At 33.7% G+C, this 68,416-nt stretch overlaps 1 protein-coding gene and 2 pseudogenes across 2 annotated transcripts; all 3 read left to right on the top strand.

The window, feature by feature from the left end:
- Positions 1–17,635: 17,635 nt before the first annotated feature.
- On the top strand, positions 17,636–18,522 carry LOC145569089 (dehydration-responsive element-binding protein 1A pseudogene; annotated as a pseudogene).
- A 17,540-nt stretch (positions 18,523–36,062) lies between these two features.
- Positions 36,063–39,595, top strand: LOC145566792 (uncharacterized). Its single transcript, XM_081626099.1, has 3 exons — positions 36,063–36,812; positions 38,702–38,825; positions 38,952–39,595. Exons 1-3 carry the CDS (start codon positions 36,063–36,065, stop codon positions 39,524–39,526), a joined length of 1,449 nt encoding a protein of 482 aa, XP_081482225.1. The 3' UTR covers positions 39,527–39,595.
- A 42-nt stretch (positions 39,596–39,637) lies between these two features.
- On the top strand, positions 39,638–52,370 carry LOC145566791 (uncharacterized; annotated as a pseudogene). The gene is made up of 12 exons (XR_014095490.1): positions 39,638–39,729; positions 43,048–43,141; positions 43,288–43,414; positions 44,390–44,449; positions 44,573–44,609; positions 46,107–46,194; positions 46,910–47,462; positions 47,654–47,707; positions 50,338–50,435; positions 50,935–51,060; positions 51,220–51,309; positions 51,840–52,370. The product of XR_014095490.1 is annotated as an uncharacterized LOC145566791 (transcript).
- Positions 52,371–68,416: the final 16,046 nt, after the last annotated feature.

The following is a 68,416-nucleotide window of genomic DNA, read 5'->3' as shown; positions in this document are numbered from 1 at the left end:
CATATATTGGTAAAAACTTTAGCAAATTGAAGACGAAGAGTGAGCATTAATGGTGTTTATGTAAGGAATTTGTATAATCTCTATTAGGGATGCTTATGAGACAAGATAACTTGTGGTCTACTCGAGCTCAACTCGTTCAAAATAAATTTGGCTCGAGTAAGTTCGAATTGAGCTCCAAATGATAACGAGTCGAGTTGAGTAGCTCATTGCTTGATTAGAAATTAAAGCTCGTGAGAAACTCAAATTCCTTTATAAAATACGTATTATATTTAATAGAAATAAATATTTTGATTTTAAAACTTATTTTACGAATAAATATACAATATTTATGTGTTGATATCATCATATATACATTTCTCAAAATACAAAATTAAAGAGAAAGAAGTGATGTTACACTAAATAGGGAGTTTATGAGGAACCAAATTGCAAACTACTCAAAATCGACTCGGTCAAAGCTTGACTGGGTCAAATTTGGTCAAACCTCAAATCGGTCACGATTCGACTCAATTAAGCTCGTCTCGATATATTCACGAGTCAAATTGAGCTACCCCAAAGTCGAACTCAGATCAAGTCGCATCATAAGACCCTTAATCCCTATAGATGACATTAAGAACCTATATAAAGCCCTAAATAAGATCAGTGTGATCTCGTTAAACGATAGGATGAAGAAGGATACGAATAAACAATTAGACCAAAATCAATGTGCAGTGTATGATAAGACCTTTTCTGTTAACAAATAATTTGATAATTGATATCATATTTGTACAATATTTTGATGTTAGTTACTCATGTTGATGCATGATTAAGAATTTATGATGCTTAATTGACAAATTTTACTAGAATAATCTAGATGAAGTCGGTTAAAATATTCAGTTGTTAATTCTTGAATTTAAGATTATGGCTAGTCTCATATTACTACCCTTTTATCTTAATTGTGTGAAAATGTTTCAATTAAAACTTAAAACTTCTAAAATTGACCGAAAGAGTTTATCTTGCAGATCGATAACATGTCAATATGTTGAATGTCACAAAGAAAGAAGTTACGAATATCAAGATGACTAGTGGTAATTAACTTGAGAGTTGAAGAGTTTCAAATTTTCCTAACACCCAATATGAAATAAAAGTTGGACAATCATAGTTCAACCCAAAAAGGTTAGTTGGCTACATTTCTACAAGTGGTAACTTAATTAATAAGGCTAAGCCAAATAATATTTTTACCAATATTGGAAATTATTTATAGAATATAGCTGACATAACGATGATGCAAAATAATGGTATATTTAAACTCTTCATAAAATAGGCAAGTGGAACCACCAAATAATCTATACTTAGTATTTAAAAACACAAACTAAAATTGACACATGTCATCATTCTTTCTCACCTTTCTTTATTCATTCTCCCTCCTTATGTTTTCTGTCATGCCATTTTTTCTACAACTATTAGTCTATTACCACTAATTCATAAAATATTATAATATGTCAAAAGACGATAAAATAAATTCATTCAAATAATTTGTAAAGAGTTTTTTTTTTTTTTTTGGTGACAAGATAATTTGTAAAGTTTCAAATAAATTTATAATTTAAGCATAACCCGTGCGTAGAACGGGTCCAATAGCTAGTTCTCACCAATAAAGGAAACCGCAGAAGAGCAAATGCATCCATCGTACACATTTCATACTCGTTGCCACATTTTCCAAACATTATTTTTTGTAAAAAAAAATTATATAAAAAAAATACAAATAAAAATAAAGTAGAAAGTTTTTGTCCTTTCCTAATTAAGTTATACTTGAATACAAAATATGAAAGATCTTCCTTTATGTATTTCTTTAATTGTTTTGTAAAGCCTAAGCTAATTATGATTATCGTCTTTACAACTTTTCTTTTTCGGCCACTAATGATCATTAATTTAAGCTAAATGGAACTTTCAAAGTCAGAGTAATCATATAAAAGTTCATTGCTCTTACTAAAGTTGTGCTTTCTTTGGTCTCCACATATCGGCCCAAGTAGACACTTAAATGTTGTACGGTTTTGGAATGTGATTTTCTCCAACACCCTTGTTTCACCTCTCTCTTTAGCTCCTTTGGGAGGTAATCGGTTTGAGTCGAATCATTTTTTAGATGCGACAAGATTTGCACTTTTAATCTTGATTTAAATTCTCAGTCTATTTTTAATTTTATTATGGTTTTAGTATAGTTTTCGCTTGAATTATAGTTTGATCCAATAAATATAGGTTCTAAATAGGCAACCTTTAATAGATTGTGACTTGATCCGAGCCACAATTAATTTGCAATTCTTAGATGCGAAAATAAATATTAGTAATCAAACACAAGATCTTTCAAGTTTATACTTCATGCTAGGGCTGTTCATCGATCCAAGATCGGACCAGACCAAAGATCGAAAATTAGAATTTTAAGAACTAAAGACCAGCTCGATTAAGCTGAGACCGAACCTGGACTGCACCGAAAGAATCTGTCCAAACCCCAAACCGGATCGCTTTGGACTTATTTAAGAATTTTTGAAAAAAAATTAAATTTTTAATAATTTAATTGAAAAGGCGAAAAGAATGAAGGAAATTATATTTAAACGTCTTTTTTGTATGTTTTATACAAAAAAGCTCATAAAATCCAAGTTTTCTAAGATTATTAAGGATAATCTTAACCATTATTTAAGGTTTCATGCATAATTTTAAGCAAAAAATTGGTAAAAGACCGGTTTTTATAGGATTTTGGACCGGACCAGACTAAAGACCGAAAAAATTAATTTCTAGACCCAAACACCAGACCAATTAATTCGGTCTGACCTGATCCGCAGTCAATCCAGTCTGGTTCGGTCCATCTTTTAGGTCCGGACCAATTTATAAACACTCCTACTTCATGCCCTTATTGTCCTACTACTTCATATGTCATAACAATAAGTCAATATAATAGATACCAAATATTATTTGTGAAATTCTTACTCACACCAAAAACAAATTATGGTTATCAATTATTCCCAATGATATGTATCCTCTTAATAGACTTAGTCTCACAAAGAGCCTCTTGCCCTCTTCCACGCTTTACAATTGCTATGCCCAAGCCCAACACTATTATGTGTGATCATATATTAACTAAACATGTTGTAATATACACAATAATTTAATAAAGTTGTGTTATTTGTTAACGTTGTAACCCTCAAATTTACGTTGTTCACTAAAGTTAGGTTAGCTATGTCTACAGGCAGTGAGAGAGTTATACGAAGTATTAAGCATGAAAATATATTTGAATAAAGCCTAATACTCCCAAAATAAGAAAATGAATAAAGCCTTGAAAATATATTTGTGTTGGGTCATTCATAAAAGACAAACTGATTTAAGCCTTCAAGGCATGTTCTAACCTATCTATGTTTTGAATCAGTTATACAATGGATGTATACGTATTTTTATCGTACTCCTCTCTTGTTACGATACAACTAGAATTACCCTGGAAATAATTGGTTTTTGAATCAGCTATACAATGTATGTGTAACTTTTTTTTTTTGGTGAAATAAATATTTGTACTTGTTATGGTTACCTAATACTCGTATCTATATTATATGTAATGAACTTATAATACAACTAGAGTATGGTTACTTAATTGTATATTAACCACTACTCCTTTTTTTTAAAAGAATATATTAAGCACTACTTAAATACACCAAACAAGCTTTCAAATGTCTTAAATGTATTCTAGTCATTATTACTCCATAATTTACTAAACCTTTTAAGACAACAGTCTCATAATCTTGCTCTAATAAGTTGACAATAATGGGTTTCAACACTTTTCTCTCACATGTGAGTGTCCTTAAAATTAGTACACATTAGTAAACAACCAATAAAAGTCCCTTAACCAATGTAATGTAAATGTCCAATTATGAAATGTCCAATTATCAAAGGCCCAATACACCTTGGGCTCTAAAACCATGTCAGAATATTCAACCCTATTCAATTTTGATCTAGGAAGGGAAACCCACATGTACATACAAAGTAGTTTTAAATGTGATCAACCTCTTCTCCGGTAAAAAGTACTACAACAATTACTATAATCCAAAAAACAAATTCATTACTTTTATATACTTTCTACTCCCCCAGTTTCAAATATATAAATGCATTACTTGACTGGAAGTAGAAACACAGTCTTAGGAGAGTTAATTTTGTCGGATATTATATTGTATATAAGTGAATTATTTATTGCAAGAGTATCATATGATATGCGAATCCTATATTGTAAGAATAAAATAGGAGGAAATTCAAGTTTATCATGTTGATAAACATTCCGCGTTTATCAAGGGGCTTGGCAGTACTTTCATGTGTAAAGGTAAGGGTAGGACTGTAATTTTTAGTTGGAGCTGTTAGACGATGTTAACACTGAACATTTGACGGTCGTTTGAAGGCGTTACTCTCTCTCCTCTGTCAAATTCTATCTCTCCTCTCTCTCCTCTACTCTCTCCTCTCTCTCCTCTACTCTATACCTTTCATTTTAGCAACTCCCCGCTCACAGTATAATTCATTTCGGTAACTGTCTTCCGTTGGATGATTTGTTAGTGGTTGCCGGAGGATTCCTGGAACCTGGTGCGACGGGCAGTCGGAGTTAACATCACCGGAAATTTCGCCAGGACGGCGAAATTTCAGGGGATTGGCAGTCGGAGGTAATATCACCTGTAATTTTAGTGTGTATGTTTATTCATTCGAAATGATCCAATTACAAAAAATTTGCAATAGCAGAATTGTTACGACTCAATAACCATAGAGAACAAACCTTATAAAAGCCCGGGAACAAATCCAATTTTTCCTCACCGACTCCGATAACAGCTGCTATGCCCGTCGACGAGTTCCAAATCGCAGCCTCCCTTTTTAAAAAAGAAAAAATTACGTATTTATGTATTTATTTTTTAATATGGATGTTTATGTATACTATTTTTTCTCTCGCCAACTGCAGTGTCTGCCTTACTTTCTCTTTCTTCTGCAAAAGTAACTTCCACGTGTTGACGAAGTTGTTCTAATCGTTACCGAAGGCGTTAACTATCCGTTACTAAGGGCAATAGGAATAGAACAAACCTCTTAGAGGTTTATGTAGGGGACCCACAACATTTCTTTTCTTAAAAAAACCTCTCACCAATAATAGATGAACCTATTTACAGGTTTATGTAGGGGACCCATAACATTTCTTTTCTTAAAAAAAAAAAAGGAAAAAGCCCCACAACATTTCTTTTCTTAAAAAAAAAAAGGAAAAAGCCCTAAAATTTTGCCAACTCACATGATCAAACCGGTTTGTATTTACAAACCTCTAAAATACAAACCTATACCCACAACAAGAGGTTTGTTGACAAACCTCTAAAAAATTCCAACAAACCTCACACAAACCCCACCATTGCTATTGCCCTAAGGTTGGTTCACTGCCAGCTTGGACTGGGACCACTAAGGCATTATTTAATTGGTTTTCGCAGAAAACTAGGCAAGATAATTACGAGAATGCCATTTGATAAACATTTGATGTTTATCAACTTGAGAAACCTGGGCGGCCTAATAAAATAGTGTGTGAGTTTGTGTATGGACCATAGAAAGAGAAAGAGAAAGAAAACAATAAATAGTTAGATGACTGAAGTCTAATCATCTGTAATTTACACAATCTCTAATATACATACAAGTTTAACCTTTAATATTTTTAAGTATTACAAGTTTTATCAATAAGACTTCGTGACTATTAAACACAAAGAAAGTAAATTCAAAAATGAAGAGAATAAATTATGGAGTTAAGGAGTATTATTTATTTATGAAATATAAAAACGGTCTAATAAGACAAGTGTTACGCTCCTTCAAAAATAGTGAAGTACATAATAATACGCAGAGAATCTATAATTAGCACATGTTCATAATTATCTAAATGTAGTACAGCTTAAAAAAGAAAACGGTTGGAGGAGAGTACACAAACTACGGTTTCAACACACAGCAATAACTCCATAAGTCCATCACAACTATACTCTAGATTACACATAAATAAATAAAGTATAAAAACGTGACATATAATTTAAAGTTGAAATAATAAGATAAAACACTGTATTAACACATTAAGCAAATATCAAATCAATCTCATAAGCTGGACTTCACTTAAGTATGTTGGCTAATACAGCATATTCCATAATTAGATTGTTGTGGGCTCAACTTGGGCCCATGTTTAATTTAGAAATGAACAAATTCTGGAAAAAAAAAAAAAAAACTTTTTGAGCCGAAAATTAATTAGAGCGTGGCATAGGCGCGTATAATAAGTGCACATAAAAGAAAAAAAAAATAAAAATAATAATAATAATAAAAAGGTGATAAGCACAGTTAATAATCTTAATAAGTGAAGTAGTGGCTCACAGAAGATGATTGAAAATCAATGAATAAGACAGGCTACTTATTGGACCTTCGTCGAAGATTCTAGTGATAATTAATTACTCATGCATGCATGTTTATTGATTTTCTTTCATAGTCAATTCTTACTTCTTAAGCAATGCTGACTTCTAATTTCAGTGACAGCTACTATTTTATCCATTAAGTGTTTGCTCGTGAAATTAAATTAAAATTGTCCAAGTAGTTGTTTAGAGCCCGATTACAAAATTATAAATGAGAATTGAGAAATTACGTGTACAATTGTTGTGATTTGAGTTTTATGTAATACAATTAAAATTAAATTATCAATTAAAGTAGTAGTTTCGAGTGCGATTACAAATTTACAATTAAGAATTGATAAATTACGTGTACACCTATTATGATGTGAGCATTCTGTGGCACAAACGTGTAAAGATCCTATATTATAGATGTGGTTAAAAATTCCGTTGAATTTGTAGTTATGGGACTTGGGAGGATTCTGAGTTGTATGATTTTTGTTAAAATACGAAATAATATACTATCTTCGTTTCTAAAAATTCGACTCGCTTACTATTTATTTTGTCAAAGTAAAATAACTTTGACCACATTTTATGATCTATAATGTATAAATAAATTAGCATGTTGGAGCTTATTAGAATTCTCTTATTAAAACATTTCCAAATATCAACTTTTTATAATTTTTACTAATATATAGCCGAAACTATTTATGATTAAAGTTGATCATTGAAGACCGCGCAAATACCAAATGAATCAAACTTTTAGAAACGGAGGGAGTAGAAAGGATAACTAAATTAACTAAATTTTGTTTTGTAGCAGAAGGCTAGCAGCTGTAATTATTGATACAAACTTATTATGGTGATGAGTTAATTGGAGACATAAAGGTAGGTGTGTCTATTAAAGATGCATAGGTGCTAAAAATGAGGCAGCCCCAGGCAATCAGCTGTGTCAATCAGCCGTTGTTGTGGGCCATACACCGTACCTGATAATAGTATTATATTCATTTGTACGGATTATTTTAACGGATGGAAATTGCCAGTTAGTGACGGTGGCAAGTAACCCCTGAATTGTCACTCTTATTTTCTTTCTCCTGACTTGAAGCTTTCATCAATGGCGGAACCCGAATCCGAATACGAAGATATCTTCAAGAAAGGCACCATAGCTGAAGACAGTTCTGAAGACGAAGGTCTTCGAGGTTCCTGGTACACCGAACTGTTCTCCGCACAATTTCTCGCAAATACCGCAAAATCTTCGTTGAGTACCACAATCTCATGGAAGACGACGCTGGTTCCCAATTACATGGTCGGAAAAGTACCGTCCCAAATTCGTCGGATGGTTCCCAATCTCATGGAAGACGACGCTGGTACCATAATTGGTCGGAAAAGTGCCCAATTACATGACACGCATCAAAATTCGTCGATGAAATAACCGAAATCACTCCTCAAATGGTCGGAGAAGATGATCTCACAGACAAGTTCAATTAGGGTTATCAGTTTCAGAAAGTGAAGTAAACAGACGGAAGTGAATTGCTTTGACTAACGATACTCAAGTTAACGTTTCAGCAACATCATTGTAGAGTTACATATTTACCCCAGGCTTAAACGTAAAAAGGACGAGAATACCCCCTGATTTACATCCTATGTCAATCAAGCTGATCAACTAGTATTTCCCCGCTAAAAATAACTTTTTAAAATGATATCTTATGAGTTTGGATTAATTTGAGTAGTCACAATAATCTTCATTCCAAGTAAAATAACATTTTAATTGTCAGTATAAAAACAATTTATATAAAATTTATTCAAAACCTAAAAAACCAATACTTTCATATTTGCAAATGAAAATGAAATAACTCTTGATTAAAGTATTGCAATGAAATGTGTACCCACAACTCCACTAGGCCACAATAGCCAATAAAATTATATAACTAAGTTCAAATGATGAAGATTTTTTAACAAAAATTACATGTCTTATTAATATCCAAATTTAAATTTCAATAATTGACACGAAGTGATGAAGAAGCTTTACTACTACTCTTATCCTTACCAAGGCCATCCTGGGAATATGAACATCCTATTTTGATACTCCCTCTGTTTTTCAATAAGTGCTTCATTAGCACTTTTTGTACCATTAATGAGTAGGGCTATGCAAGGTTATATTGGTCTTTCTCTCAGGGTATCAAAGTTTGTTATGCTAGCTATATACTGCCAGCACTTAGTTTGTTAGAGGGTCTGAATTTCTAGAAAGATTCTCTAGCCGTTTTCCTTAGGTTTTCAGTGTAATAAAGTAGTGCTTTGTCATGTAGTATATAAGGTGCAATGTATCTTCCTAGCTGGTAATGAGCAATGATCAAATATTCCCTCTGCTAAATCTCTTTTCTTTTTTTTGTCATTCCCTTGCATCATTGATTTCATTTACTCTTTATGGTATTAGAGTCAGGTTTATGCAACATCGGGATTGATATGTGCGGAAAGGAAATCTTCTCATTTGTTTAAAGGTTTTGATCATCAGCTGTTGATCTTCTCCCTTCCTTTCTTCATCTCTAATCTGTTCTATTTCTTTCTCTTCTTCTTAAATCTTCTCTAAAATGGCAGCTGATACAAGCAGTGTTTTATACCTGCATCCAAATGATGGTTCTTATTCCATCAGTGTTGATAAGCTCACTAGAGCAGTAAATTACAGGTCTTGGAAAAGATCCATGGAGATAGCACTTACAGCAAAGAAGAAAGTGAGATTTGTTCAGGGCACAGTGCTCAGATCTGCATATGCAAAAGATCCAGTCAAGGCAGAGCAGTGGGATACTTGCAACTCAATGGTAATATCCTGGATTCATGGTTGCTTATCTATACTACTCATAAATTTTTTCTGTATGTAAGCACTACTAGAGAAACCAGGGTTCAGCTAGAAAAACGTTTTTTATGTCTAATGGATATAGAAAATACAAGTTGAATAAAGATTTATATTACTTGAAATAAAACAACACCTCCATTATTGTTTATTACACTAGTATGACTAGTTTGTGGGAAGAAATTGATGCAATGAGTATTGCCTGTTGTTTCTGAGTTTGGTTCTGAGATTAGGTCATTGTTGTATGCTATTGCTAAATCTCAAGAACATAGATTATTTCAGTTCTTGAATGGATTAGATGATCATTTTAGTGCTATGAGAACTCAGTTGCTCATGCTTACTCCTTTGCCAACTGTTGAACCTGTTTATTTAATGTTACAACAAGAAGAAAGTCAGAGAGAGGTGTTACTTATGACTAAGAATGAACCAGATATCTTAGCTATGTATAGCAGAAATCCTGGAAACCCAAGACACTATCCACCAAATAATGGTGGAAATAATAGAGCAGTTGGGTGTAGTGTGTGTGTGGTATAAAAGGTCATGGACTAGATAGATGCTGGAAGGTCATTTGGTATCCTAGTTGGCATCATAAGTATAAACCAGCATCTGCAAAATTTGGTGCTAGATTGCAAGATCAGAAGTGGAACAACACTACAAGAAAATGGCTTATTTCCGATGGAACATTTCCGATGGCCTATATAAACCGTCAGAAAATTTTAAAATTCCGATGGTTTATAAACCCCTCGTATTTTCCGATGCTTTTTAAGCCATAGGAAATTTCCTATGGCTTTAAGCCATCGAAAATAAGCAAACTCGATTGGCCTAAAATCCATCGGAAACCTTATTTCCGACTGTTTTTCCATCGAAAAAGTTGGATTTTCCGACAAAGGAATTTTCGACAGACATTTTCCGATGGAAAACCGTCGGAAATCAAGTTTCCGATGGATTTTGATGTATTTTCGATCGAAATAAACCATCGGAAATAAGCTTCTTTCTTGTAGTGCAAGCCAGCACCAAAGATTGCTGCTGTTGCTCAGAGTGCTGGATCTGAAGGGCAAAGCAGCTCAGGCAATGTGAATCTTACTCAACAATAGTTCGGGCAACTATTGAGGCAGTTTCCTGCAATTGTTAAAGGAAGTGATACAGATGAAGAGCTTGATAACAGCTTCTAGGAATGGTTTCTTCATGTGATGTTATATCTTGTGTAACTGAAGAATGGATTATAGATTCTGAAGCTTCTGATCACATGACTTCATGTTTGAATTTTCTCACTGATCCTAGAGAGTGCCAAGAACATCTCAGAATTAATTTTCCCACTGGAGCAACAGCTAGAGTATCTCATATAGGAATGGTTGAGCTGAAAAATGTTCTAGTTGTTCCAAACTTCAAGCATAATCTCTTGTCAGTACACAAGCTGATGCAACTCAGTGTGAGGTAATCTTCAGCAAGTCTCACTATATAATCAAAGACATAGTGACAAAGAAGATTAAAGGTGTAGAGAAGGCTAGGAATGGGTTGTACTATTTGGTAAACACATCTGTTGGTGATGTTTTAAATCAGCAGGGCATTGACAGTAATGCTCATTCTCATCTCATACTTGCTTAACATCTCACTCAAGCAATGAGAATATGCCATTTTCAGTATGGCATCACAGATTGGGTCATGCATCCTTAGGAAACCTTCAGCATATTGAATGTATGAAGAAAACTATGATTGAGAACAGTCAAGTGTGTGTAACAGATATTTCTTAACCATGGTTGATGATTTCTCAAGAATAACATGGATATACTTGCTGCAGCAAAAATCCGAATCTCTAGGGAAACTCATCAAATGGAATTGTTCATCAGACATCTCGTGTGGACAGGCCACAACAAAATGCTAGAGTCGAGAGAAAGCATAGGCATATCCTTGAAATTGCCAGAGTCTTAAGATTCCAAGTTGATCTTTCCTTGAGCTATTGGGGTGAGTGTGTTATGACTGCTGTTCATCTAATTAACAGACTCCTTACTCCTGTTTTGAAAAAAAAAAAACTCCATATGAGGTTTTGTTTAAAACTGTACCAGAATACTCACATTTGAGAGTATTTGGATGTCTTGCTTTTGCAACTAATCCAACTGGAACTACAGATAAATTCCAGTCTAGGGGTGTTGCTTGTGTGTTTCTTGGTTATCCTGCAACTTAAAAAGGATACAGACTGCTTGAGATACAAACAAAAAGAATTTTTGTATTTAGACATGTTACTTTCAATGAAACTATCTTCCCATTTCAGCTATCTTCTCTTGATCAATACATGAAACCTATTCCAAGCAAATTTCAAACTTAGCATATCAGGAAGTTGCTCATGATTTTCATTGTTTCATGACAACTCTGACTGCTATTCAAGATCCTGTATTCTATAAACATGCTATCACTGAGTAGTATTGGGTGGATGCCATGAATAAGGAGCTGGGACAATGTGAGATAAATGGAACATGGAGGGTTACCACTCTTCCTCAGAGAAAAAGGGTCATAGGCTGCAAGTGGATATGAGGCAAAATACAAGTCAAATGGTGAGATTGAAATACACAAGGCCATAATTGTGGTCTTAGATTGCAGACAACAATATGGCTTGGATTATGGTGAAACCTTTGCACCAGTTGCTAAAATAACTACTGTTAAAGATCTTTTAGCTGTGGCTACAATGAATGCTTGAGTTACAACTCAGATGGATGTAATCAATGAAGCATTCCTACATGGTGACCTGGAAGAAGATGTTTACATATCTCTTCCTCAAGGATATACTGGTTATGGTAGCAAAATTGCTGTTGATTCTCATGGAAACATACCTGTAAAGAATTCTCAGCTTGTTTGCAAACTCACTAAGTCTTTATATGGCCTTAAACAGGCTCCAAGACAATGGTTTGTAAAATTATATTCTTCTCTTATCTCTTTTGGCTACACTCAATCTAAGTCAGACTACAACTTGTGTTCACTAAACATCATAATCAATCTATCACAGTTGTGCTAGTGTATGTTGATGATTTACTTATCACTGGCAATGATAATCAGGAAATTCACCTTTTAAAGCAACTTATATCATTTCATTTTCTTATGAAAAACCTTGGTCCTTCAAGATATTTTCTTAGATTGGAAATTGATCACACTGATCAAGGGATATTCATTTCTCAGAAGAAATATGTCACTGATGTGCTGAAAGAACAAGGTCTTCTCAATGATGAACCTCTCAAGCTTCCTATAGATACTCATTTGAAGCTTACTCTAGATAAAGGAACTCCTCTGCCTAACCCTATTATCTATCAGCAATTGCTTGGCAAATTGATTTATCTGACTATCACTGGGCCAGATATATTATTAAATATGCAATTGCTAAGTCAATTCATGCATTCCCCTACTTCAACTCATTTACAAGCTGTCAAGAGACTTCTCAGATACCTTGCTAATTCAACTTCTCAAGGCATTCTTCTTGCCTTATCTTCTGCAGCACAGTTGACTACTTTTTTTGATATGGTATTGACTGGGCCAGCTGCCCCTCAACTTGAAGATCCACCACTGGTTATTGCATTCTCCTTGGGAAATCACCTATCTCTTGGAAAGCCAAGAAGCAGTCAGTGGTGGCAAGATCTTCAACTGAAGCTGAGTACAAAGCTATGGCTCTTACAGCTTGTGAATTTAATTGGCTCAAAGCTCTTCTAAAAGACTTGGGAATATCTTATCTTGGTCCAACCCTTCTCAATTGTGACAATCAGGTTGCTCTTGCCATAGTTGCTAATCTTAATCTGCATGAAAGAAAAAAATATGTAGAAATTGACTGTCATTATGTTCGAGATATGGTAAAATCAAGAGAATTGGTCACTGCTCATGTTACTCTGGTGATCAGCTTGCTGATATACTCACTAAGGGTTTATCTGTCAAACAGCATCAACAAATTCTGCTCAAGCTTGGTGCTAGCTCGTTTTCTATCACTCAGCTTGAAGGGGGGTGATGAGCAGGGCTATGCAAGGTTATATTGGTCTTTCTCTCATGGTATCAAAGTTTGTTATGCCAGATATATACTGCCAACACTTAGTTTGTTAGAGGGTCTGACTTTCTAGAAAAATTCTCTAGCCGTTTTCCTTAGGTTTTCAGTGTAATAAAGTAGTGCTTTGTCATTTAGTATATAAGGTGCAATGTATCTTCCTATCTGGTAATGAGAAATGATCAAATATTCCCTTTGCCAAATCTCTTTTCTCCTTTCTATCATCCCTTTGCATCATTGATTTCATTTACTTTTTAGCCATTTACTTAATCCATTATAATTTTTGTGATTTATATATTAGAAAAAATTATAGTTTTATGCATAATTATTAAAGTCGTTTCAATATATATATATTTCAGTTATTATAATTTATATTTATTAATAATTAAAAATATTGTTAGTCAAAGATATACATCAACATATCAAAGAGAAAGAGGAGCCCTTACTAAAAAAAAAAACGGAAGGAGTATTCTACTCTTTTTGTATGTCATAGATATCCACTTCATGACTTCATCAAAACCAAAAATGAATCAAACTACTACTACAGAGTACAAACCACACTTTTTTCATTTTGTTTATAATTTCATTCGTATTAAGTAATGAAAACATTCAACACGTTTCAAACTTCCATTCAACCCAAAGGTAAATATTTACCTACATCCCATGGCAGGGAACACTGCTTGCACCCCCCACCCTCCGCACGTGCCCTACCCCGCCCCTTTTTATTTACGAATTTTCCGCAAATTTTTATAAAATGTTCATTTATGTATTGGTAAATGTTCATTTATGTATCATAAGATGTTCATTTTTATAACAAGGAGTTTTTTGTTCAAATTAATATTTTTTTTTTGAATTGAATTTTAAGAATTTTCTATAATTAAAAAATGAGAGCAAATTTATTTATAAGGATTACTGCATTTAAATCATTTTTATTATAAGAAGTATTGCATCATCCAATGTTCATTTTTGTTTCTTCTTGTTTCAATAGATGTTCATTTTTGTATTATCAAATGTTCATTTCAAAAGCTATGTGTAAGTTTAATAGTAAGATGTATGCAAATACATACGTCTTAGAATTCTATTTATTTATATAAAACGTTGTTAACAAATAATCTCCAAATATAAAATAAATTTATTTTAATTACATGTAATTGTTCCATAAACATGAAAGTGAACCAAATGTACATATGTGTCTTGCTAAATGAACATTATTTGTAACATTTAGTATAATATAATATATATCCTCCTTGTTGCATCTTTAATCATATACATGTGTAATTTTCATGAAAAATATTATCTGAGCACAATATATATGATGCCTTCAACTTCCTTACTTGATTATCCTGTACAATAAGAGATAGACCAAGTTTTTCAAAAAAAAAAAAAAAAAAAAACCAAATAGTAATAATAGCAACACATTCCAAACAAAAGTATGTGAAATCTAAAAATTCAAAATTGAACATTTACGCAAGAATAATAATTACGTATTCAGAAATGAACACACTATAAAGATATAAATTTTTTTCAATATATGAGAATGAAAATATATAAATCTAAATGAACATGTTTTATATTCTCAATGAACATTTTAATCACTTCCATTAAACAAAATATGACAATTAAATCATTCACAAAAACAAATTTGAACACATTGCTTGAAAATGAACATAATTCAATATGAGAATGAACAAATATTATATCTAAATGACATCTTTTAGCATAAAAATGAACATATACCAAAAGTCAAATGAACATATTCAATACGAGAATGAGCAAATATAAAAATTTAATTGAGCATTTTTTAATATATAATAACAAACAAGTATTAAAAATTGAAACAAATATCTTTTAATATGAGAATGAAAAAGTATAAAACTAATGAATATGCTTTGATATAAAAATAAATATTGTATTATGCAAAGGAACACATTTCCCTATGAGAACGAACATGTAATGCAAAGAGAATGAACATATATTAATATGAAAATGATTATAAATGAATATGAATTTCATTTAAAATGATTTTTTTTCCATCTACAAGGAACATTTATGATAGATACTAGCCAAAATTCGTCAAATAATAGTTTTTAGTGACAAAATAAGTAATATTAAATAATAATTGATGGTTCAATTTCATAAATCAAATTGAAAATTAGTCTTTAATTTTAGTTATTATAATTTATAATATTTTTTTTTGTTTTGCAATTATAATTCAATTATTATAATAACATTCACTTACATTAAAAACTATGAGAAATCACAAACTCTAATTGAAATTCTTATTAGATCTGTGAAGAATTCTAATGATTATTTATTAATATGTAAATGACCATATACTAATATATAAATGAACATTTACCAAATAATAATGAACATTCATTAAAAAAAATTCATTACAAACTCAGTTTACATTTCTATAATTCCAAAATGAATCATATGTATACTAATATATTAAAAGGCGTTTCTAAAAACGTCGATGTGCCACGTAATTCCCCTTTTTATTGCGCCACGTCACCTTTTCAACATCTCTTGACGCCACATCATCACTCATTATGCCACGTCACCCAAGAAATCAATAGTATTTCATATAAAAACATAAAGACAAGAAGATTCGAACCCTTAACCTTATATATCAAAGGTGACTACATAACCATCTAAGCTCATATCAACTATATTACCAATATGTAAAAACTTTTATATAAATGCAAACCACGAGATTCGATTAAAAAAAAAAGAAAAAGAAAAAGAAAATCACATAATAACTCAATTTTGGTTTGACAACGATGATTTCAGTTTTAAAAAGCCTTTAATAAAATTTCTTGGTTGAACTTCTACAACAGTCGTAACCCGATGCAAAGCCCAAGGTACTTGATCACTAGTTATTCATTATATTAGGGCAATTGAACCATTTCTATAATTCCAAAATGAATCATATTATTCATTATATTAGGGCAATTGAACTCTATTTTTAATTTTTTGTCCAATAATTTTATAAGCTAATAACACACATCACAAGTTAAATCAACTTAAGTTTTCAAAAAAAAAAAAAAAAAAAAAGAAGTTAAATCAACTTAAAATAGAGTATATAAAACATCATTCTACTATGATCTTAAGAAATCATTATTACTAAGTAAAATTATAAGAAATCATGAACTAGTGAACTACTACTATTGAAATTTCATATTATTGAAAAATAAGACAAATAAAAAGTAAGGGTTTGACCTTTTTTTCAAAAAATAAACAAAATCATCAACTTACAATTTGATTGTTGGTCGTTCTTTTGAAGAAATTTTTTTCGATTTTTTCTTTTACAAGTAGAGATCTAAGAACATTTTAATTTATTTTTCAAGAATTTTTTTGAAGATTTTGGTAGTTTAGGAGAGAGAAAGTGGTAAAAATATGATGAGAGAGGAAAATGGTAAAATTATGAGGAGAGAGAAATTTTTTTGAAGAAAGAGGAGAGAGAAATTTTAAATATTGGTAAAATTAAAAAGAAAACCAATTTATAAGAGGAGAGAGAAAATGTAGAAAACTAAAGGGAGAAGAGGTGTAGGTGTTATGGAAATTTAGTATGTGTGTGTGTTGGAGGGGGGGTGTAGGCAATGATGCCTAAAGGGAGTTTAGGTAACAACGATCTCAACCCAAAATGTCTCCACCACTCCCCTAATCTAGAACACTTGGTACACAAAAGATCTTAGCACTTTTTTCACAATTTTATAATTGTACCAAATTAAAGTACGTAATTAGATACTATGAAAAAGTTCATTTGTATAATTAAAATAACATTATACACTAAGGAAATTAAGTGTCACTAATTACAGCCAAGTGGCAACTTAAACAAGGACACGTGTAAATCTAAGTTTACCTAGACTGAAAAAAGACATTGTTGTCCCCTTCAAGTTAAGCAAAAATGTCTGTTTCATAATCCTGTCCCCTTTTTTCCTTCAAAATATTTAAAAATGTAGTACTACATGGGTCTACCCACCCGAAATATCCAAGAAAACAGTACTCCTTATTTTGTAAGGAACAACTGTCATCCAATTTCATATTGACACGTGTTAATTTATTATCTCACTTTTCAATATAGACACGTGGTGAATAGTTGTATATACAGCTGTACTTTTTTAGCAAATGAAGGACAAATAATTGAAAAGGCCAAAAAGGAAGATACTACGGAGTACTACGCTAGCTAATATGTTTAGATTCCGCGTATCACAAAGATTACACGTGTCTTACCATGTATTAACTGTATTATTTAACACTGCTAAGTATTTTTGTCAATCCTAAGTTTCCTGATATAAAGACATAACACATGCTGTAACTGATTAACCACTCATAAACACACACACAAAAAAAAAAAAAAAAAAAAAAAAAAAAAAAAAAAAAAAAAAAACATCAGTAATAGAGTGTCCTTTTCATCAAGTAACATACAAAAAGTTACTAAGCTCAAAACAAGCCAGCAGTCAAAAGTTGTACGAAATATTTGGTTAGAGACAGTATGGATGGAGGAAATATGCAATGGATTGACCCAAACGCTCCGAGGGGTTCTCACTCTGAAGACGAGATGGTGTTGGCGTCGAGTTGCCGGAAGAAGAAGGCAGGGAGGAAGAAGTTTAAGGAGACGAGGCACCCTGTGTACAGGGGTGTGAGGCAGAGGAATGGGAATAGGTGGGTTTGTGAGGTGCGACCCCCTAATAACAAGTCTCGGATATGGCTTGGCACGTATCCTACTGCTGAGATGGCTGCAAGAGCGCATGATGTTGCTGCATTGGCGCTTAGAGGTAGGACTACATGCCTCAACTTTGCAGACTCAGCATGGCGATTGCGTGTTCCTGCATCGACAGACACTAGGGATATTCAGAAGGCAGCAGCTGAAGCAGCACAAGCATTCGCAGGGGAAGGATCAGAAATGAATGTGGGGAAGAGTAGCAACATAAACGATAATGTTATAGAAGCTTTTGCAGGTGACAATGAGGTAAGGAATGATAACTGCGAGGCTTTGCAGGGAAATGTTGAATACATGGATGACGAGGCACTGTATGACATGCCAGGGTTACTGGTAAACATGGCTGAAGGACTCTTGCTCCCTCCACCTCATAATCCATATGAAGAATTTAGCTGGAATGACACAGAGAGCGACGGTTATGAAGTGTCGCTATGGAGTTATTCCATTTAGATAGTGCAGAGAGAGCATGGGATTTCCATGCAGGTAAAAGCTAGGAGTGCACAGGCCTTATTTTACTACTACTCATGCCACAATATTTGAACGGCATGAATTTTCAATCAAGATTATCGTATAAAATATTCTTTTGCTAGAAGTAGAATGAACTTTTATGGGGAAGGAGGGGGGGTGGGTGGGCACAATCACTAACTGAACATTCAGCTGGGAAACATACAAGAGATGTGTGATGGGAGGGAAATAGATAGTCTAGAGCGTGTTTAGTTTTGTAATGGTAGAATTTGCATATGATGTATTGTTATAACCTGCATGTAACAATGTGAGTAGCTCAAGCAAATTAATGCAGCTTGAAGCAAGTAGTTAAAGATTAAGTATTGCCGTTTTGATTATGATCTCTAGTTCCTCTGAGTCCCTGAAACATAAATAAAAAAGCATTGCCATATTATAGATTATAGGGTACGGAATAGTCAGACTAACACACACACACACGCATATATGAACAAGAGAAACTAGTATCCAAAATAAAGGAAGACTGTACTGTGTTGGATTGCCAATGATGGATGCATCTAAACAGAAATAAATCATAATCATCCATATTCCGGCTAACATCTTTTTGTTTGTATGCAAGCATTGAAAATATATTTGAATAGGCAAAACCCTTCGGAAGTTTGTAATCGTACATCTCAAGAACAAACAAATAGTTTCTCTAATATAAGTTTTCTTAAATAAAAGGGGATGATAGAGCTCCACAATCACGTCTTCATGGTGTTATTATATGAGGAATGAAAAATGTCACATTTGACAAGGATAGCTAGTGATTACGGAAAGTGTAAGTGGTTTACAAGCACAGGCATTCATATGATCTGAGAGTATGTGAATTCCTCTCATTGATGGATGGCTTCCCTGACCCTCATATGCTACTCAAAATAAACCAGAACGTTTTTTATTTAATTAAAGACTATAGAAGATCTAAGAGTAAACCAATCCTTCATAGTCAATCCTTGATAAGATAAACCAGAACGTTTTTTAACTAATCAAATGATAAGATATATATAAGCCTGCAACAATCCTTCATAGTCACACATTGTCACTCTGTAAATCAACTATAATATTGAAGGTATGTGTAAGTGACCTATCATCAAATCATTCGCCATTGTTCAACATAAGAAGAGAATACAAGATCTTTAAAAAAGGACTACCGTATACAACAATGTCACATTGCACAAAGGTGTTGAATACATCAGATGGAAGGGAATTCCAGGTATTAATACCAGCAGAAGCAACTAAATGCCTGATAACAGTTGTCTTTACAAAAAAAATCAATGTCACTACAGCATACCACTCTTACTAATATCCAAAAAGGTAGGGGGGTGTAAAAGTAGGATTAAGGGGTAGACTGAAGTTCTGATGCACAAACCCATATACCATTCCTTAGGAGTGGTAATTATGACCTCTAAAGTATATGCCTTGTGGAGCTCAAGCGGTAACTGAATTGACAAGGCTCCTTAACCTCCAACTGTGATACTGGGTGTTTAGTTACCATATGCTCACAGTTATGGTTGGGGAGCCATTGTACATGGTGCAATCATGTGGAAATTTGGGCCTAAGTTCTTCCCTCTCCAGCCTTTAACAGTATCCAATTTGGTAAGGAATATGAATTAGGTCCATTGTTAGACTGTTTCTTACCAAACCAGGAGAAAACAGATAAATAATAAACTAAGTGGTTTTATTGTTCTCCAACAGTAAATCATTTGATGGCCTTGGCATCACCAACATAAAACAAATAAGATATGCAATTCATGCTATTCTCCTCATTAACTCCAACTCCTAAGCTTCCTTAGTTATATTACTCACTGTCGTCACAGGCACTTGCCTAATTATCTTTGCCAAGGAAACTCCTTGTCAACTATTAATGCTCATTAACAGATCATGTCATCCCATAAACAAACTGTCAAAGTGTAATTGTGCCTCAGGCTTATGACAATGCCAACCAGTTTAGCTTCTGATCCCTACAGTTGTATTTCATCTTAAAACATTGAATTCCAATCAGTTCAAGCATTTTTAAATTTCTATTAAGGCATATTTATTGACTTTCACTATAGGTCTATCAGTGTTCCATGGAATGTCATCACCTATAATAAGGCAAATTTGAAAAGAAACATACGGTCTAATATCAACATAAAATTCAACAGGAAACCTATGTAAAGCCGTATGAGTACACAAAATTGTGGCTGGCCTCCTTGTCTGACAGTTAATTTCAGAATTGACGGTGTTTCAAGCAATCAGGTTTTTTGATACTAGAGATGAGGAGCCTAATACAAGGAACTGGAGCTTAAGACCTGTTTGCAGCTTTCAATTCTCAAAGACACGAGGACTGCAAGAGAAACTCTATAATTCTGTCTTAGTGAAAATTACAATATTTTTTCTATTGCTTTCTCCATTATGATCTGCATCCTAGTCTCCTAGTAATGCAGAATCTTAGCCAAGTTTATCCAATTGCCACAAACAAATCACTTAAACCGACAAAGCCCCTCAATTCCCAAACGGAAAGAGGACATGTAATATAAATGAAAGAAATTTATTACAATGGCTACTTACTCCACATATCAATACGAAGCATCAACCTACTCCATCCTCTACAACGAACAGCTATTCTCTTTCCACCTATATTCTGTTAGAGTTCAATGCCTGGCCTCGAGTAGGTATGGAATATGGATACTAATTACTACTCTTTATGCTAAGGTGTTGTTTAAATGACATTTTAATTCATGGGAATTCTAACATCCAGGACGGCAGGACATAAAGATAGTTTGGTTGACATGACCATAGTTACCCTAAGTCATTTTCATGGGAAATTCAACTTCTTAGGCTCAATCAAGCAATATAATTCAATCCCTCCGAAGTGAAAATCCATAGGAATTGCAACTACAAGGTAAGTCTAACTCCTCAAGTACAACCAAACGACTACTAAATTGTTATGAAAGCCAAATAACCTTCTTTTCCTCCCAAGCCAGATAACCACCAAGACTTGCACAGTTGCACCTTATGAGTTATGACCTCGATCAAGTCTTATTAGAGGCATTTAGAGTGAGATTTCCTTACTTGCGTACGCTAGACTAAATTTTGACATAGGAGGCCCATATCGACCCAGATACATACTAGTAATTGACACCCAAAAATTAAAAATTCTATTCGTCACATAGTAAGAACTAAGAAGTGGTCCTTCCTTGCACTATTTAATAATGCTCTAAAGTCCTACTTGTTCCGTACTCATTTCCCAAATATCTAAAAATAGTAGTACATGGTATATGTGACTGGACTAGGGGTGTCCATTATTCGGATAAAAACCGAAATCCAATCGGATTCAAACCGAATTATGAATTCGGATCGGATCCAAACTTTAAATCGGATCGAATCAGATTGAATTTTTTTTAAAATTCGAATTTTCAGATCGGATCGGATTGACCTTGTTCGGATCCAAAAAACCAAAATAACCTAATTATGAAAGCGTTATTTTACGAAAAAATATTGTTAATATTAATCATGTTAAACTATGTTTATGATTATAATAATATTAATCACGTAAACATATGTTTTCAATACTTGTATAAATCATGTACTACTATACTTTCAAGAATTGAAATTTTATTATTGCAATTTTATTTTTATAATCGCATTAGACCCAAAAAAATTAGCAACATAATTAATTCGGATTTTCGGATCGGATCCAAACAACCGAATTATAATTCGGATTGGATCGGATTGAATTTGGTAAGTAATTCGGATCGGATTGGATTTGAAAATTAAAACCGAAATTTATTTCGGATCGGATTGGATTTGGGCTAAATCCAAACCGAAAAACGAATGGACACCCCTAGATGGACAGAAATGAAGGTAATTTATCACTCACATTTTGCCTCATTTTAAATCAAAAAATTACTCTCTTGTAACAACTACAAAATTTCAACAGCAAATTTGTTCATACAATTCACCAATTCTCATTGAACACCAACATTCAAACAATTTTTTAGAAAAATGCATCAAATTCTCAATTCAATCAGATCCAAAACAACCGACAAATCAAACTTCTTGCATGAAAAAATACCGCAATGAACATAAAGCAAATAAAAAAAAAAGGAGTAAAATTGAGAGAAGAGAAGTGCGAATTACCAGGAAAATTCTGGATAGTTCTAGAAAAAAACCCGTTGGAATTGATATCTGAATTCCGCCAATTTTGTAAGTTTCTCTCTAATGGAAGTGTGGACTGTGGACTGTGGAGTCCACAAGAATCCAGATATCTCGGATCCACATAGGAATCGACGAACCCGAATAATATTAATCGGGTAAACGGGTTGTCAGCCCATTATTTTAAATACCAGTAATCTCTAGATTCCCAATCTTGGTTTTAGGCCCGTTGTCAAGGATTTATACCATACCATATCTTTCTTGGGATTTATGGTGCTATCAACTTATCAAGTACTACACTTCAGTAGTAATACTAATTAGTGTTATAATTAGCTTAGATAACCCAATTTTTAATTTGTGAAATAATTTGAAGATCTTTACTAGGTATATTAATTATTCAGTAAATGTCGCTTGTAAGTTAGGTAGAATCGAATCTTGTGAGCATTGTCGTATTTCCCTTATTTAAGGTATTTTGGTGTGAATTTTTAAGTTTTGATATGATCTAATCTAGCATTTTACTTTCGATTATTTTGTATTTTTCTCATTTGATTTGACTAGACAATAATGAGCAGAGCAAGCTAACAAATATACGTTGTTTTTTTTTTTTTTTTTTTTTTTTTTTTTGTAAGAAGAAGGGGGCTCATTTGAGGGGGGAGATAAGGGAAATCCCTCAAATGAGTCCTATGATGTTTGATCCCTAAACCTCAGGGATACGAGGTGGGAGCGATGCTACTACTCCATCACCTTAACCTCAATTGTTGTACAGCTATCAAATATACGTAGTACAATATATATACTTCGTATTTCCCTAATTAAAAAGGTGTGTCACAATGATTTTTTTTTTTGGTGAAGGAGAGGGGCAAAGCCCCTAAAAACAAAGCAAAGCTAGCAAAACTAGAAAAGAAAAACAGCATAAAAAGAAAACAAAACCAAACAAACTAAAAACAAAACTACAACAAGCAACTAAACAGCCATAGCCGGCACCTTCCTTGCTATACTCACTCCTCCGAAATCCTCCAATAAAATAGCGCGAAAATCCAAAGGTGTCGCCTCAAAGAGCTTGAACCGAGAATCTAACTCCACACCCGCATTAGCAAGCCAATCAACAGCTCGGTTGGCCTCACGATAGATATGTTGAATAGATATCTCCCAACCTTCTCTACTAATCATACTCTTGCATCTTCGAACCATGTGAAATAAAGGAGAATTAGGACTAGATGGGGTAGTCAAGAGTTTGACAACCACCTCAGAATCTATGCACAGCTAAACCTTTCTGTGCCTAGCATTCCATGATACTGCCAGCCCTCGTAAGACACCTTGCAGCTCTGCCATAGTTGATGAGCACACTCCACACCTAGCAGCAAAAACCTCAAAGAGCTCACCTCTGTGACCTCTGATCAGACCTCCACAGCTAGCACTACCTGGGTTCCCTTTCGACGCCCCGTCTGTATTTAGCATTACAGCCCATACGAGGCGCAATCCATCGCACAAGAATCTCTTTTCTACCTCTCTTCCTCTTCCCAGTCATAAGATCTTCTTGGTTCATAGCTTTTTGAATAAATTTCACCCTTGCCATAATGAAGCTCACTTGATCTAAAGGAATATCCACCTCCCTTCCAAAACACTTATTATTTCTCCACCTCCACAACCACCAAAGAGTCACAACAATTACAATGTGCCAATCCTCAACCCAAGTCAGATTTTCTGGTTTCAGATTACACTCCACCCATTCATTAAACGACTTACCAAAAATTTCCTCATCATTCATCCAAGGGAACTTACGCCATACCAAAACAACAGCAGGGCAACTACGGAGGATATGTTCAACATTTTCCTCCACCACACCACAAACAAAACAGCGAGGATCTTCTGAAAAATGTCTCAAAAAGCGGTTAGCATTGGTCATCAGTCTGTCTCGCAAGACCAACCATAGAAAAAATTTAATCCTTTGAGGGATCCTAAAACTCCAAAGTTGACTCCAAAAACCATACGGGTCATCCACCCTATCACCTCTAATGATCTTAAGAGCTGATTTTATAGAAAACCCTCCAGAAGCTTCACCATTCCAGAAAATTTAATCAATAGCTTCTTCATCTTCTTGCAATTCAAAAGACTCAATGAACTGTAAAATGTCAGGGGGGAGGTAATCAACAAAATATTCAAGCTTCCAACCCGCAATACCATCCCAAACATCCTTGACAAATAAGTCATAAGACTCCATAGGAGGCTCTATAGTAGTATAATCGATCAATGGTTTCCTAGTGGCCCATGGATGACGCCAAAAGGAGGTGCCCTGTCCATTACCCACAGCTTTACTCACTCCCTTTTTTAGGACATCTACATTCTCTATTATCCCTTTCCATGCATTAGATGCATTCCCTTTAGCTTTGAACATGTTAATGTCACATCGCCCTTCACAATATTTACTCCGAAGAACCCTTGACCATAGGGCCTCCGGCTCCGCAAGAAGTCTCCATCCTAACTTCGATAAGAACACTGCATTAGCCTGTCTCATCGAATGGATACTAATACTTCCTACATTCTTCGGCTTGGTTACAACCTCCCACAAAACCAGATGACATTTCCTCTGCTCCTCTGAACCACCCCAAAGGAAGCGTCTAGAAATTCGATCGATTTCATCACAAGTCGATCTAGGAAGCTTAGTCGTCTGTATCGCATAGTAAGGCATAGAACTAATACATGATTGCACTAGAGTTTCCCTTCCAGCCATAGAAATTAATTTAGACTTCCAACCAGCCAACTTGCCATTAATCCTATCAACCATAAATTGGTACTTTTTTTTAGACGTCCTACCATTAATAGTAGGAACGCCTCGATAAGTACCAAGATCATCTGTTTCTGCAATATTCAGAGTGTCACAAATATCCTGCCTCTCCCCTACACTTGTATTTTTGGAGAAGAAAACTCGAGATTTTGAGCAGCTGACTTTACTTCCTGACATATCACAAAATTGGTCTAAGCAGGTCACAATAATATGGGCTTGATCCGGTGAGGCTTCTGCAAATAGATGAGGTCGTCGGCGAATGCTAGATTAGAAATTGCCGGCCCATTTCTACTTGCTTGCGTATATGGTCAGTAAGCCTTCCATACAGATAACATACAAATAAGCCGTTTCATACAGATAACATACTCAATAATAATATGGTCCGTAATTTGCCTTCTAGGAACAAAACTACATTGAGTATGAGAGATGACTGTGGGTAACATGTTCTTGAGCCGGTTAACCACCACTTTTGTGACTAGTTTGTACACAATATTGCAGAGACCTATGGGTCTAAATTGAGTCACTAGTTGCGGGTTTGCCTCTTTTGGGATTAAAACCAGAAAAGCTTTGTTCAAATTTTCTGGAAAATCCCTTCCCTCCAATACATCAATGACAATACGAGTAAATGATGGTTCAACCAAACTCCAAAAATGTTGATAAAAAACCGGTTGAAAACCATCCGGACCCGACGCTTTGTACGGTCTCATAGACATAATAGCCTTATAAACTTCACATGAAGCATACGGTCTAATCAAAAGCTGCCAATCTTCATCAGGGATTTGAGGAAAACAATTCAGCATGAAATTCACCACATTACTTTGAGTGCCTTCCTCTTGAAATAGCCCCTCCCAGTAATTCACCACTAAGCTTTTAACTGCATTCGGCTTAGTCACCCAATCACCATTCGAATCTTGCAGCATATCAATCTTATTTCTCCTCCTCCTAATCACCCTGGATAAGTGGAAGAATTTGGTATTACGATCACCGTCTCGAATTGCTTCAAGTCTTGACTTTTGAAACCAAAGTAGTTCCTCCTGTTATAGAACTTGTTCCATCTCGACCCTTAATTTTCAAGTTCTACTAGTCTATCAATTCTTTTCACAGCAAGCACCTTTTGTAACCCCTCCAATCGAGCCCAGAGTTGGGATTTTCTCCGAAAAATATCTCTATTCCAAGTATTCAATTTATCCGAGAAAATTGATTGAAAAGGAATCAAAGGTTTAGAATTGCTCCAATTATCTACCATAAAATCTTCAAAATTCTCATGGGTAAGCCACGCCGCTTGGAACCAGAATGACTTCAAAGCCATGGGGATCGGGGCAAAACCACAAGTACTCAAAATAATTGGGCAATGATCAGAACAGGCTTTGGGGAGATGTCTGACCGCCCCTTCCTCAAACTTAACCCTCCAGTCTTGATTGGATAGAAACCTATCAAGCCTAGCAGACTTAAAGGTAGCTGAAGTTTCTCCTCTAAACCAAGTGTGACCCGGTCCCGAGTAACCCAAATCAATGAGTTCATTATTCTCCATCCAGTTGCTGAAGATCATACATCTTCGCTGCATTTCCGATCCCCTAACCCCATGCCTCTCATCCATTGACCTGGTGTCATTAAAATCCCCTGCTAACAACCAAGGTCCCGAAAAATTGTTCTTGATATTTTCCAACTCTCTCCATAAATCCCTACGAATAGTAGAGTCTGGGTTTGCATAAACTGCCAAAAAAATCCAAGGCACTTCTCTTCTTCTAGCAATTTCTACTGTTAGATGATGTCCATGATAAACAATAGGGTTTACACTCACTTCATCCTATTTCCAAAAAAGCCATATCCCCCCACTGAAGCCTTGAGCTTCAACTCGAGTTTGACCTGAAAACCCAATTTTGTTACCCTCTATCCCCACTAATATGAGTTTCCACAAGCCCAAGTACAGTAGGATTATTGATTCGAATAATTTCCCTTAAAGTAGTCAAAAAAGACTCCTTCCCCGCACCCTAAACATTCCACATCATGATTCTAATCGACATATTAAACATCGAGAAAAGAGGACACCGGTCATATACGTTCAAAGGAACGTTAGGCAGAATACGTATGAAGTCCCTTGACAGGTCCCTCATCAGATGTACTAATTCCATGGGAATTTTTATCGTTGCCAGTAAGTCCTTGGGCATAGGAACTGGTGGCAGGAACGAACTCACATTGAGTTCCACCTTGTGAATCAAAGGATGAACTGTAACCATTGTCGGCCCTTCCGTTTGGTAGTCTAAAAAGGTCGAGTAATCCGGGGGAATCCGCACTTCCAGAGTAATTAGAGGGTTGAGAGGGTTCATGATTTTCTGGTTGTACCAAAGTATCAGGTGGAAACGATTTGTGCAGCTCAGAAATCTTTATTGAGGGAGGTAGAAAATTCTCTTTTCCCACCGCACCTAAAGATTGGGCATGGGGGAAAGGAACTTTCCTAAATTAAAAATTCTTTTTCCTACTTAATTTATCAGAATCTTTCAGAGGATATTGCTTAGGACTAATATTTCTTTTTCCTAAATTATCCAATGAAGACGATCTTCTCAAAGGACCACCACTCTTTGGGGAAAGTCTTTCCTTAATAGAAGGATGCTGTTGTGAATTCAAACGACTTGTGTCTTGCTTTAGGAATTTTTCTCCATTAATCATGTGATTTTTTTCCAATTGAGTATCAATTCCCATAACATCATTCCCTAACTCAATCGTAGCCTTTTCCTCAGAGGAAATTCTTTCCTTATCCAGAAAATTAACTTCCATACTCTCCACCTCCAATGTTTTATTTTTTTTCTAAAATCATGCTTTGAGAATCCATCTCATGACTCACTCCTGCTTGATTATCCTCAGAATCCTCATGCATATTATCATCTTTGTCTAATAAGGCAAACCTTGATCCTGAATTACTCTTTTCCTAAATCGGGATTTGAATTTCCTTTATTATGGTCAACTCTAGTATCCTCTCCATTGCCCGAATTATTCTTGTTAGGAATAATTTTATTCTTGAGAACCTTTCTATTTTGGCGTTGGACCAGCATCCATGACCCGTATTGTTCTTTCGGGTCTGTCTTCTTTCCCCTATCCTTATTCTTCTGCTGATTCATGAAGTTATCCTCCCCTGTGTTGGAGCCTTGAACAAACAGGGGGCAATTCTCATCTTTATGTCCTAGTTTGCCGCATTTAAAAAAGATTTGTTGAAGGCCTTCATACTGGATTACTAAACTCTACCATTCAACCTAAACTTATAAAGGAGTGGTTTAGTGATATCCACTTCTACACAAAGGCGAATGTACTGACCTCGACTCATTGATTCCGTGTGTTTATCAATCTTGATAATTCGCCCAATTTTTTCTCCAATTTTGTGTAAAAAAGTCAGATCAAAATATTCCACCGAAAGGTTTGGAATTCTGACCCAAGCGGTTAGAACTTTGATAGGTGCTTCATCTGGAATAAAATTAGGAATCCATTTCCTCATCGTAAGATAACTATCCCCTATCATCCAAGGGCCCTATGACATGACAAATGAATAGTCTTCAAAGCTTGTGAATCTGACCACATAGTATGCACATCCCACATCAGTGAGTGAGATATCACCTTTCAAACTCCATTTGAACTTAAGACTTTTGAGAAAATCCTTATATCTCATCCTCCTATCAAATAACTTGATAATCAGAGCATTCTTCCATGTTTGTCTCAACCGAAGTTTCTCCTCCTTAGTTAATGTGATAAAAGGGCAATTTGGGTCTTCCTCATCCTGGGATGAAATTTCATCATCAGAAATGTCCTCAACATTACCAAGTTCAGGCATGGATGAATATCTTGGACTTTCCAGGTGAAATCCATAACCACCAGCCGCCTTACTGTAGGAATTTCCTTTTCCTTCTTGCTCATTCTGATTTATCCGAATGGTTTGTGACACATGTGTCTCCATTGACTCTGTTATAGATCCATGGGGATCTTCGAATTCTTTGCACTTGAATTTTTTTTTCAATCTATGCATTAAATCAGTTTCTTCTTGCGATAGTTCCTCGTTTTCTCTCTCTTGGTTTTCTCTCATATTGGGTATGGCAAGTGCGAGTAGATAGTTGGTTACTTACCTTGGCGCCTTGTTCATATTTTGACTTTCTACTTTAGACCAAAATTTTAATATTAGGTGTGTCACAATGATTAAATGTTTATACAGTATTCTAAAAGATATTGAAGCTTCAAGCCTTGACCCCATTTACCTTTTGGTCCAAGATTTATTATTGGTCACACCAAGTCACAAAGTCTAATACAATAAGTAATTATTGGGTTTTTCATTACTATCACTTGGATTTTGCGAAGTGTCTGACTCGTAAATATCAGACAAAAAAAAACCGTGAGGATTGAGGTTCGGTTAGGGTCCTTCTCCTTACCTAAAAAAAAAAACAACTTACCAAGCTCGCTTGGTTAGCAGTAAGGCTGTAAGGATTGTACCTTCCAACCTTGAGGTTGGGGGTTCAATCCCCATTAGTGGAACTTTGAAGGTGGGGGATCCCTTATCCTTCCCCCCTCACTCTCAAAGTGTTTGACCCGCAAATACCGGACCAAAAAAACCGTAAGGGTTGAAGTTCAGTAAGTGTCCTTCTCCTTACCGTTAAAAAAAACATGGATTTTGCACAACCTCTAATACATACATTTGACGAGGGAGTAAACTACTTGTGCAGGAATTAAAGTTGTATAAAGTAAAATTGTAAATATCTACATCAATACAAATCTAACAAAATCTTACATACTAATAATCTATTGATTATATAAATCATAAAACATTGTCAAAGTTATTTAGTTTTGATAATCAAATAGTATGTAAATCAATCAAACTTTCATAATAGAAGATTCGGAGGTAGTATCGCATATGTTTATATTAACCCGATCTAGAGGATCGTTCGAACCCAAAGTCTAATTGTTATTATTAAGGACAAAGAGAGTAAATCAATGTTTAGTTATATGCCCCATATGTATCATAGCAAGTGTAATTATTTATTACTCCCTCTGCGTTAGAATAATTGAAACACTTGACTTTTTCACAATTCATGTATTAGCTTTTATCATAATTTTTTACTAACATAATAAAAACATATTTTTATCATAAAATATTTTGTTAGATAGGTAATAATATAAATTTTCATAATATAATTTTTAAAATAATTTTCAGTAATATTTAATTATATAAAAAATAAAGTCAAACTATTACATCGACATGTGTGCAAAGTTGACTATGTGTTAAGATATAATTATGGGAATATAGAAGGATAGGAATATAGAAAGATTTGACCTTAGCTTTCCTAAGGATCATGACTCCTTTGTACGTTATATATACCTTGCCAATCAATGAATACAATTAAGCTTTCTTCATGGTGATCTTGATGAGGAAGTATACATGAGATTACCTCCCGGATTTGAGACTCCGAATCGGAATCTGGTTTATTGACTACGAAAGTCGTTCTATGGGTTGAAACAGGCTCCACGATGTTGGTTCGCAAAACTAGTCATGGCTTTGAAAGGATATGGTTTTCTTCAGTCCTACTCTGATTATTCTCTATTTAGTTTTACTAAGGGGTCAGTTCAGATTAATGTGTTGGTGTATGTTGATGACCTTATTATTTCGGGCAATAATTCCGCTGCGTTACTTGCATTTAAAGCTTATATGTCTGGTTACTTCAAGATGAAATACCTAGGTAATTTGAAATATTTTCTAGGGATTGAGGTTGCTCGTAGTGCAACCAGATTGTTTATATGTCAGAGAAAATATACTCTTGATATTATTTCAGAGGCCGGTTTGACAGGTGCAAAACCGTCTAGGTTTCCGATTGAGCAGAATCATCGTCTAGGTCATGCAAAGGGTGCCCTACTTTCAGACCCATAAATGTATCGTCGTCTAGTTGGACGACTTGTGTATCTTGCTGTGACTCGTCTTGATCTTGCATATTCAGTGCACATTTTATCTCAGTTTATGCAACAGCCTCGAGTGGAGCATTGGGAAGCAGCCCTACGGGTTGTTAGATATTTGAAGGGAACCCTGGGGCAAGGGATTCTACTTCGAAGTGATAGTGATTTGACTTTGCAAGGGTGGTGTGACTCAGATTGGGCAGCTTGTCCACTTACTCGACGATCTTTATTGACTGGATGGTTGGTTTTCTTAGGCAAGTCCCCTATTTCATGGAAAACAAAAAAGCAGTCCACAGTTTCCACATCTTCCTCAGAAGCAGAGTATCATTTTATGGCTGCAATTACATGTGAATTGAAGTGGTTAAAGGGCTTGTTGCTTAGTCTTAGTGTTCAACACCCCAAGGCCATCCCTTTTGTTTTGTGATAGTCAATCGGCGTTGCATATCTCCAAGAATCCAGTGTTTCATGAGCGTACCAAACATATCGAAGTTGATTGTCATTTCGTGAGGGACGCTATTTCGGAAGGTATCGTTGAACCCTCTCATGTTTTTACAACTTCTCAGTTGGCGGATATCTTTAGCAAGGCACTTGGTAAACGTCAGTTTGATTACCTCTTGTCCAAGTTGGGCATCTTCGATCCGCAACGTGCTCCAAATTGAGGAGGGTGTTAAGATATAATTATGGGAATATAGAAAGATTTGACCTTAGCTTTCCTAAGGGTCATGACTCCTTTGTACGTTATATATACCTTGCCAATCAATGAATACAATTAAGCTTTTGCCTCACAATATTTTACACTATGTCTGTTATTTTGGGATATAGGGAGTACAATGCAATGTATTATGCCTTTTGTATACACTTGTCATAGTAGATAGCTTGAGCAGAATGTTGTAATAGTGTGTTTAATTCAATTGTTTTTGGAAAACTTAGATTTATAAATCCTAACTTTGGGCAATTTCTATTTAAAGTTTCCAACTTTGGATTATTCTAGAAAAATTCCAACTTCCATACCCATTTACTTTTACAGGGGCAACAGGTCACCAAACCTGCTAATGTAGGTTTTAATGCACGTGTCAGCCTGTTATTTGTCAAAAAAAAATATAAAAAAAATCATAAAAATCACAAAAATAAAAAAAAATAAAAAAAAAAACCAAAACCCACCAGCCCACCCCGCAAACACCCCCACCCCACCGTCACCGGAATTTAGCCGCCGACCTCGAAACTCCCCCCGCCGCCGACGGCGACAAGGCTTCTCCACCCTCGAAACCCCCTTTGTCCCTTCCCCCACCCTCCAAAGCCTCCCCCAATCCTTTCCCCCTTCCCGTTAAACACGTCGGAAAACGACCCCCACCCTCAGAACCCCCTTTCTGGCGCCGGAAACACGCCGTAAGGGCGTCCTACACCCTCGAAATCATCCCCTTTCCCTTTTCCCATTCACGAAACCCTCCCCCATTCCCTAAACCCTTCCCGTTAAACACCCCCACCCCCAATTAAACCATAAAAACCGCACCCCCTCCCTTCCCCCACCGCCGAAACCGTCTAGGGGGGACGATTTCGGCGGTGGGGAAGGGAGGGGGTGAGATTTTTAGGGTTCAATTGGGGGTGGGGGGTGTTTAACGGGAAGGGTTTAGGGAATGGGGGAGGGTTTCGTGAATGGGGGAAGGGAAAGGGGATGATTTCGAGGGTGTGGGAGGCCTTGACGGCGTGTTTCCGGCACCAAGGAGGGGGTTTCGAGGGTGGGGGACGTTTCCCAGTGAGCGATGGATGGGTGTGAGGGTGTTTTCCGAGGTGGGGTTGGGGGGCTGTTGGGTTTTTATTTTTGTTTTTTTTTTTTTTTGAATAAATCAGATTTTTTTAAAAAAACAATTAATTTTTTTTTACCATTCAAAATGTGACATGTGGCAATTTTTTTTTTTTATTAAAAAGTTAACCTTTTCTTCGGGTAAGTCGTCTGGGACCTATAAAAGTAAATGGGTATGAAAGTTGGGATTTTTCAGTATTAATCCAAAGTTAGAACCTTTAAAAAGAAATCGCCCATAGTTGAGATTTATAAATCTAATTTTTCCATTGTTTTTCACTTTATATAAATTCATTGATTAACTTAACCTATTTGATCTTATTTGAATTTGAAAAAAAAAAAAAAAAAAAAAAAAAAAATCTTATTGAATTTATTATAATAAATTTTTTTAGACATATTATTTGAAAAGTTTTGAACTTTTTAAATTTGAAATAAGTGGATTTAAAGGCATGCAATTAAAAACATGACCTTTAAAAAGTTAATATTACCAGTAGTATTGAGCTAGTACTCGTACTTAACATGAAAGGACTATAGGAGCGTAGTATCATTATGAGTTATGACAACCAATATTATGCTGGTTGTTATTAACTAGCTTCATAAAAGCCAACAGAATGTAGTGTGGTTTTCCTCATATAAAATATTTACAACATGCAGTATATATGTATACTTAATTACAAATCATACTGTAATGAAACATTAATAAAATCTGACATTAAAGACATGTATTCCCACTGCCCACAACTCCACAAGGCCACAACGGTATATGAAACATATAGATCCATAGTCATCATGGTCCTTATTTGAGCTTCCCTTTTTTCGTTTTCTTTTGTTCTACCCATTTGAAATGTTGAGAAAATTTATTGGGATCAGTGTATTAGTGTATAAGATCACAAAGATGATAAATCTATTGTATGTTAGTGTGAACTATTTTCATTTGATTTTGCAATAGATGATTAATAAACTATGTAATCACATGTTAATGAGTTCAAATTATCAATTGACACAATTAGTCAATTACCTTTCAATTTTTATTTTTTTCTATAATAGTTCAAATCATTAACTTTTAACTTCCAACATACATATCTATGTAAAAATGTACAATCGATATCATATTAGATCGATCAATGATTGTATGTAGCTTAGATAATCAGTAAGGTAGACTGTCACTATTCATATCTCATTTTAGCTTATGGCTTATGAGACATAAGCTCAATATCATATACTATCTCCGGTTCTTATTACTTGCAACAAAAGAATATTTTATGTCTCATAAATAATATCCCTTTGTTGCGAGTAGGGATGTTAGTGAGGCGGGTCAAGTAGGAGACCCGCCCCAGTGGGGCGGGGATGGGTCTTGGTTTGATGGGTGGTGGGGCGGGGATGGGAATAAAAATCATATCCGCCATGGATGATGGGGCGGGGGTGGATTTTACATTGTACCCACCCCGCTCCACCTGCCCCACTTTGTACCCGTCTTATCCCCACCTCACACCCACATCTATATATTTTATAAAATAAAATTATATACTTTTATACTATTTTATATATAAAAAAATATGTAAAATAAAATAGTAGATATAATAATTTGTAATACACTAATTTTATAACTAAAAATAGTGTGTAATATTAATAATAATTTTATTTGTTATAATTTATACGTAGTATTAAATATGTTGGATTGTGTATTGGGAGGTGGGTCTTAGGTGGGGATTAGGCGGGTCTTAGGTGGGGATTAAGTGGGGATGGATATCCAAGTAGGGGATGGGACGGGGATGATTTTGGAATTGTACCCGCCGGAGCGGGGATGGGGATGAATTTTGGACCCGCCGCGGGGATGGGGATGGGAAGGCCAACATCCGCCCCAACCCGCCCCATTGACATCCCTAGTTGCGAGTAATAAGAACCGGAAATAGTATAATTAATTCATTTAGCTACTTTATTTTATTGTTTAATTATTATTAAAATTTCAACTAATCCTTCACTTGCTTTCAAACCTACAACTACATTTTAACAAAATTCCCTATATAGATGATCATAATATATATAGACGAAACTTGCTCATCTCTCTAGCAATGATCAATGATTACATTAAAAAATGCATAAATGTCTAAATTCTAAGCAAAGCAACACAATTGCATTGCATTGTACTATCAAAACCATCAAACAAACATCATCATCAACCACAAACCAAACAAATAAACCCACCTTATATTGATGTTGATTACAATCAGCATAACACCCAAAGTTAGTTAAGTTGATCCATTATTTTCACTCAACTCTTTATCACCAAATCCAACCTTAGCTTAAACACACATTATTGTCTTTTGTTACATTGAGTTTGACACAACACCAACTAAAAAGACAAATTGGAAGCAAAAAAGTGGGACCCCCAAAATCTGCCTCACAAAACCTGGTCACACGTGGACTCTACCACTCAACACCAACTAAAATAACCTGTATTTATCTCTCCTCATTAATTAGGACTTAACCCTATATTACAAGGTCAACTATTTAGTCGCATTCAAGTCTAACAGCCAAAGATTCGTAACTTCTTTGATTAATTAATTTACTAATCCAAATTTCCCAAATTCAAATCCAAATCAAATCATTTAATTAATGATGCTTAAGATTCAAATTTTTAACTAACGAACCATCCTTCCTTCTTCTAATCACTTCTACTAATACTCACTCACTCACTCACTCACACTTACTTGGATTTTGATTCGATTTCTACAAAAATATTCACTTAAATTTATTTTCCAGTTAATTTTAGCTAGTCATTCTTGAGATCTTCATTTCCTACCTCCTCGAATCTTCCTTTTTTTTCCACTTTCTCTCTCCTCTCCTTCCTTTACATAACCTCTCCAATCAACTTCACTTATCAAGTCCACTCTCATTAACCTCTCTTAAGGTTCGTCTTCTCTCAAGACTGTAACCTAACTTATCCATCGCTATGGCGCTAGTGGTGTCGTTTTGTGGGGAAAATCAAGCGAGGAAATCGTCCTCATTCAGGAAGCCATGGATGTTGAAGGATTACCTAGGGGACGACTTAAGCTCGTGCTCCTCCAATGGGTTCCGATCATTTCCTCGCCGACAATGCTGCGTTGCGGTACGCAGCATTATCGAGAACGAAATGACTCGAAACCACCGTATTAGTAATAGTAATAGTAGTAATAATAATACGAAACCTCCAAAACGTATCCTGGTGAGAAACAGGAGCGTTTCGGGGACGCTTTATAAAGCGTCAATGGCGTTGATCAACGCCGTTAAAATGCTTCCTTTTAATTCTCAGGCGAAATCCGGTGACGGAAAACGGTTTCTTCCTAGAAGCTTCTCGAAGAAGTTGTTTCGGAGAAGCTTCTGGAAGAGAGAGAAGAGTAATAATGTGGTGGTTGTTTTGAAGAAGAAGGAAGGTGATCATGATGATGAGATCGAACGGTGGATATCGTCTGGTGTTGTTGGGACGGAGAAGTATAAGCCGTCGGATTTGTCGAATGATACGACGGTAACTACGACGAGTGGTAGTAATAGCGACGGTAAAAGTGAGAGTTGTTGGTCGGATCTTACTTTTAATTCGGATAGTTTGACTTGTTCTAGTGAAAACGACGCCGTTGAGAGGAGTGAGAAAATGGAGGAAGAGGTGGTCAGCCGAATAGTTGGCGTAATAGCTGCTGATGATTCCGTTAAGCCAGCGGTTGCTAAGGTTAGAATACGTTCTGAATTTAATGCTTCTCTAATCTTAATTACTTTATGCTACTACTATTTCATTAGTTGTGAATCTTATCATACCAGTCTTGGGTTTTTTAATAATTACAACACTTACAGTGGTCAAATTTCAAAATATCAGGAGTATATTCAAAATAATATACTCGGTATTATAGTTACTCATATAGTCATATGTAGTTGATTAGTTTTAGATAATTGTGCCTAGTAGCAGCTTAGTACAGTACTGTTCTTTTTCATTTTCTTACTAATTGCAAAACTTTAATTTCTCATATTATTTACACATTTTGCCTACTGTTGATATGAGAAGAAGCGTAATAATAAAGTTTTGGAAAGTATTAATTAACAATTGAAATGTAATATTAAAACGAAAGAAGTATAGAGTACAATTTACAAAGTATTTTCTTTTTGGTTAATAGCTTTCGTTTTAGTCTACGATGTAATCTCTGCTGTTAATTAGCTTGAGTTTAACTCATTAGAAATTAATTAATGACTTTTTGATTAATAGCTTTCGTTTTAGTCTAATTAAGATGTAAATCTCTGCCGTTAATTAGCTTGAGTTTGACTCGTTAGAAATTAATTAATGACTTTTTGGTTTTAAAGAAAATTAAACATTGAAAATATATGGCGGCGGGAAGTGGGGAAAGAGCATGACACACTCACGTGCGGGTGTATTTCATTGATTCTTGGGGAAATATTTGGAAGTGTAAGAATTAATTTGCCACATAGTTTTTCCAGGGAATCATCACCGTCCATTCTTGCCACGTTATGCCACACAGCGAGATCTACGGCTATCATAACTCGCTGGACCATGGCATTTTCGTACAACTCGAGATATTATTAGATGACAGCTATAATTAAATTAGGAAAAAGAATTTATGAGTAAATCGGTGTAATAAATATTAAATATTTATTTATTGTCAATTCTTTTCATTTTTAGTTTCTTATTTAAGGGTTACATATAGCATTATCCATTAAATTATACTCTATAGTATTATAAAATTGGGCATGCTATACTAATTAACTCCAACTATAATAGTCAGACCTTTTTCAAAAAAATAAAAAACCTATAATAGTCAGACCACCAATTTATATCGTAATTATGAGATGTACTCCGATTCAAATTATTAATTATGTTTATAGTAAGTGTATTTATTAATAATTTAGCTACAGAGACACGGAGTACATTTTACATTTGGTCGGTGTTTGATACTAGGAGAGTAGACGTGATGTACTTGATCTTTGGTACAAATACTCCTTAAGTCTTTAACTCTCAATCAAATACAAATTTTTTACTGGAAGATCATTTTTAATTATGTAAATTTGATAGACTTGCTTAGTTATGCATTTTTTAGACACATACTATGGTTGGGGGATTCATTTACCATTGTATGACAAATATAGATAATTAATTGGAAATGAAGTTTGCACATCAAATTTTTTAGTGCATCTAGTTGACAAAGTAAGACGACGCAAGTGAATGTCAATAGATTAAGTTGATACGAAATATATTCTTGTAAGCAGTGTATAAGACTTTATTCTGACTTACGACGACATACTTTCATAGTTTGTTACTCCGTAATCTAAACCGTAGAAATGAAAATTTATGCTTAAAATTCCATTTAGAAAAAACATTCACCTATAAAGTCATAGAAATATAAACTCCCTAATAATGGGAGAAATTTGGTTGGAGGATTTAATGGGCTTGTTGTTGGGCCTAAAAACTCTGTTCAAGTTACGAATACATTGTTTCTTATATAAATAGCTTAAGAATAGTAATTTGATTTGTTGTTTATGTTTCATGCATTGATATTAAAATTGCTTAAACAATCATAGCAATGTCTAACTAGATTTTGAATATGATTACAGGAGAAAATGTGGTTTAATGAAGAGAGTGAAAAGGAACAATCAAGCCCAATATCCGTCTTGGATTTTCCTTACAACGATGAAGGAGGTTCCTCACCCTTCACTCTTAGAGTATCAAGGCTAAAAGGTACCTTATTCAATCATTTACGTACATCGGTACATGTCTTCAATATGTTGTCCTATGATAGAAATTCATCTACTAATTACTCCGTAGCTTAATTTAACCTAATGCTCTTGAATTTTCCATTGGCAGGGACTCAAGAAAGGCTTATGCAAAAACTTGGAAGATTTGAATGTCTAGCAGGACTAGAGCCCATTAATCTCGAAGGCCTAATCTCATCCTCCGAGGTTGTAGATCGAGTACCTAAGCATTCGATCATACCTTGCTCAACACCTAGCTATATTCTATCTAGTGAAAGTGAAGAAGAGGACGAAGAAGAGGAAGAAGAAGAACAAAGCCATGTAAGCGAAGTTGAAAAACAAGCACAACACTTGCTTAGCATTATGAATGCTAGGATACAATCAAAAAACATGCACAAGTGTGACCTTGAAGATGTATTACTTGACTTCTTTCGCGAAAATGTTACACAAAAGGTGAATGATGCCTTGTTGCAGGCAGCTGAGGGTTGGATAGAAGGACATTATGAAAAGTTAATATTAGGGTGGGAGGTGAAGGACAAGAGGCAAGTTTACATTAGGGACATGGAAGAGGGAGGATGGTGGCCAAGAGACACTCAATTAGAAAGGGAAGAAGTTGCAACAAATCTCGGCGATGAGGTTATGGCACATTTGATGGAAGATCTTATGGTTGAAATGTGTTCTTCCTAGCCAGGAGTCCTTAAGATAAAATCAGAAGCAGGATATAGATTTAATTAGTACTTCTTTCAATCCTTTTTGTTCTTCCCATTTGAAATCTTTTGCGAGACAAATATAATTAAAATGGAAAGAACAAAAAGGATCGGAGGGAGCAGGACTAGTTCATTAGTATTAACACTATTGTATGTGAATATTTGCATAGGGGACTTCTTATGGTACATTACTTTTGAATAAGATAGGAGGAGATAAAATAGATACAACTATAAGTAGTTGATCATCCCATGTACTCTGTATTTTGGTTCTTCCTTTTTCTTTATCTCGAGAAAAAGGATAGAGAATTTTTGGATTTTAATTAACAAAAAGTTTTTGCAATATATTAACATGCAATGGTCTATAATTCTATGTTTTTCAAATGCTAGTAGCGAAATTCCATCTAGTTTTAATTTTGCTCATATGTGGATTATGTTTCATCAAAACAAATCTATTGACATGAAGGATATTTAAATAGTTCACTTTATTTTTCATTGTTGTAACATCACAAATGTTACAGAAATTTTATGATTGATGTTGTGAAAGTATAAGTTGAGATTAATTTGTTAGTAAGATCAACTCAATCAAAAGCCTAACCTAATGAATAAGTTTTATACTCCACAAAATTCTAATAAGATCCGATGTAAGCTAAGTTTATTTTTCATTCAGTATAAAACTATTGAAGAGAATTAAATTGGAGAATTTAAATAATACAAAAGTCAATAGCAACTAAATAAACAGAAGAAGTGATAATTGTTCATGGTAAATTTGATAAATTAAAGTTAGTAAAGTCTAAAGATGTGGTAGCATTCATTATAGACAAACACATACATGTGTTTTAAGAATTTGTAATTCATCATTGTTATTACATTGCAGTTTTCTTTCTTTTTTTTTCCTTGAAAAAATATGAAGAACAGAAAAAGTAGGTGAATTGTAATCAATTCAATTTCTACAATCTAATGTAAACAATAAGGGGAAAATTGCAAAAAACACATTTACAAGAACACCCACAACTGAAATCAGTTTTCAAAAACACATCTAAGTTATCTAACTACTCTTCCATCTCTTCAATAATGACTCAATGTCACTCATTTATAGTAGGCATTCAATTCAATTCTGTAAAAAAAAAATAAAAATAAAAATAAAATAAATCAATTTCTGCCAAATTAATGTTGTTATATACTCCCTTTCTAACAGAAGAATTGTCACATTTGATTTTTTACTGTTCTCAAAATGGCATTGCTTTAATACTACTCCGTATATTTTACAAGGTCACACAAGTATTTTTTTTTTTTTTTTTGAAGAAAGGTCATATAAGTATTAAACGGGAATTGATTTTAGCACACCCTTAATTGATATTTGCACACTTCCATGTGAAAAGAGCATAAAAAACTGTGCTCTCAGATAGGGTGTGCCAAAATCAATTTATGATGTGCCAAAATCATTTTCCGTATTCTACCTACTGAAAGTTGTAATACTCCCACCATTTTTATTTTTTATTTTTACTTTATTTTTTCTTTTTTTGCATCACTTTGGATTGCACAAAGTTTTAGAAGAGTAATATAATATTGTGAGTGGGTTAATAAATTATCATAGTAAAAGTAAAACGGGGATCATGAAAGAGAAAGTATGTGAGAGAGGATAAATATTTTTATTTAGTGGGGACTATGGAAGAGATAGAAATGATAAAATAAGTTGAGTGGGGTTTAAAGTAAGAGAGAGAAATGATAAAATATAGTATAAAGTTACCAAATATAGAAGTGATGCATTTAAAAAAAAAAAACACCTCAAAAAGAAAAGTGATGTAAATAAAAAAAAAACAGAGGGAGTACTAGGAAAGTGGAGTAAGTAATAATGATTGTCAATGAGTGTAATATTGCAAGAGCCATGAATTTTTTTTATTTATTATTATTTTTTTTTTACGGGTGCAAGACTGCAAGAGCCATGAGTATGACTTAGGGCCTGTTCTCATACGTTTATTTTCAGTTCAGTTCAGTTCAGCTCAGCTCAGTTCAGTTCAGCTCTAATCAGTTCAGTTTATATTTAATGATATTGCTCATGATATAAAGCCAAATTTCATTCTTTTAAGCTCTTATTACAACAACGACAATAATAATAATAATAATAATAATATTAATAATATTAATATTAATATTAATAATAATAATAAATTAATATAATAATTAATAATAACATTGTATTAATTAGAATAAAAAAGAGAGTGGTATACAGTTGGGGGGGGGGGGGGGGGTTGGCTCTGTTTAATTTCGTTCCAGCTTTTTCCTTTTTTTATTATTTTTTTTAATTGTGATAATTTTTTACAAAGTGTTTTGTGTTCTTTTGTCATAATAATATTTTATTTTTTAATTAAATAGTATATGTTTTTAAAATATTTTGGGGTTTTATGTTTTTAATATATTATCCATAAATATTTTAATTATATAGTATATTTTTCTTAAATATTTTAATATGTATATTTGTAAATACACATATGTATAATAATAAATAATCAAATATCACTAACTCGTAATTAAAAATCACTAATTAATAAGTTCAGTTCAATTCAGCGAGTTCAGTCAATGAGAACAAACCCTTAGAGCATAGGTGATAGGTTATTTTTATTTATGAAAGTGCATACTAGCCAGTATTAGAATGACCCAATAAGCCATGTCAACGGTCCATTAGAAAGTGAACCAAAAAAGACCATCAATCACTTAACACACACGAGCACCTGCTTCATCGATCATGTGCGGTTTGCCACATAAACTTTGTTTGGCATATTCTTTTTTCCCCGCAAACGGAACTATAATCTACGGTTCAAATTAAAAGTTAAAACCAATCACATCATCAACGGCTATAATTTCATCTCACCATAAATGCCCAATTATTTTTTTAATTATTAAATTAATTCTCACCTTCCTCAGCAGAAAAAAAAAAAAATTTCAACCCCAAAATTATTTGAACCAAACAAAAACCCTAATAATTTCCTGCTACTTCTTTCTCTCTCCTCTTTTTTCTGCAAAATTTAAATCAATCTTGTCAATTTTTTTTCTCCTCTTTCAACTTTATTGGCGTTTCTGAGTGTCGAATCCAATGATTGGTACAAAGCGTCGAAACGTTTCATTGAGCTCCAATGCTGATGAAAATCCCGTGAGTTCAAAAGTTTTAATTTTTTAATGTTAGTGTAATTTGATTTTAGTTTATAACACGGAGTACTATTTGATTGAATACCCATGTTTGGTTTTGTCTTAGTTTTTCTGGGTATTTGATGATTTTGGGATTTATATTGTGATTATAGTGTATTTTAATTTTAGAATCAATGCTTTTTATTGGTTAGAAGTTTGTAATTGTTTCTCAAATATAAATTTATGTTGTTTAATTATATTGGGTTAGGTAGAGTTTGTGTTTAGATGTTAAGTGACTGTGTTAAGTTAGCTGAATTTGTGACCTGCCTAAAAATTGGTGCAAATTTGGAGTTTGAGCTATAAAATTGAAAAAATTAGGTGGTACTTTGAACCTGTCAGTGTGTTGGCATCAGTTTCCTTAAGCAGTAGAAATGTAGAATTAGTGGATTTTCTAGATCTGTTTCGAAAGACTGTTCATAATTAGGATGGGAATGCCCAAAGACATCTCGGCTGTAATATGTTTTTATTGATCCTGCAAGTGTGACTGATTTAAAAATGATAGATTGATTCGATATACTCGTTGATTAACCTGTAACTTATCTCGAGTCCACTCACTAGAAGCCAGTTGCCATTTTTTGCTCTATCTATGGCACCTTGGGTGCTGTTCTTTTAGTAATCCTGTTATTCTTGAGCAAGCTCAGAATGTTCGTAAAAAGTGCTGTATCACGCTTTGTTACTGAGATAGGTACACTATGAGTTGGGTTTGTATTCAAGCATTTGGTTGGGGGGGGGGGGTGTGGGGGGGATGTCAGATGGTATAAAGAAATATCCTATTTGATCAATAAGCACTTGATTAGTTTAATATTGTCTTAGACAACTTATTTAAAGTCTTTCTTTGAGTGGTAATGAGATGTATGTTTGCTGACTTGCTCTAACACGAAGTGTTCCATATACATTGGCGATGAATTGGCATTAGTTGAATGTTTGTATGAACTCATTGATTTTAGATTTGGCAACTTTGGGGCTTTTCCTTTAGTTTTGTGTGGTGGATCTCATCTATGTGGCAAATTTTTAATTGATACGCTTTGAACTTGTTGCCTTTTTAATATCTTACAAAGAGCATATTTTTAATTGGAGATGCTTGCTTTTGGGGCGGTAGATTTGTATTGAGCTCCTTCTGTTAGAGGAATCCAGTTGAATGGAAAATTGGAAATGTGTAATTACATAATGTTTTTCTTAGTCTAATAAAGTAATAATTCGGCTATTTTTGTCCAATTTTCAATGTTTGATGCCCTTAGACTTTGATTATAAGTTAATGTCTGGTTTAATTTTATAGGTATATCCCGATGAATGTTTATGATGTACTCGTAACTTCTAGGTGAACAAGATGAAAAATTCTGATCAATTGTAATGAACTGGCCTAAGGGGGAGCGGTAGTGTAAGCAATGCATATTTAGTGGTTAGAATAATTTAGAGAAGAAGCTAGTCAATAGTTAGACTATAAATGCTGATAAAGAGTAGACCGGTAAGGGAGAAATCATGAAGAATACTATTGAGAATTTTCTATAAGTTTATTTTACACTTTGGGTGAGAACAAGCCTCTAGAAAACTTGTATTATCTTGTATTTCAGCGTTTAGTGCATAATTTTCACCTCCTTTCTCAACATTTCTGCACAATTTTTCCAGTTTTTAACATGAACATAATTTTGAGCTGTTTTAGGTAGATTATGGCTATTAGTCAATCCTTTCTATATCAGCTGTTACATCATTAAGGAGAAGGGTAGGATAATGAAATGTCTATTGCACTTACTTTCTTCTCTTCATGCAGTTTCAAAGTAAAAAGGCCATAGCATCTTCATCTGGAGTGGAAACAGTTGCAACACCACTATTGGATCGGCATAAGGTTGCTCGACAAGGGCTTTAAATTCTGAATTTGCAAGGTATATCTTCTTTCTAGTGGAGTTCTTGTTTATTCTATGTCTCTATTATTGGATCACCTCGCTTGTTTTGAGTTGTTTGTGTTGTTTCAATGAATACTACAAGAAGGGGGTTGAATTGTAGTATGACAAATTTGTCAAACTTTTAAAGGAACAGTCCAACAGAAAGTGCAAGAGAGATTTTACGTGGAAAACTCCTTGGCCTTAAACAAGGAGAGAAACCACGACCACTTGGGATTTTAGGAAAAGAATCTTCACTAGAATAGGGCAAAAGGACCTATTACAAACTAAAGACTTTAACCTTGAGTTCCTCAATGAACCCAAAGGCCCCGAGGAACAAGTCACCCAACTTGGTACCCTTCTCTTCTCTCTCTTCTCTTTCTCTTCTCTTTCTCCTAAACAGAAATTCACTCAAACTCAATTCCCCAAAATACAACTCTAAAGAATAAACTCTAGTATAAGGACATTAGAACACTTTATTTCGCTAATGTGGAATTGGACTCTTGATTCGATGTAAAGAAAACAAAGTATGAAATCTATTTGAGTAAGGGTGAATTTTTCCATGTGAAATCATCTGACTATTTATAGACCAAAATTCGTCTTAGAAAAACCTCTTTGTGCAGCTCATTCATATTGCCACTACTCTAACCCACTAAGAAGAAACATGTTCTAAATTCAAGGGCATGAACTCCTCAATGTGTCAAACCATGACTTAAGAAAGATCATGGGGAGTATGCCGCAAGTTTTTGGAAAACAAAGCAGATTTTATTTGTTTAACTCATTTTCGAAAATAAATAAAATAAAATCCTTTTTGTAAAATAAAGAGATAAGATTTTAAACCCAACTGTTTTCCTAAAACTAAGCATGTACAGTTTAATCTTTTTGGACCAATTCCACACAGCTATTTCGAGTATAATAGTATCCTTATACTTACATAAATCCTAAAATATAAAAATATCTTAGTTTTCATGATTTTCTGATGAAGCTTCTACTCCGAGGCTTCTGTTCCTTTGAAGGAACTTCTCTTCTCTACTCTGGTGAAGCTTCCACTCCGAAGCTTCTTCAGAGGGGAAACCTCTCTTCTCAAATCTTCATTTCTGAAGCACGTGAGGGAACTCTTCTCTTTTTGGATTGCTTTGTTCCTGGCTGTCTTGTTCCTCATGGTATCTTCACAAGACACTCAATTCTCCTAGTCATTTCAACTGATCACACACTTAAACAATCATGCTCTTATTAGTTTGTAAATAAGTTAGGTTGTGTCATCATCAAAATCATAAAGTCCAACAGTTTGTGATCTACAAATGACTGTCTGCAGTCAGCAATAAACTGGTGTTCTTTTGGCTCTGAAGTGTGATGCATATATCTTATTTTTATTTTCCTACTTTGAGTGATCCCCTTTTGACTGTCTTTGTGATTAGATATATGTATTTACCTCTTCATTATTTGCAAAGCTGTATATTTGACACCTTGAATTTTTATATTGCTTAATTATGTCGACAGTTGGGTGCAATCTCAGTTGCGGGATCACCCAGATGAACTTTGGGAAGATGGCGTCAGGGACTACCTAACTCAGGGTTCGGACATACTGGTATGATAAGATCCTTTCCAAGTTTTAAATTCACTATCAGTTTCATGCTACTCGTGGTGAACTGAATTATAACTGGGTTATATAGACTTGTAGTTCTTCTTGCCGGATGAGAAATTATCTTTATATTTTAAGTCCTTTAATCCTTTAATATTTTAATGATGATTAAAATGTTCTTCAGCTAGAGTTTGGTACTTGGTGATATTGGTTTTTAGTAAATTTGTGTTCATGTACCTCATATTATTTTAAATTTTCTGGCGGGTTGATTTTAGCTGGACTTGATTTTTTTGTGCCCTATTTGGCTATCCAGTTACTTCTTCCTTTCTATCTACCCTCTGTTAGTGTTGAATTGTGGAAAAGTTAAATAGCAGAGTCACAGAAAGAAATTGATGTAGGAAGGCAGAGAAGTTCAAATAGAGAGACAGAAAAAACTTTGTTCATATCCGAGCTATGGCTGACCACCAATCAACGTAGTTCATAGCCAGTCAAAGCTGCATATTACAGAATTACACTTAAGCTTATGGTTCATAATGCATTTATTGTGCAAGTATTTTTTGAAAATTTGAACATACATGTTCTCCTATTCAGGCCCTTTGACCTTAGTGCTTGTTCTTGTTTTTGCAGTTTTTCACTGTTAATTGTTATTCTGCGTTCAATTAAGTTTAGATATTTTTATGGCCAACTTTTTCCAATGATCAATATGCCTCTTGCTTTACAGGAGAAATTTGCTGATGTTGTTAACTGGCTAAAATCAAATACTGGTAGTGAAGGTAGTAGTGTGCCGCCTATATTGGGAACCCACAGCAATGAGAAGAAAAATACACCACATGCAAACAAGGAACTAAATTTTGGCCCAGGGTTATTTAAGTTAGGTATGTCTAGTGCCAATGCGGGCCTCATATCTTCGTGAAACTCTGGAGCTTCCAGCACCCAAGCCTCAGTTCTTAACACAGCTTCAAGTTCATCCCCTTCATGGAATTTTGGATTGTCTGCCAGTTCTCAAGCTCTTTCGCAAAGTGTGAGTACTGCTCTTACAACTTCATGGGGCTCTGGAGTATCCACTGATAACAAATCCGTATCACCAGTAAAAACTGTTAGCTTTTCTACTTCGCCTAATTTTGGTGTATCATCAAACAATCATGCACCCTCATCGACGACTACCACAAGCTTTATGGGTTCCACAAGTTCTGGAATATTCTCCAACAGTCAAACACCACCGTTTGGTGCTTGGAATGCTGGAACCTCCTCCAACAGTCAAACATCTTTCTTTGGTAGGTATTTTTCATGACATACTGGGAATGGTACATCTATTTGAAGATGAATAGCCATTTCTTCCCAGAGAGTTCTGGGTTATTTTACTTAGATATGGCCCATATGGGTGTGGCGGGCTTGCGGCTCATTAATTGTTTAAACTAATGCTTTTTAGTTGATAATTAATTAATACTCTTTATTTTGTACTCAGGTAATCTGAAACCGGCAGCTTCAAATGACACTGTTAAGGAAAATGCTAATGAAGGTATGATACAAATCCAGTTTTCTGTCTAATTTCCTCCACCACACATACCTTTTTGTGTGCTGGATTTTAGGGGGGATACAGGGAATTAGTCATGTTATAACTTTTAAGTCATAACTGGAAAGCTTATTATAGTTATTTTGTTGAAAAAACCTAATTATTTTTTGGCTAAGGAACCTATTTTCAACTTATACTTTATTGTTATTGCTGGGATTGCTCTGGGAACGTGTTTCTACTTTCTAGCCTTCTCTTTGGGACTTTGGGTGTATGTCCTTTTGAGCTATGTTAATCAGACACGGCTAATATCGCGAAGTGTCCGTGTCGACATGACACTTCACGGACATGGGACACGTGTCCGATCCTTCACTGTGCACTCGGACACTTCCATTAAGAGAGGAGAGGAAAAAAGAGAAGAAACATGAAAGAAAAACATATCTTGTTTGCAGTGGCGTATCCAGGAATTCCGAACTGTGGGTTCGAAATCTTAAAAAAAAGAAACGATGATCATATTTTGATTAAAAATTCAATACATAAATTCAAATTTTTATTACAAATGGATGGATTACACAATAGAAAATAAAATAAATAAATAAACAAATTAAAAAAAAAAAAAAAAAAAAAAACTACAAAAGCATTCTTCGAGTTTTCATACTTTGAAAGTGTGCTAATACATCATCATCACTAACTCTTGCAAATAAGTCTCTCTCAAGATAAGTAACTAAACTCATGGTAACAAAAGCTCTACAATCTACAATAATACACAAAATACACAATTAATTATCAATTAAAATCACAAGTCCCCAATAGACACAAATTTGACAATATAAACTTCTTCTAATTATCAAATTTGAATTAACAGAACAAGTAAAAATTTATAATTCTAACTTCTAAGTTTCTACAATTCAATTCCTCAATAATTCAACAATATATCAAAACCATAAACCAATTTAAAAAATAAAACAAGCAAACCAAGATTAAGAATTAATAGGAGTAGAGGAATAAGAGATTAAGAGGACTCACAATTTTAGAAGAACTCTGAAGTCTGAACTCAGAACAGTCGTTCCTCGTCCGTGTCTCCGTCACTCCGTGAGGACGTGAGGTCGTCAGTGCTCCCGGTCGCCGGTCGGTGTCTCGGTGTGCGGTGCCGCGGCGGCTAGGGTCATATGGTGTCAAGGTTAGGGTTTTGGTGTTTGGGAATTTGGGGAAAATAAGAAATGTCGATGTTTGATTTCTGAAATCTGAAATTTGAATGTAAGGAGGAAAAAAAAAAAGTACAAAAAATGAAGCCAGCAAGAGTCGAACCTAAGACCTAAGACCCTAGGGGCGCGCTGCTCTATTATTCAGAGCATTACCAATGCGCCAAACTTACCCATGTGATTATTATCCTCACAGAAATTTCTTTTAAACCTTTTTTTTTTAAAAAAAAAAATTAAAACTTATAATTTTTTTCCAAAAAATCTGTGGGTTCAATGAACCCCCTTGAACCCCCCCTAGATCCGCCCCTGCTTGTTTGAAAACCACCATTAATATAGAGAAGATTGCCATTTATTTAAAGAATTTATCGAGGAAAGAATTATAATTAAAAAAAAAAAAAATAGGGGTAGATATAATGAAAATTTTAAAGCTTTTGTAATATATAATTTATTTATATAAATTTTAGTGACGTATTGACGTGTCCCCGTTCTCGTTTCCAAATATCGGACAAAGTCCCCGTGTCCTAAAGTTTTGGAACTTGCCGGATCGGACACTTGGATATGTGTCCGTGTCCGGCACCCGTTCCCGAGTCCGTGTAACATAGCTTTTGAGTTTGATCAAGAATTGGTGTACTTCTGTTTAGCTACTTTTTGCCAATCATTTATTTATTTTTTTTTTATCAAAGAGGGTGTGTTCTTTCTTTGCAACCGTTTCTCACCTCATATTAAACACATCATAAGAATCATAACTACAATAGAACAGAGAGAAAAGGGGTTCTGCTTAATTGCTGTCAATAAACTGAGTTCTTGATAATGATGTGTAGTTATTTTTAGCCTGTTAGATGAGACAACATGAATTTAGAATTTGTCTTGAGGCAGTTTTTTACTCATAAACGTGCCCCTGGAACCAAGCTGTGCCTTGTTCTTTTGAAACATCAGTGGTGTTTGTCGGGCATTTCCAATTTAAACATTTCCTTACTAGTTAAAACAGAAATTCATGTATAGTCTGAAGCTCTGGCCACCTAGAATACCTATACATATGTTTTTCTGACATGCTCTTTCGCTTCGCTTAGTGCCATAATGTTCCAAAAATTATAAGTTGGTGCTCTGGGTTCCCGCATTTCCCTGTAAAACATCCCAAGTTTGATGTCTGTAATGTTTTCTCTTACATCTCCGCTTCTGGAATGTGCTATACCTGGAATTTTTCTCTGTTACTTTAATTGTCAATTCCTGTATATTAGACACACATATACCTGCTGCATACATCTGACATTCCTAGACACTGCTTAAAACTGGATCATAATGGGATTCATGGTTTATTTCATTTATTTATGTTGAGAACCTTTTCTTATGTATTGATATATGTTGAGAGCCTTTTTTATTTTATTAGCTGTGCATGCATATCTTTCCAACTGTTGCTCAAATTATATGAATCTGCAGATAATGAACCTGAGCAGCCTAGCAGCCCATCTGTGAAAAAGGCTGAAGAGAAGGGTATTACTGTGGTGCATGAAACCAAATGCAAACTATATGTAAAGGTACTGTCAGGATTTTATAGCTTGCCCTTCTTTAATTCCCGTTGTGTGAGTACTGCATAGGCAGCACATATCTTGGCTGCCGAAACAACAAATATGAAGTACTTGTTATTGATGAGTATTCTACAAGGTTTGGAAAGTAGGTTGTAGTGTCACATTGTCACAGAGTTCTAAACAGTGTACATAAATATACGATGGCATGCATAAATTTTGCGCCTGTTATTGAGTTTATCACATAGTTTGCAGAATCTTGGTTAATACTCTTTTCTATATGCTGACTGTCATTTACTATCTAAAGTGTTTTGTGATATTAATTTCCCGGATCCAGGATTTTGGTAGGCACTTTTTTGGTCATGTGATAGGTTGTGGCATATGATTAAATAAAGATTTCAGTTGAAACATAGTACAGTATTATTAATTTATTTTGTTTATGTAAAGAGACTCTCACAAGTCACACCTATTTCTATTGATATTAAAATGGTGTTTTTCTATTGCATTTCAGTCAACTGATCCCGCTGATAAAGAGCCATGGAAGGATAAAGGTACTGGCCAGCTCTCCATCAAATGTGTGGAGGGTGCTAGCAAGGGTACCAAGGAATCCAAGCCAATAATTCTTGTTCGTAATGATGTATGTTTCTGATATTATGCTTCTTGTTGACAACCATATCGTAGTTTGTTTGAATGATTATTCATTTATAGTTTCCCATTGGACTTCCCATCTACATATCAGCATTCTATAGTTTCTGACTGCTGCTATTGTGTGTCTGTTTATCTATTGGTTTTGTAGGTCGGAAGAATTATGCTTAATGCTTCAATATACCCAGGCATAAAGACAAGTATGCAGAAAAATGCCATTGTGACCATATTCCATACTTCGGTAATACTCTACAATGCCTTGTATTGAATTTACCTTGTGTATATTTTTTTCCTTGCAGTCCTATTGTGTTTTTACTACTTGTCGCTCTGCTGCTTAAAATATTACTTATACTAAATTTAGGGACACCTTGCAAGTGACACTAATGTTTCATCTTCTCTTTGCTTTTGTTTTAGTGTCCCTGGTCCCTGGCAAATTGCTTTTGTATGCATGTGTATTGGAATGTCTTCTGCATTCTGCTATGCTCTCACATCTTGTCCTCTTACTTATCTTTTTCCGACATAAAGTTTCAAGAAATAGGTGGACACAAACACTTTGTTCATCTCAATAGAGCCTTGTGCTTTCTTACCATTTTCTCCTTTCACTTTAACTCATCCTTGACTTCTGTTGGCTAGCGTTTTTCTTTTTGAAAATAGAAGTGACATACTTTCACCCAAAAATATCTTTAGGCAGTCTTAATATGAGATGAGATGCACCATAACATACTACATTTTTGTGGCTAATTTTACTATTCTCAATCCTTTTCTGTGTAGGAGGATAGTGAAGGGGAAAGTAAAGTAACCCCCCGGACCTTTCTAATAAGAGTAAAGAACGAAGTGGAACGAAATAAGCTGGCAGACACTATACGTGAACATGCACCAGCTGCTTGAGGGCCAGATAAACTATTTGTTTATGATTGTAGTTTCATAGTTCTTCGTGGGTGATCTGGCTGTATTTAATATCAGCCAGCGGTTGTTATTTGTTTTCTGCTGCAATTTTGAGAAGGCGAGCTTGCAGGAAAACGAGTACAGACGAACCCTTTTGTGCCAGAATTTGTTTTACAATATCCTCCAATGCTTACAGGAGATGTTGATACACAGGAGCAGGGAGGGCATGTATCATAAACAATAGTGAGAAGGTTAGAAAATTTTCCTCTGCCCTTGTCATTTAATGGTATGTATCATGATATTAGTTTGTCAGATTGCTTTTATAGGCTACAAATCTGTAACTCAAAGGCAATGTTCAACTCTTACGCAAAGTAATCGAAATGGTTTTCCATAATTGTTGTTGTTTTTTTTTGTTTTTTTTTTAATGTCATTTATATACGAGTACTCCCTTTGTCTCGAAGTTACGGATCCATTTTGCCGACTTCCTTGTATGTTCCATCCCTTTGTCCAGAAATAGTTTTCACTTAAGTGGTGTGGCATGCTAAGATAAGATGAGTAGGAAGTGTAATCATAAACAAGTTTTTGCACCTTTGTTGCCCTTTTAACTCCTCGAATTTGGCTGTCTTCAATTAGAAAGCTAATAATGTAAGCATGCTTATATTAGACAACAATATACAAAATTTTCTAGCGGGGTGCTCACATTTATTGCTGCCAACTACACTCACCCAATTCTAGAGAATTATTAGGTGTAGAATTCTCACATTAGTAAATGCTTTCAAATATTTGACCACATCCAAGTACTTATACCAGAAAATTTTAGGATATCACAAAGTGGTGAAATATTTTTATTATTCCGTTTGCTAAAGTACAAATTTGACTAATATTTTTTACTATCTAATAATTAAAATTGTTAAAAGTTGGTATTTGAAAATATATATTGACAATAATCTAAATCTTCTTTTATGAATATACTTGTATATTAGTTATACAAAAGTATATGGTCAATGATAATATATGAACAGTGCAATTCATTAACAAATATGAAGTATATGCAAAATATTGGGCCATCATGAAATTGATAAATACGACTTAGTTAAATGTTAAAGGATGAGGCCAATAATATTATGATTAGGGTGCTTTAGTGAGAGAAAATTGATTTTGGATAAAAAGAAACACCAAACCATAACTTTTGACTTTTCTCATACATGATCTTTGCTTTCAGAGCTTGTAATAATTGGGATTTTATAAGTTTCATAAAATGAAAGATGCAAGTCAATAATCAAGTGACCCAAGTATATAATGTATGGAAAATGATCAAAAGTAAAAGAATGATTACGAAATTACACAAAACAAGCGAAAAAACAAAGCTTAAAAGAGAATACATGTGGCCTAGACAGTATAAATAATGCCTAAAGTGAATGAGTGTACTTTGTAACTAAATTGGCCCACTTCCTATTCCATCAACAAGCCTATATGCAACTATATTCCACCAACACTTTCGGCATTTTGTTTTGCCGTTAAATTTATTATATGGAGTATTTCCATATTGTTTATACTCTCTTGGTCTCATTCTATTGTCTCACTTGACTTTATACATTACTTAAAAGTTGTAACACGTCTTATAACATAGTTATTTCCAATTTTGTATGGGTAAACCTCATACTAATATTTGGTATTTCAAAAGGAGACGATCTTTAAAACGAGAGGATAGTTTTTATTGAACAATCTGTTTATATTTGAAGGGGTGTTTGTTCAGAGGGGTAAAAACAGATGGTTAGGGATAAATTACCCTCCTCGCTCATCCCTCTATTTCTATACTTAAGGAAGGTGGTATATAGAAAAACCCAACTCACTCTTAATGAAATTGAAAAATAAGAGTTAAATAGGATAACTTTGTAATTTTATCACTTATTCAAAATTATTTTTAATACTTATCAAACATGGGATAACAATTATTTGTCCTTATTCCATCCTAATCCTTCCTCTTCCCTCTTATGATCTTATCCCTATCTCTCAAACCAAATGATGCTCTTCATGTTCCTTAATTAATAGCTAACTAGATAAGCCTCAAGTGATGCACGACATAAAAAATTTCTTTGAATAAATATTTATTTTACATATGTCCCTCGTATGAGATAAATTATAAAAACCTAACCATTAATTGTAATGCTATTTAGATCTAACTAATTTTGAAGTAGAGTATAAATTTAAGTAAATTATGCAATACGAAGTGCTCTTTAACCGGGAGTAATTATATTTTGAAGCTAAATAGTAACTCAAATTCATCATAATATAATATATGGAATATAATATAATATAATAGTTGTTTTTTTTTAAAAAAAATAAATAAAAAATAATATATATATATATATATATATTGTAATAATTTAAGGTAAAAAATAAAAATAAAAATGTGATGTCAGCAATTAATTTAGGCGGAAAAATTTCAACCACAACTTGACATGTGTATAATTTGAAAAGTGATGATGTCAACAGTTGTTATTTTAATTTATTTATAGATTCGTTTTTTATTTTGTCCCAAATACCTTTGTTCTTTATTAACTTTGGGCTCAATGGTGTGTTTTACGCATTTAATTTTCAGTTATTTGAACTTATCTAATCTTATTTAAACTAATCTAAACTTATTAGACTTTATTAAAATTTATTTTAGCGATAACTTGTACGTAACTCTTATCAGAACTTATTTTTCCTGAACTAAACTTATCTTAACTTATCAGTAATTATTACACTAGGGATAAGTGTGACTCACCTACCATCCAAGACAATTTTGTAAAAGATGGTGTGAATGCCCAAGACCTGGCAAACAGGTCATTCGGGTTGGGTTCGGGTCGGGTCAATTCAGGTCGGGTCAAGTTCGGGTCAGCAAATGTTCGGGTTGGGTTCGGGTCGAGTCGGGTCGACTCGGGTTTCGGGTCAAATTCAGGTCAGCACTTCGGGTCAAGTTCGGGTCAGGTCAAGTTCGGGTCGGGTCAATTCGGGTCGAGTCTTTTCGGGTCGGGTCAATATTTAGGATCAATTTTCGGGTCAATTTCGAGTCGGGTCAATTTCGGTCGAGTCAACTCGGGTCGGGTCTATTCGGGTCAAGTTTGTGTTGGGTCACCAAAATAAATTCACTTAAAAAAATAGTTGGAAAATAAAGTAAAATCGTTTAAAAAAAAATAAAATCGTGAGGACCTATTCCTTAGAAAATAAAGAAGCCTTAAAACAAGTAATTAACCATTTCATCATATTCTCTTATTATCGGGTCAATTCGGGTCGGGTTGATTCGGGTCAATCAATTCGGGTTAAAGTTGGGTCGGGTCACTTCGGGTTTCGGGTCATTTCGGGTCGGGTCAAGTTCGGGTTTCGGGTCAATTTCAGGTCAGGTCATTCGAGTCGGGTCACTTCGGGTCATCGGGTCATGTTCGGGTCAACTCCATTTCGGGTCGAGTTCAGGTCGGGTCGGGTTAATTCGAGTTCGGGTCATTTTCGGGTCAATGATTTCGGGTCAACTTCAGGTTACGGGTCGGGTTATTCGGGTCGGGTCAATCGGGTCGGGTCAGGATTGCCAGGTCTAATGCCCACTATCTCATATTCTCATTCCTTAATAAGAAAAGCATAACAATCCACTATTATAAAATGTGCATAATTATCTCAACACAACTCACTATAACTATTCTCCTAAAAACATGTGTTGGGTGAATTAGGTATTAAATAGAGGGATTATTATGCTAAACTATTTCCTCTATTTAATTTATGATTGTACCATGAAGTAAAGTACTCCTTATGTCCTTTTATTAGAGTCTTATTTTTTAACATTTATTACTCACATAATAAAGAGAAATGAGATTCTAATAAAAGGACGGAGGGAGTACATTTTATTAAGAATTGAGGCAAAATTGTGCACATGTGGTTGTAACTTGTAAGTGCTAAGTGGGGTTATAATTAGACTATGAAGCTTTCTTAAAGGAATACCAAAAGAGGAATATGAGGCAAACAAAAGGGATGAGAGAGTACACATTTTACCTATTTCAAATTAAAAGAGATAGGAAAACGGATAATACAATGTTTAATATCGTGCATAATATGAGCATGCATCAATACATATTAATTTTCTAAATGATAACCTTTTTATAATAATGTTTTGTTAAATTATATACTACGTACATTATAAATACTTATGATCAGGGTTATTATTCATTGACAAAAGTAAATGTTTAAGTATTGCAAATATTTTAAAACAAAGAAGTATATTATATTATATTTTATATAAAGTCAAAAGTTTGTAAGCTATATTAGTTGCTTTTGTTTTCAATTCTCATTTAGATAAACCTTTTCCATTTTTATTAGCGGGGCTTTTGGTATGAGGGATAAGGATAAGAAAAATATGAGGGAAGGATAGGGATTGGAAATTATAAATGGAATAAGGATAAAATAAAGTGTTATCCTTTGTTTAATACATATTATAAGTCGAAGGTGAAAGTAGAATAAGAAACTGTTCAAATATTCATTTCAGTTCAGTTCAGCTCAGTTAATCAGAACATACCTCAAGTAATAAAGTTGTAAATATACCGTTATTAATTTTATTCTTTTTTTTTTATTATCAAACGTATAAATCTCTTTTTAATTATATTTCTTATCTCTCTCCCTTATACCAATTACCAACACCCGTAGATAGAAATTGAGGGATAATGGGGGGTTTTTAACTCCTATGATCCTATCCCTAGTAACAAAGTAACAAACATAGGAATTTCATTAGAAGTAACAGTATCATATACTAAAATAGTGGTGGGGTCTTGTAAGGGTCCAATTGAGTCAAGTAATTTGCGTTAGAATTTAATTCGAGTTTCCGATTCAAAGACAATGATGTTTTGAAAAACTTTACTTTGTTTGAATTAAAACGGTTGTCACATAGGTTAGAGCTTCTCTCTTAGTTTCAAGATTTTTTGAAATTGATTTTCAATCCCTTCTTTGTGACTCTTTAAAGATAAAAAATAAAAAAATACATTAAAAAACATATGCATTCTCTTTACTTGATTTTCATTCTTATAGATTTGTTTAGAGAACATGGTAACAACGTACACTAAACCGCACATTTTACAAGGGTCTGTTCCGATTTACTAAAAACAACTGAATTGAACTGATTGGAGCTGAACTGAACTGAGTTGAAATGAATTGTTTATAAAAGAAGGAAATTAGGAACTGAAATGAATTGAACTGAAATAAAGTTGAACATAACAGGCCCCGAGAGTCTACTTTATACAAGGAGACTTTAATTCAAAACCATATGGCAATAAGGCTTATAAAGAGAGTAGTCTTGTAACCTTATATATTAGACACAACAACTATCTACTCACTTCAATTAGGGATACATATCTCAATACTTTTCCTTATCTAACGTGGGACAATACTTTCACTCTCATGTTAGTTTGTTCATGTGCTCAACAGAACATCGGGTGAAAAAATAACATGAGAGTTGAAGTACATGAACAAACTAACATGAACAAACTAAGTGTTACTGTTTGACCGGCACATAGTTTTAGGCAATTTAATTGACTTAAATAAAACAAGAGGTAAGTGGGCCTAGTGGGGTAGTTAGAGTTTTAAAGAATTGTAAAATAAAAGTAGTGGGGTTAATAGTTTATTAAAAAGGAATGAATGTAAGAGAAAAGATATAATTAAAAAGTAGTAGTGGGTTTGAGTGAGGACCATGAGAGAAGAGAGAGAATAATATTTAAATGTAACTTTTTGTCAAAAAAGGAAATGTAACATTTATTAAAATACGGTCGGATTTGGTAAGTGTAACACTTAGGGTCTGTTCTAATTGACTGAACTGAGCTGAACTGAACTGAACTAAACTTATTAGTGCTGAACTGAACAGAATTGAATATTTTATGAGAGAAGGAAATTAAGATAAGAAGTGAACTGAACTAAACTGAATTGAACTGAAAATAAGCTGAAAAGAACATACCCTTACTTCGTATTAAAACACGAAGGGAGTACATAGTTATAAAGAATATATTTCCAAATTGATGTGAATATAAAGCGTGATTACAAAGAATATTTACGGCGCCATGCCCAATTTCATGTAGGACATGAAATCAAATTGAAGGCATAGTATCCTGCTAAAATGGGAAATGCCTTCTTCAATTGAAATATCTGTGAGATACTTATCTCTGAAATTCTTATCTTTAAAGATCAAAACCAGAAGTGCTAGGAATCCACTAACACTTACACTTACACAACTTTTATCGTTCATTATACCTTATGTATGCTCTTGAAAGAGGATGGACCGATGAAGTGGGCGTAAGGCTATTAAAATGAACATACAAAAGTATCATATTCTTAGGCTCTTAGCTTTTTGTAAGTGTTGTACTTCCTTCATCTTTAATCTCTATAGGAACAACATGCTAAGCCACGTATCACCCTCATTTATTATTTACCATGTACGTCAGGTGTCATCCTATATGTATCATCATTTTCTCACTACATTGAATTGTAATAATGTGTAGTTAAATTAAAAAAGTTCTATAACTTTAATTCTCTGTGATTATGTTTATTTTTCATGAAACTCTTCGTATGTATAACCTCCATATTTAAATTTGACATGCATATTTTAAATATATATTAATAAAAGATAATATAGATTATTATATTTTTTACTCACTTGTTAATAATCCGTATTGTTTAATATTAACCCTTTTTATTAGTTTTGATCAAACTTAATTATAAATTTACAATGTACCGGGGTATCGCCTAGGGCAATAACTAGTTGTTTAATTTATTTCCTAATATGGAGTCAAAGTTTATCAAGATTGACGACCTTGATTGAATTCTTATTGATTTATAAGAAGTAAAATCATATAAAATATTGATATATTCGTTAAAATGCATATTTTCAAAATATCAGTTATCTATAATTTAGATTAGATTAGTTAGTACATAGGAAAAACATTTATGGTTTTTTTAGAAGATTGTAGGTAAAACAAAAACATATGGAGCAAACCATAAGGAAGGGAATTGGTATTTGATTAGAATCTTTGAATTCTAAACATGACAAAAAGAAGAGGGTTAAAGAAAAATCTAGTGACACCCTTTTTTCTACCTTTAAAAAATTGCCTAAAGTGTTTAAATATCTAGAGAATCTCCTCATAACAGTCATATGAAATCATATGGTAGAGAAAAGAGAAAAAAGACATTCCCTTTATTCACAAGATTCAATGCCTATATAATTAATTCATATAATTGTAGATATAATAGGCTAATTAAGCAATTTAATTAAACTCAATTTTTGGTGCTTACAATGAGAATAATATATATAGTTCAATCCCCTATGCTTTTCCTTGAATCTTGAGATATAACTTTGATTATTGTTACTAATCTTATTATGCACAAGAATTTTGTGCCTACTGGTTGATAAAAAGACTAATTAATCATATGTTAACTTGTTAAGTAGGAATTATTTTCCTTAAAAAAAAAAAGTAGGAATTATTTTAGCACAATCATGGTGATTACATTTTTATAATAGGAATATTTGGACATGACTTAATAGGGAGACAATGCTCTTTCCCCAAGATGATGAATCTTTCATTTTTTCCAAGGCTGAGACAATAACATAAGCTTTTTACATCTAGGGATGGTGAAGGCCAAAACTTGATGAAATTTTATGAGATTACTTCCAACTTTCCAAGATATGGTTGGTATTCTTTTGAGTCTTTTCAATGAGAATGTGTGATGCCCTTTTATTTATTTATTTATTATTATTATTTTTTTTTTTGAGTGAATGTGTATATCAAAATAATAAAATAGGAAAAAAAAATGTTATACATAGCCCTTATGGCTATATATAAGCATTAAATTTACACTTGAAAATCGTAAAAAGTTAAGAAATCGTAAAAATATAATTAAACACTAATTACATTGATTTACATGTGTTTTTGTCATGAATTCCTAATTTTATACAATTTCCAAGAGTGTATTTAATGCTTATATATAGCCCTTAGGGCTACATATAACATTACCCAAAAAAATAATAATAATAATAATAATAAAAAAAAAAACTAGTTATACCTGTTCTTTTAAGCTTTTGAATAGAGCAGGTGCTAGCAGAACAAATTATTAATACTCAGTAGAGTGGGGCTCAGCAGAACAGAGCAGGGCAGACCACGACAGCTTAAAAGAACGGTACATGGCCTTACTCATTAGAATTAGGGGTGTATGGTTGAGAAATGTTTGAGACAAGAAGAAAGATTCAACAATTTTAAATATCTAGAAAGGAGTGTTTAGTTGAGAAAGGATTGAAAAAGAGGTTTGAGTCTGTAAGGCTAATTTTAAAAAGCCAATTACATAAGCTTTTTAGAAGACAGGTTTGTATGTTTTAAACTTTTAATGGTGAAATGACAATTATATTGTAGACATTGTCAAATTTATTCCAAATATCCCATTAGTAAATTACCTAATAAAGTACTTGGTAGCAAACATCTAACAAGTAACAATTGTGGAGTATTTAACTATTTACCCATTCAAATCCTTTACACAAATATCTAACATAGATAAAGCAACTAGTCAAACTAGCTACTTTAATATAAGCAGTTAATTCAAACACATAATGAACAAATAACTAACGAGTAACCTCTAATTGTCAATAGTGAAAAACTAGACCTTATGTAATTATGTTAATTGTTAATTGTGGAGTAGACTTCTCACTTTGGTTGGGCGCAAGTATTTAGGATAAAAAATTGTTGTATAATTCAATTATTAATCAAATGTGAATAAATAAAGATAAAATAAGATAGTGAGTAAAATTTAATACCAATTCAAGTATTATTTCGTTTTTGTTAGGGATGTGGAAGAAAGTAGAAATTTAAAGTGGATGGTTAGGTATAGTTAATAAGCGAAATAAACAAGTCATTTCCTATCAAATTAAAATCATTTACGAAATTTGTGAATAATTAATAATCATCCAAATTTGTGCTTATTACAACTATTATCACATAATTTCAAAAGCAACAAAGTTATGCATGCAAATTAAAATTACTTACTACGTACGTTTAAATTTTATGCATCATATAAGGGGATACATTTTCGCATGATTGCTGAAATTCTGATGAACCTTGACCTAAAAGTAGCTAGGCTTTATTTATGATAAAATAAATCAAAAGTTCAAAAACAAGTGATGAAATACAGTCCTTTATTTACCACTTTGATGTAATAAAGCAGCTTTACTTAAGCCTCTTTAGTGTACTTGTTGTACGTAAGTACGTAGCACATAATAACATGCGTAGTGTAAATTGTACAGATGTTTGACTTGTTTTCTTTATTAAGATTTCATTAATAATTGTTCCTTCGAAGTGTAAAATTGTCACTTTATAGTTATAGTAAAGTTTAAAGATTATCATCATGTTATAATACCAACTAATTTTTGTTTGAATCATAAAAGTACGACCCGTTTTTAATTACAATGACAAAATAAAACTCAATTTAAGGCTAATTTTGCTAAAAATTAAATATAACGAGTATGTTTATTTATTAAGATTGTGACTTATGGTGAGGAATAATGGGGCGGATATGATTCTTATAGCTATATCTATACTGTTGTAATATTCTAACGCGTATAAAAAAAAGGAAAAAAAGGATTAATTATGTGAGTGAACAAGAAAAGAAGAGAGAGAGGCAACCCATGGTGTATTACTCAATTGATTGATGGGAAGGGAAAGTCAAAGGGAAAGAAAGATTAATGAGATGGAGCAAGTGAGGATAAGACTAAAATAGAATTAAGTTGATTAATGTGATGGGGTAATCACTAGGGTTGGTTTTAAATTGCAATTGTTAACCTTAACCCCAAATTAATTAATTAATTAAATGGGGTATTTGTGTCAGTCTAGGTCATTTACTTATTTGGCTGAATTTTTAAACCCCAACTAGTAAATACGAGGTAAGATTGAATTGTGTTAGCAAATTCGGTCAAATTTAACAAACTCTATTTCCAACACTGAGGCTTGTTCAGTTTACCTTATTTTCACTTATTTCAGGTCTAATAAATTTATATAAGTTTAGATCAGGGAAAAAAAAAGTTTTAATAAGGATTGCTCAAGTTTAAATTACAATTAAAATAAGTTTTAATTAGGTCTAATAAGTCCGGATACATAAAAATCAGATGAATAAAACACACTATTTTTTTTTTCGCCGAAAAATTAAAAAGAGGGATTCACTTATGACTAATTAATTTCAATCTTTTCTTGCAATTAGCTAGTAAGAATGTCTACGGCGATCAAAGGGAGTCATGGACTAGTGTTTAAAGTGTACATTTCGAGTTGAACACTAGTTGGTCGTGCACGCCCATATACTTTATTATAGAGTAATGTATTTTTAATGGAGTAGAAAATGTGATCAATAAATCAGTAAAGGCGACAGGCGGTGCATTAATGGAGTGGAGTTTCCAAGCTTTTAGCTTGAAAATTGTATCAATATCATATGTATGGTTCGAATCTAGCAACTGAATACTCTTTTTCTCTTTCAACCTCCACTATGAGTTTACCACATAATTCAAGAATCCAATACCAATAACATGCATCTTTTGATCTCTTATAGAAACTTAGAAATACATTCATTAAACATATATTTCCTGCATTTCATATTAGGTTTTTTTTTTTTTTTTTTTTTTCATAACTTTAATTTGGAGTAATATATTTAGGGGCCGTTTGGTTCACACAAGGTAAACGGAATGGAATGAACAATGGGAATGAAAGAGAATGGAATGAAAAATCATTCCATTTGCTATGTTGTTTGTTTAAAAAAAAAAAGAATCCAACCACCATTCTAAACACCACACCACCACCACTACAAAGACAACACCTTCACTTTATTCACTTTTCTAGCCACCCCTTTCGCCACCCCTCTCTCTCTCCTCCACTGCCTTCCGCCGCTCCGAAACCCTAACCATCCTTCAATCTCTTCAATCTGAAACCCTAACCTAACCTTCTTGAAATTCTTCTGCCGATTATCGGGGGGAGGTGGGGGATGGGAGGCGAAGTGCGTGGTGGGGTTGCTCGGCTATGGGATGGCTGGAAAAGTGAGAAAGAGAGGGTGGTTGTGTGGTGGGGGAATATTTTCGGGGGAGATGGGGGTTTATCGGGGAGGGGCGTCGGTAGGCCGGGGAGGGGTGTCGGTAGGCGGAGGTGGGCCAGGGAGTAGCGGCGGTGGGCCAGGGAGTTGCGGCGGTGGGCGGCAAGGTGGTGGAGGTAAGTTAGATGGTAGTGGCTGGTGGTGAAGTGGTGGGTAGGGAAAGGGAATGCAAAAGGCTAGGGGGAGTGGGGAATCAATTTGGAATAAAAATGGGTAAACTCAAAAATAAAAATGGGGAAAGGGAATGACAAAAATGGACAAACAAACAAGAACAAAGGAAATGATACCTGTTCATTCCCGTTCCCTTTGTTAATTAACCCCAACCAAACGGCCCCTTAGGGTAATGATATATGTAGCCCTTAGGGCTATATAAGCATTTAATATACTTCCTAAAATGGAATTAAGTTGGAAATTCATGACAAAATTACACGCAAATCGATGTAATTAATATTACTTTATCCTCAATATTTCCTTTTTAGCTTCTTATTCATAGCCCTTAGGGCTATGATTATCATTTTCCATATATTTAAGGCAAAAATTAATGAGCGCCCCGAGGCGTTAGATAAAAGAAATAAAAGTGAAAATATTAAAGTATAATTAACATTAAATACACCAAACGACGCGTGATTTTTTCATGTATTCTTAATAATACGTACTATATTTAATTATGTACAAGTAAAAAAAAAATTTTGATATTTGAAAATTAGACGTTGAAACAATTTAAACAAAATCCCATTCGAATAGGTTTGTTCTTTAGAATAAAATTACAAGTGAAGTCAAAGTAATTTATGACTATAGTGATGAAAGTCAAAATGTGTCTCCTAAAATAAAATGGGGACAATATGATTTGAGTACTTTTCTCGTGCTCTCTTGTAAAAATATTTTCTCTGTTTCTATTTGTTTTGGCCATTGCTTTTTTTGTGAGCTAATTTTTTAAAATTTGACCACAAATTATCAACAATATATATATTTTTTTTTCTTTTGATAGGAAAATTATCAACAATATTACATGTTCCCATACTCATCTTAATTCCCATAAAGTATGTAATCAGATATAGACATTTAATAATGAAATGATGAGAATATACTTCCTCAGTTTCAAATTAAATGGACACATATGTCAATTCAAATTTTTGACCAATAATATCTTTAATTATCAATCAATATAAAAAAATAATTTTAAAAAACTACACACTGAGATAATGATTCTAACAATAAGTACCTGGCCATGTGGCCACGTGACTATGTTAGAGTCTGTTCTGATTTACTAAGCTGAGCTGAGCTAAACTAAATTGAAGTGAACTCATTGGAGTCGAACTGAACTGAACTAAACTGAATTGTTCATAAGAGAAGGAAATTAAGAACTGAATGAAATTAAGTTGAAGAGAACAGACCCTTACTTTTTATGTATAATTAAGTCGATAACTGAAAAAGTATAAAAATTGATCCCGAGCTTCGACTACCATCTTAAATTTTGGTTGAATTAGTCCTTAACATGGTATTAGAGCTAGCGTGGCAAAAAGGGAACATAGGTTCAAATCTAATCTACCCCTCCTTATTAGCTGAATATTTCATGCTTAGTATGAAAAGACGTAGTGCATCCACATTTTAAATCTAAAAGGTTCACATATGAGAGAGCGTCATGTATATATAAACTAGTTTGGGTAAAATATTAAAACAGATAAAACACTAATTTGGGTGAATATGCGTCCTAACAAAGTATTTTAATATCCCTAGGAGCATCATGAACGTAAATGATGCGCTTTGGTTACAAGACTTGAGAAGAATGGCGCCCGAGGTAGAATATGCATGCCATCTCAATGTTTGCACTTTGGCAGTTTGCCGATACAAGAGCCCTAATAAATACTGCCAAGTATAATTCACATCGAGTTTGGTACGTTTTTAATTCATTTGTTGGTCATTTATTACCCCCTTTCAATTTGCCAATGTAACACCAACCATGCTTTCCAACATCCTCCCCTTAAGCTTAAGATTTTCCATCAATGTGCGTTCGGATGTTTGTGGTACGGTTTGGAACAGTATTACTCTTTTGCGGTGTGACACTAGCTAAGTTGAAAATTAAATCACAAAATATGTATGATAAGTTGATAACTATGATTGTGTGGTTTCAAAAACCAAATGATCAAATCGAATCAGTAACGGAATTACCTAATTGTTTTTCTTTTAAAAAAATTTCAAAGAATCAAATAAAGTACTCCGTAAGTAAAAACTTTACACTTGTTTTTTATATGTCCATATATGTAACGAGAACTTTTATGACACAATTTGAACATATAAATTCATGAAAATGATGTGAGAATAATTTCATAATTATGGGATTGATTAGCAAAGATTAATTATTTTAGAAGATTCTTACCTCAAATTCGAAAGATAAAAGTTTGAAAATGAGATATAAGGACAATACAAACTACAAATGGGGGTGAAGAATTTGAACTTGTGACTTATTGTATATAGGCCACCAGTCTTAACCTCTAGGTTAAGATCTCATTGATAATAATTGATAATTGTATCTACTTTTATATTTACTTCTTAGTACAATCAAACATTACATAAAATTAACCGTGCATATATAACACTTTCCTTTAACTATACAAATTAATTTTAGAAATTAACATGTTAAGTTTCCTCACTTTTCTTAGCTTCTTATTTTTCTTCTTCATATTATCTTCACCTTTAATTTTCTTTGATACTTTGTAATTTGTATGTAGTACTACTTTTAATTCTATATAGTTGCACCATTTTTTTTTTTTTGACAAAAAGCATGAGCATGTGAGGGGGGGGGGGGGGGGTGTTAAGTAACTATGGTAAAATGAATCCATTCATCACTAAAAGTTTTAAAAAGAGCATGGGGGAATTGGTCCCCAAGTGAAAAGTAGGGACATATCACATTGTATATATATATATATATATATATATATATATATATATATATATATATATATATATATATATATATATATATATATATATAAGGGAAAAAAAAAAAAAAAAAAGCGCCATACTAAATAAGGTATTGGCAAGGTCTTTTTAAGTAAGAAGAAGTATAAGATAGATAGTGGCAAATTTTAATTAATTTGTTTTTAAGTAAGAAGAAGTGTTGTATCAGTTCGGAATGGATTTTTCACAAGTCCATCTACCTTAGGTTGGGAGACTAGCTAGACACATAGCGAGTAGGGGAAAGAATAAGATGTAGAGATTATCTCGATGGATCAGCTTCAGATTGAATTGTATAAGATAGTGGCAAGTGGCATAATTAGCTTGGTGGTTGTATACTTGAGGCAATTGACTTGCATTAAAGACAATACTTTTATTAGGCTTGTACACCTATGTTATACCATAATTTTTGATAATATCCTATCTTATAACATTAATTGTAGATCAATGTATATATGTATATTAATATTAATAATTGTCTAAAGGTCATGTACAAGTAAAATAATTGTCAAAGATCATATATAATAATTGTCAAAAGATTGTAGGTAGCATCTATCAATTGGACAAAAGTAGCCAATGTGATCCTAAAATGAGTAAATGATAGGAGTACAATTTTACAGTCTGAAATAAACAGAAAGTATATAAATAATGTTGACAATATGTTAGTTGATGTCTTTATTAACATATTTGCTACCTTTTTAAATTCCTTCTAATAATAAGAAATAAGATTAGTACCTTTAGAAATAATAATTGTTTCATATTGTACTATTTTAGTCCTGTGGGAATTGATTCATCACTGCTCCATTACAAGTATATTATTGCCAATCACAAATCACAATCATCTTAGTAGAAAGGAAAAGTTCTGAATTATGTAGGTCCATGCTTTAAATTGTTAATCTAGAGTTGTGACATTTTCCTCTGTTAAGAAGACTTAACTTTCATATACAGTATAAGCTTAGAAAGATTGGATGTTTAATTTAATTGATGAATGAATAGGACACAGTTACTAATGTTTTGGCTGTGCACCTGTACATATACATACCTCCCCGGATTAACCTGTTTTTTAAAATACCGCATCGTTTATTTTTGTAGGAAATTTCACAAAAATTACAACCTACTACATACCTATTTTAGAAAAATAAATATCTACGTTTACTCTAAAAAAATACTCCGTACAAAAATGTAAAAGTCACTTATTAAGCTTCTAGATAAAATCGCCTAAAATGGAGGATAAAAGTAAGTAAATTGTACATTTTTTTTCAAAAAAATTGTTGTTTCATTTATAGTCAAAGTTGTAAGTACAAACACTGAAACACCCAATAAAAAGTTTGTATTGTATATTTGTACACAAAGACACAACTTAGGGGAGAGGACAATGCATGGATCTCTACCCATACAAGCACATTCTTTCCTCATTACGCACAAACAATGAAAACTAAGCTACAAAACATCTCAACCCTTTTCCCAAATTCAACAATTTTGTCCAAAAAAAAAAAGTGTGAGGCAGCGGATAAAGGATAAAATGAACAATAGATTAATCGTTAATGTAGAAGGATAAAACATCATAATAAATGGATTTTTATGTCAAAAAATAAATAAATGAATTTCTTTTTTTCTATTATGTACTCGTATAGTCGTACCCCTCTACCCATGATTTTTACCTGTGTTCATATTGGCTACTTTACGTCTTTACCCCTCTTCTCTAATGGAGTGTGAGTGTGTGACAATTCTAATAAATACGAAGTATTTCATTTACTTTGGTACTCATGATTTTTCTTCGTGTGCATAGTTTATACTCGTATGTGATATTTGAGAAATTAATATCTCGTAGTACTTATATGATTTTGGAAGGAACTTGAAAACAATAACTCAAGTAATTTTAAACATGCATAGTCCGGAGTATTAATTTTCCACTGACTTAAGTCTTGTATAATGTATAATTTTACCAAATTTTATAAAGATTTATAATTCCTTCGTTTTTAAATACTTGCTTCACTTTACTTTTGTGGCCGTTTTTAAATACTTGCTCTATTTTCTTATTTGGAAAACTTTTATGATATTTAATTCATTTTTCTCAACCAGTGGAATCCAATTTTATTACGTTTAGATTCTCTCTCCTCCAATTTACCTTCCATTAACCCCACTAACTCTATATTTTATTACTTTCTCCAATTTTTCCTAAAACTCCACACATGGAGAAATGGAGCAAGTATTTAAAAATAGAGGGAGTAATAATTTGTGCCTTCAAAAAAATATATAATAATTTGTAGTTCAAAAGTTTTTTATAATTTTTATATTCTATTTTATAAAATATACAATAAGGTATCCCTATTCTATAATTTTTTTAAATAAAAATTTTATAAGTTGTATCCGTACGATTCATT

The sequence above is a fragment of the Chenopodium album genome, chromosome 11 (genome assembly GCF_948465745.1).
Source record: "Chenopodium album chromosome 11, dcCheAlbu1.1, whole genome shotgun sequence".
Classification (NCBI taxonomy): domain Eukaryota; kingdom Viridiplantae; phylum Streptophyta; class Magnoliopsida; order Caryophyllales; family Amaranthaceae; genus Chenopodium; species Chenopodium album.
Note: the sequence above shows the minus strand (reverse complement) of the source record. Positions and strands in the feature narration are given on the sequence as shown.

Excerpts from the sequence above, each read along its gene's own strand:
- LOC145566792 (XM_081626099.1), top strand. The coding sequence starts at position 36,063 with ATGGCGCTAGTGGTGTCGTTTTGTGGGGAAAATCAAGCGAGGAAATCG. Across the intron at positions 36,813-38,701 it reads TTAAGCCAGCGGTTGCTAAG|GAGAAAATGTGGTTTAATGA; the intron begins GTTAGAATACGT and ends ATATGATTACAG. Across the intron at positions 38,826-38,951 it reads TAGAGTATCAAGGCTAAAAG|GGACTCAAGAAAGGCTTATG; the intron begins GTACCTTATTCA and ends TTCCATTGGCAG.